Source organism: Telopea speciosissima, chromosome 2 (assembly GCF_018873765.1).
Source record: "Telopea speciosissima isolate NSW1024214 ecotype Mountain lineage chromosome 2, Tspe_v1, whole genome shotgun sequence".
In the NCBI taxonomy this organism is placed as follows: domain Eukaryota; kingdom Viridiplantae; phylum Streptophyta; class Magnoliopsida; order Proteales; family Proteaceae; genus Telopea; species Telopea speciosissima.
The window spans coordinates 56,036,307-56,102,629 of NC_057917.1; the positions used below are offsets into that span (position 1 = coordinate 56,036,307).

Sequence of the window (66,323 nt, forward strand, 5' to 3'; positions counted from 1 at the left end):
GGGGCATCCGTATTCGTTTAGAGATATTCGAAAAAAAATCCGAATACTCTGATAGAAATATGAATCCGAATACTTAATTATAAAAAATTAAGTAAATAACGATCTTTGGGGTTTTTTAAGATTCAATAGATTCTAGAATATGAGGAAAAGAGAATCATGATCTAAAACTATGGATTGAGAGTGAATTGTATCCACTAGGGGGAGGAAGGTTCGAGTTACACAAGGCAGAGGTGTAAACGGATGGCCGAAAATCCAAATTCGATCTGCATCCGTATCCATCCGAATCCGTTTAGAGGTATCCGTATTCGACCAGATCAAAATCCAATTACATCCGATCCGTATCCGAGCTGAATCCGATCCGTTTATAGGCCTAGTTTTATGTCATGGAGTGTGACCTACGCCATCACTCCCATGTGTCTATCTCTCTCCTCCTCAAAACAAAGGGGCAGAAGTATCTTTTCATATGGGGAGGAGAGAAATAGACTCATGGAGTGTTGGCGTAGGCCACACTCCCGTATAGAGTTCTTTTCCCCTAAAGGTAAATTATAAGATTATACACTAATGGGTTTGGAATTACAAAATTGGGAGAAAGAACGCTACTATGGGATACTCGCCTGCCTGTGTCTAGGTGCAGGGATAGTGCACTGAACGCACCTAGGTAGCATCGTCTTTCACTACAAAATTATACATTTATTGTTTTAGATAACATACTTTCTAAATCACCACCTACAACAAGCCGAAAAAGGAGCATGGATCCTACACCTAGACACAGACTCCCATAGAATGACCACCCCACCTGATGATTATGCGCACGTTTTCATTGGACCCCTAACACAAGACCGTTCCCTAAGAGAAAACTCTCCCCCAAATAATAATAATAATTAGGAAACACCACCAAGTATAGATCTTTTTCCCTAATAATAATAAGAAGAAGAAGAATTAAAAAGGAAAGGATTCCTCACAACTTCAATGCAAGGAGGAAAATGCACCCCAAACCAATAGACATTCTGAAAAAGTATCATTCATATGAGACCCACATATTAAGAGTAGGAAGGAGAAAGAAAGAAAAAGAAAAAAAAAAACTCGTGTGAGAAAATTTGGACTTTTGTGTTCTTCATAATATTTTCATATAATAAGGTGAGTTACTTTTGTCACAAAGATTTGTTATTTTTTCAAACACCACAATGCATGTATTTAGTTATGTAGACAAATGTTGTTTCAAATCTGACCGTTGGATTGGGAGAACATGGTTTAAAGTAGCAGTGTGTCGAATTCCATAGTCTATCAACTTTCATAGTCTAATTTGATCAAAGGAAAAACACGTTGCTTGGTTGTGTGGCTCCTGTGCCCAGCTATAAGAGCTAGCAAAATTACCGTTCCACCCCTATGAAATAAAAAATATCATCCATGTTGATGCCTCTGGTGGCTGTCGTTGGCCCCCACATTGGTACAAGGAGACGCAACTAAGCAGCCCTTTAATCAAAATACCTTGTTTGTATCAGCATGCATCATGTGTAGGTCCATGCATGTGTACCAATACTCTAAAGAATACTTTGCATTCTCCCAATTTTGAGTGGAGCAGACGGTTTAGATTAACAAAATCATATAATGGATGTTTTAATTTGTTTTGTAATTTTCAGAAATGTCACAATCCTTTGTTACATGAATAACTACCTAATAATAATTATTTGGACAAGAGATTAAAGTTTGGTCATATAGCGCCTATACCAGTACGGGGTCAATAAAAGTGCACGCAAGGGCATCAACATAGATATGAATTTTTAATTTCATGAGGGTAGGATGGTACTTTCACATGCTCCTATGTTTGGACGCAGGCCACGCGAACAAGTAGCACTCTTTTACCCTAATTATTTTACTTAATAGTAGCATTTTCAGAAGTATCTAGAGCTGTACTTGTTTCCATAATTCCATTGAGGTTATTGATATACTGTATTTTGGTAATTGTATAGGAGGAACCAGTCAATTTGTTTTTTTTTTTTTGCTTTCATTTCATAGAAAGTATTAATTATAGGATGATGTGCTTTCTAGAAGATGCTATGAGTTATGTATTACAAGTTGGTAATATAATAATTTGCATTTATATTTTTCCTTTTTTAGAAAAGTAATTTTAATTCCTCACATTGATTCATGAAATTTTGGAGGTCAGTTGGCTAAGTTCACAATGTTTAGTTGGTGTTTTTCATGAAAGTGATATGCATGATCTATGACCTATTGCATCTATGTGGTAAATTGATTATCCCTCGTTTTATTCATCCTTTTTTTTTTTTTTTAAATTATGGGTGAAAAAGTATCTTTAAATTAATTTGAAAACTTGTTTTTTTTAGTAGAAAATTTGAAAGCTACTTACCATAATATTATTCTAAAGATTTGTCATTGTCTTGTACGTTTTTCAAGTACATATATAGAAAATAAAATGAAAGAGTAACTATAGGGAAAAGAACGCTACTTGGTCGTGTGACCAGCGTGGCTTCTGCGCTTAGATATAGTACTGTCTTGTCCCCATGGAAAGTACTACCCTGCCTCCATGGAAAGGCAAAAATCCGGCCCAAGTCAATACTTGTGCGTGCACTCCCATTGGCCAATGTGCATGTGCAGGCTCTAGAGTCTTAGACAACATTCTCTTGCTCATAACTATATTATATTTAAGGGCGAGAGAACGCTAACTAGTCGTGTGCAGTACACAACTTCTACACCCAGACACAAGACCCACGTGTCAAATGTGACTAGATAGCGTTATTTTTCCTCTATATTTAAAGAGAGAAAAAAGTAAAATTAAAACTTTTTTTTTTATTGAGTATGGTAACAATAATACTTTCCCTTAATTATTTTAGGTAGATCATAATCCAATTTGCTATATTGACAATCCATTTTCTTACTAATCCGCGATGACTCGAAGATGCAATAATTGATTAGGCTAATTGTTCTAGTGATAGTTATATGCTAAATATGATATAACTAAAAGGGGTAAAATGGGTAATGATTCTTTATGTGGCCCACTTGGAAATCAATCTCTTAGTGGATCCTCAATATCTACCACTTGGTAGTTTAAATGAAATCCAAATTTTGTAATAGGTAGATTCCAATGTCACCTGCTTACATATAAGTGTCATCCCAATCATAAATTCCCAAGTAGCATGATAGTGTTTTTGGAAATTCAAGACAATGGGAGAATATACAATATCAGTCGATGTAATGGTAGACATCTATGGATATACACGGGGATGAATGCAAATAATAAGAGCATATTTGATTGATTTAGATTTTGAAGTTTGGCACATGGTCAATCTATTCCATTTCCTAAATATCCAATGGTCAAAATTGTCATATTATTCATGTTGTAAAAATGAAGAATTGGCTACGAGAGCACTTCCACGTAGTGACTTAGACAAATGTTTACCAACGAAAAACAAGTCTTAGCTCATCCATCATTCGCCAAGGTGAGTGAGCTAATCCTAGGTGATACATGAAATTCTTCTCTTATTAAGTTTTATGTTTCCATCATCGATTTCTAAGGAAATTTTGAAGATTCCTACTATGTCTACTTCCTTATTAGAAAATTGGATTTGTGTTTTAATTAGTCTGGTAAGCTTACTATTTAGGAAGTAGTCAAACATATTATAAGAACAAATGGTATTTTTAATGATTCTATTGGGCATATTGGATTATGGAAATATGTTTGGGATTTATCTATTCATCCAAAGTTTAAAATGTTTTTGTAGAAGATGTTACAGAAAGTTCTTTATACAAAAGTTCATGTTACTAAGTTTATGTCTATTGATGATCTCTGCTTTTTTTTTTTTTTTTTTTGGGATAAGAAATGAAAGAAAATCAGATAGACATATTATGTTATCTCATGATTTTAGTAAGTATATTTGGGCAGCAGGTCTATTAGGGTTGTGAATTGAATATTTGATTAGCTTATCTTTGATTCAGGTTTTTTTTTTGGCAGGAAACTTATCTTTGATTCAGTTATTCTATGATTTTGTTGAGTTTCCTTACTTAGATGGATCTCAGATTTAAACTCTTGTCACAATTAATGCTATTACTTTTTATTTTTTATGGTATACTAGAAATCATTTGGTGTTCCAACAACTCATTCCTAATCCATATAACACTCTTCAGTTAATCTCGTAGTATATTCATAACTCTAATATTCTCTCATTTTCAAATACTAGTTATCCTCTTTGATTTCAAATACTGTTTATGAGTCTTTGATAGATGTTTCCATATTTTAGAGACACTAAGGAGTATCACATGTGGATCAATTGATCATTATTTGTGATGACAATTATGATTAAAAACAAAAAAACTAGAGAAGTTGGTTGTGCATCAGTCTTTCTTTTCAACTTTAAGTTATTTGTAGTTTTTACGAATTATGGATTTATAGGGAGTGTACAAGATGCGGAAATCAGAGAAAAAGACGAGAAGAGGTAGATGTTTGGATTGCCCGCACAGAAGTGGTGTGTTGACTTACTCAGAAAACCAAGGAAGGATGGCCATTGGAACTTTCCGTCTTATTATCTGATGGTGTCAATACTATGAACTCTTTCTTTACCAAAAAAATACTATGAACTCTTTTCAATCTATATATATATAAAGAAGCGGGACAGATGTATGCTAGTAATAGCTCATATATTAGCTCAGCATGTTACATTGTTACATATAAAAAATAAAATTGTAATATCGATGATGTGTATTCATATTATTTAACTGAATGCAAGGTTTTTGGGTTTCTTTGTCAAAAAATAAGTAAATAATAATAATGATAAAAAAAAAAATCAAGCAAAAATTAACTTAATGTATAAGCAATTAAAATTATATTTATCGAATTATTTGTTATTTTTGATTGACACAACAAAGTTGCATATGTTGTCTGAAAAGCAAAAAATGTTCAAAATGCAAATGATGTATAAGCAAAAAATGTTCAACATGGTGATCTGAGTATTTTCAAATTTCAGGGGGTGATCTGAGTTTCGACCCATTTTCAGGGGGTGTTTCGTAAATTTCCCAAAATAAAATGGTGCTCTACTTATCTAACAATTGGATCTAAAGACTCAATCTCCACATTGCTCAAACATAGGTGACCATTCAAATAAGCTCATTAAAATATTTTATTGACTAGAAATAAAACTCATTGTATAATATTGCCTTGAGACTAGAAATTGCATGTGAATCTACTAGTTCTAAACTGATATTTTGGTCTTGTTATTAATTAAGTTTGAATTTGAACATAAGTTAACCAAGGTTGAGTAGATCATGTGATCAACCTTTTTTTTCCTTCTCTAGTTAGATGCAACGATCGGTTAAGTAGTTACACAATGATCACTTCGAAGGGAAAAGATTAAAATGAAGTATAATTAACAAAAGGAACTGTCTAAATGACATCTCTATAGGTGATTTAGAACTTACAGCTTATTTTAATTGTTTCTTGTCTTATTCGTAAAAGTTTATAAAGTAAGGGGTAAAAAAGGGTTTTCAAAAAGTATTTGCAAGTGACATATCATTATATCATTGTCAAAAACTGTCATTGTCTTGCACATTTTTCAAATACACATGTGATGATCGAATTGGCCTCATTGAAAAAAATTTGTACTATATTAAAAGGATAAAAATGTAAAGTTATAAATTATTTGATAGATTAAAAGGTGTCAATAAGAAAATCCCTTTCCTTACAAAAAAAAAAAAAATCCCTTAATGCAAAATAAATTATACCAAAAGGCAACATAATTACACATTGCAACTTTAATTGGGATAAATTATGGCATTTCATAGGGAATAAAACATGTGTGTTTAAAAAATGATAATGCGGATGTAAAAAATCTTACAGTGAGTTAGTGATAGAAATTATTACTTAAATAATAAAAAACTAATATACAACTGAAATTTTTTTTTGGTTGAAATATACAATTGAAAAATAATTAATATAATATTTTGATAGATTTGGCTAGAGTCAAACTAAATGCATCTAAAAATAATTGCAAAATGCATAAAATAACAACTCTTTTGACTGGTCTGTGTTGGGTTTATGGGCCCAATATTTAGCCCACTCAAATAAGGGATAATCCAGACCATCCATTGTGAGATGGGTTAGGTCTGGAGATTATACATATATATAATCACTTGTTGGTCCCCCCACCTACCTATCTCTCTCTTCTCTAAATCGGCTCACAAGGTTTAGAGAACAAGTGTTGGAGAAGGCCAAGGTGTGGAAGATCTTCAAGGAAAGATAATAAAATAAGAAAGAATCAAGATTGAAGAGGAAGGGTAATCTTCATCAAACTGTTGGAAAGGTATGCTTAATTTTCAATTGATATTGAGACTGTGTTCATAGGCATCCTGTGATGTAAATCGATCTCTTTTGGTACTTGTGGGTGGTCCCACAGTTTGAGGCTTTACCTCACCCTATCTTGCTTATTCATTGTGGTTTACCACGGAATATACCTACTTTTCATCATAAGATGTCATGCATCATGACGGCAAGATTGGTCATGTTGTTAAGTTATACTTGTCCTTATGCCCTCTATCTAAATCCATTTTAGTGAGGAAAAGATAAGGGTTTGTGTTGGAATCAAACCTACTATTAATGTGGGTATTTTCGCGTCCAGAATAGGATGTATAGCTCAAATTAAAGCCATGAAATACGTAGCTAATAAATTAAAATTGGAACTATAGCTCAATTTACGGAGTTAGAAGCCTTTGCACAATTCGCTTGTCCTTGAATGATCTTTTAAAAAAGGTATAACTTATTGTCACCAAATTGATGAATCGAAATGTTGTAACCTTCTTTTGATTGCCAATTGTTTTATCATCAAAAATCATTTTAGACTGGGGCAAAAAAAATGTTTTCATATAAGTTGAGAAGACAGGGGTGAAAAAGTGTTTTCAAATAAGTTCAGAGTGACTTATTATTATTTGGAGCAAATTACTTAGACCTCCCCTGGTCTTACTGACAATTCAGTGAACCACCCCTGCCCTTCTGACAACTACTCAGACCTCCCCTGATTTCCAAAATGGGCTTCACTTAACCCCAGTCCGTTAGTTTTTTAACGATAGGTAACGGATAATTGCTCAAAAACTAAAAAAATAAGTTTTTACCTAATATGAATTTACCCTATTACCCCTAAATGAATAGATAACCTAAAGAGCAAACCCATCGTCATCTCTAACTTTCACAAGCTCTCAATGAAACCGAAACCCTAACCTGCAATGGATCGATTCACTCACCTCCCATCGTGCGCTGAGGTTTAGGGGTGGATCATCTTCTGGGACTGAAGCATCATCATCTTCTGGGACTGAAACATGGTCATCTTCTTTGGCCAAAAACCCCATCGATTTCAGTGATTTATGGTGGCATGAAATGATAATCAACTTCTCGGACTGAACCATTCTCATCTTCTCTGGCCAAAAACCCCAAGGTATTTTGTTCTCCTTATGAATCTATCTTATTCACTGATTTATGCTACTATGAACTGATACTCATCCCTCTCTTGTCAGACTGAAAACCCCAATCGAAGCACTCATCGGTTTTGAGTTGATACTCATCCCTGAACCAAGAACCCAAGCTTAGCCCCTTACTGTAAGGTAAAACCCCCCCCATTTTTATGCTCTGTTATGATTTATCGAATCAATTTCTCTTCCCTTCTACCAAAAAAAAAACAAATCAATTTCTCTTTCCCGTATCATTTTTTAGCTCATCCATAATAGCTCAGCCCTTTATTGTAAATTAAATCCCCCACACCATTGGTATGCTATGCCATACTCTGTTATGGAATAAAAAATTAACCGTAGAAGTCCCCCTTCCCACCCCATTTTTATGCTCTGTCATGCTCTGTTATGATATTGAATGTAATGTCATTAATCAATAGCTCAATCGTAAGTTAAATCCCCCCCACCCCCCATTTTTATGCTATGTGATGCTATTAATCCATGTGTATTTTTAGTGCAAGTAAAACATTGTGAATTAATTGTGCATTCTCAAAAATCTATCATGTCTGTAATTTATGATGAGTTATATGTATATCTTAACCATTGCAGACCACTATTTGAGTACTAGTTTGAAACAATATGGTTACTGTATGCAAAATAGTTTATCATTACTATGGGAGGACTACAGAGAGATATGTAGACCCAGATAAATATGGATACCTTGATATGGTATATGATGTCTACAGTTCAGTCTTGAAACATATCCCTAAGGGAAAAACAGTGACTTTCTAGATGAAATTCATGTTACCTGATATGATTCAAGAGATGGAAGTGATGTGTGATATGGATGTTTTAAAAATGTTTTGTGTGGCTGAACAATTGGATGCAGTTGAAGTAATTGTATACAATGTGCAAGCTAGTGAGGAAATAACAAATACTTGGACCATTAATGGATATCCTGATGATGTGGTAGGTAGGGATGAGGTAAGCGAGTTTAGCGGTTAGAAAGGATGAGTTTCTATCAACTATGGAGACATAATCGATATTCAAAGCGAGGTGGTCGTAGCACCATAAGACCTAAAAAGTCTGTTAGGAGAGGTGGTGCCACTACCATGGGTAATAATATTATGAGGTTTAATAGTAAGAGTATTGGCACGCTTAGTGCAAATCTCGAGACTCCTTCTACTATCGATCATCAAGTAGAAGTTGTGCTAAACTTAGTGATATCCTGCCTGGTTTTGAGCATGTTCGACTACTAGCAAGTGTGCTTGGAGGTGTTGGTGTGGTAAAGGTGTCAAGTCAGAGTACAACCACCATAGGGGATACTAATGCTAAATGGGGTGGACATGTTGATTCAAGTAGCCAAACTGCTACTATACAGGAGAGTAGTGCTCAAGGGGGTGGAGAAGATGATTCAGGCACCAAGGATGCTACTGATGATGAGGGCTTTGTAATGTCTGATTCAGATGATGAAGAATGGAAAGAGGGTTCTGAGGATGAAATTGAAACATCTACAGATAGTAGTGATGGTGAGAGTGATGGATATTCTGAACATAGTAAATCAGAGGAGGTAGAGCGTAAGGATGAGTTGTCTGATTACCAGTCAGATGAAGAGGAGGGATTAAAGGGGGTAAATCAGGAGGGTGAAAGAATTAGCTTGCAAGTTGGACAAATTTTTACTAATGTTTATGCATTCAGGGCTGCTCTTGCTGATTATTCTATTCAAGAGGGATTTGAATTTATGAGACAAAAAAATGAAAAGTCAAGGGTTACTGTAATTTGTAAAGGTGATGGATGTATGTGGAGGTGCCATGCTTCACCTATTGATGAGGTGGGCACTTATATGATTAAAACATATATCTCAGAGCACACATGTGTCAGAGTTAGCACAAATAATAATGCAACATCAACATGGATGGCCAAAAAACTTGAGGAAAAATTGAGGAGTGACCCAGATTTGAAAAAAGAGACAATGAAGCAGTTGTTGAAAGACAAATGGCAACTTGAGCCTCACAAAATGCAATATTATAGGGCTCGGGTTCGTGCAAGGGAGTGGATTGAAGGATCACATGCTGAGTCATATGCACTTTTGCCAAAATATGGAAATAAGTTATTAGAAAAAAATGCAGGGAGCAATTATGTGATAGAATCTGAATTGAGAACAGTGCTATTGAAAGAAGTAAGAGTATTCAAGAAGGGATTCTTGAATGGGTGTAGGCCATTTATAGGCCTAGATGGCTGCCACCTTAAATGACCATATGGTGGTGTGTTATTGGCAGCAATTTCAGTTGATGGGAATAATGGACTATTCCCTGTTGCTTTTGGTGTTGTTGAATCTGAATGCAAGGATAGCTGGATCTTCTTCTTACAACACTTGCATGATTCAATTTATACAGAAATGGAGTTGCCTATCACATTCATGACCGATAAACAAAAGGTATGATGAGTAAGGTTTGCTCTTGTTTTAGATCAATTTTGGAAACTAATTTGTTTATGACTTGTACTATACATCACATAAATTTTGATCAATTTCATTTTGTTGTTTTATAGGGACTCTCCCAAGCAATAGCACAGATATTTCCATATGCCAACCACAAGTATTGTGCCAGACATCTGCACAACAACTTTAAAGTGAATTATCCTGGTGCACTATTAAAGAGCCATTTCTGGGTTGCTGTCAGAGCCTACAATCCCATTCAGTTCCAGAGGTCAATGAATGCCATGAAGTCTCTCAATAAGGAAGCCCATGACTGGTTGATGAAAAATCCAGTATCAGCATGGGCTAGACATGCATTTGATCATAGGATCAAGAGTGACCATGTCACTAACAATATGACAGAGTCTTTCAACCAGTGGATAGGATAGTCAAGAAGCAAACCAATCCTTACCTTGATTGGTGAGATAAGGTTGAGATTGATGGGTAGGTTACATAAGAGATATGAAATGGGTGTCTCATTTGTGGGTAGGGTGACACCACAAATGAAGAAGAGATTGGACATAGTACAAAGTGAGTCCAGATTTTGTATGGTTTATCCTGCATCCACAAATCAGTTTGAGGTACAAGATGGGAGGTACAAGTTTGTAGTCAATTTGGAGAATAGTTATTGTGATTGTGGAGTGTGGAGTGTGGAGTGTGGAGTGCTACAGGACTACCTTGCAAACATGGTGCAGCATCAATTAATTTTAAGAGAAAAAAGATAGAAGATTACTGTGATGAATATTTTACAGTAGAAACATATCTAGAAGCACATCAGACCATGATACACCCATTACCAGATGTAAGCCTCCTATTGGATGATGATAATGATGGCAATCTTGTCTTGCAGCCTCCACCATTGAGGAGGTTACCTGGTAGACCACACAAGAGTAGAAGAAAGGAACCTGGTGAACAATCCTCTCAAGATATTAGGAAGTCCAAAAGAAGTATCAGATGTGATTTCTGTAAGGAAATAGGGCACAATAGGAGGGGTTGTCAAAGAGCTCCAGTAGCTGAGAAGGGTTCTTCTTCTAGGAAGAGATCAAGGTCCAAGGTATTATTCCTAAAAGTTTTTAAACATACTCTAACAGGTTATGTTTTCATGTATGTAATATAACAGGGGCTGCCAAAGAGCTCCAGTAGATTAGAATTTGAGCTCTTAGAATTTTGTTGTTGAAACTGATTGAGAATGGACTTTTACAGGGAAAGTAGAAGAGTAATAAACATTATGAAACCAGCTCATCTCCAAGGGTGACAAGGTCAATGGCATCTTCTACAACCTCAGTTGTCACTGCACAAGAGCATAGATTAGCAAAAATGGCTACCAAGTTAGCCAAGAAGAAGGCAAGGAGGGCTGAGAAAGCTACCCATGGTCCTCATGAACCTGGACCATTCTCGACTTCCCGATGCCGATGTCTCGTTAGGATGATGGTGTTCTTGTTATGATGGTGATAGTACTGTTGATGTTATGATGGTGGTGGTGTTGTTGCTATTGTGGTGGTGATGGTCCTGCTCGCGCAACCACCTTGTTGCGTTGTGTTTTTTGTTATTTTGTTATTAAGTTAATTTGGTGAAACTATTGGGCTTCTATGGTTGTTTATGGAACAGTATAGATGATGTGTGCAAAATAATTTGATGTTTTCTTTGTGTTTGAGAAGTAATGGAACAGTATGGAGTTTATGTGTATTTCACAGGTCTTCATTGTCCAATACCATTGTTTATCCACGCTTGGATGTATTTGAGTTGGAGTAGGACATTCACATGAACAACGGTGTTTGTTTTAAAATAAAAAGGAGAAGTAGTGCATGAGTTGCTTCTGCCACATGGATCTTTAGAATTTGGATGCCACATGTTATTGAAGTATATGCTGCTTTGAACACTAGTGCAGCCTGTCTAGCAAGTTACTTTGCTGGAGTTTTTATTTTTTCAGCAAGATTCCAAACCTTAATGGTAATCTTCTCACATGGTATTTAAATATATAAAATCAAATTTGAGAGTCCGTGAGGAGAAGTAACCTGGGATTCTGCATGGGCAGTAAGGGTTTGATATTATATCTAAATTGGGTTGCTGCTATCTAAAATTTAGGAATACAACAAGGGAGTGACAAGTATAGATCAAAATCCGAGGAGGTTTGTAGCTCTATAAATGGAACCCCATGTTTACTGATGGCAGCCAATAATATCTCTTTTTTTAATGAGATAAGCCATTGATTAATGTCATTGGATCTCACCATTCATGTCAAATATTTTAGAAACAAAGCTAAGAGTAACTCTTTAACCACAAACAAGGAACCATTGCATTAAGAAATTAGGGGTTCTTACATCCTTTAAACCACAAAAAGATAACAAAGCTGACAATGAACAAAAGTTCGTTCAAGGTTCCCATCTTCCCTATTTCAAATTTTTACAATAATGACCACAACCATAACAACAAACAAAACTATCATGATCTTCCCAAAAATCAGAGTGTTTTATTAAACATCTCCAACTTCTTCACTCTGCTCTTCAAACTTTTGAAATCTTCTAGACTAACTTCTCCCACATTTCTTGGTGCATTCCTAGTAACACCATTTTCCTCTCGAGCATCCATAGTCAAACCATATTCCCCTGGTGAATCCACGGGCATACACCATGAAAAAAACCCACAAATGTCATCAGGACATACATAGTAAAGCTTGTTTGGGTTTTTAGCCGACTCAGAGATCTTCACAATAGCCCTTTTTTGACATTTGCATTTGATGTTTATATATTTCCCTTGCCTACACCTGCTATTATTCACACTGGAGCTTGACATCATACCTGCACAAATCATGCAACTCAGATGATATACTAGTTCAACATCACTATGTTGCAATTTGAAATGAATTTTACATGCTCAAAAATCAATTTTGGATAAAAAAAAACCCTAGTTTCATAACTAATAAGGAAAATGCAAACATGATTTTTTAAATCAGACTTCACAAAATGGAATGGAGCTTGCTGGAATGTGAGGGACTGCATGTATTGGTAAAATAGAATGTTCAAGCTTGAAGTTGGGGTGATTCTTAGCTATATGGGTTGAAGTTCAGATGGAATGAATAGCAACAGGGTAGTAGAAGAGAGTAAAGCAGCAATGTAGGTGAAGTTGCAGTCGCTGGAGGTAAGAACAAGGTCGCCGGACTGATTACCTGTCGATCGGTGATGAACAATCGCTGGAGGTAAGAACAGTCGTCGGAGAAGAACTTCCAGTCGCCCCTCTTCTTCTTCAACCCCTATTGTCTCTCCTTTGCTCGAAGATAATGGTGTGGATAATGAGAATATGAAGTGTAATGGTGCTATATAACTAAGGGTAATTTGGTCAGTGAATGCATATTTTTAACGGTGTTAATGGACTGGGGCTAAGTGAAGCCCATTTTGGAAATCAGGGGAGGTCTGAGTAGTTGTCAGAAGGGCAGGGGTGGTTCACTGAATTGTCAGTAAGATCAGGGGAGGTCTGAGTAATTTGCTCTATTATTTGCCATCACTGGTCTCATGTGAACTGACATGACTTACCAATTTTTAAAAAATGTATATAAGGGAAAGGGGTTCATGCATGGTTGAACTTGGGGATCTAACGATTCTTTTAATGGGGGAGTGTGGGGAATGGTTATTTCCAACCCCTTATCGTCTCCATCCCATGTCTTGTGTGCGGTCGTGCATAGTGCACAATTGTGCACAAAACCTTTGGCCAAAAAGTATGATTATAATTTATTTTTCAGCAACTTTGGTTAGAACCATAGTTAGCAAAAAAACGGGAGCGACAAAAAAAAAATAGGGAAGTCAATATTGTAAACAATGAAAACTTTACTAGTTTAAACATGTAGTTTTCACAAAAAAATAACAATGTATTCATAGAAATTGAGGAATTATTATTTGAATAACTGCATATAATGTTCAAAACAATTATTCCAATACATATCACTAAACATCAATTCTGAATTCATACAACAAAAAAATGTTCAAAGTCCTGTTGAGCAATGTGACTTAGCTATGGTGTTGTTCATTGTTGTCAACACAGCCAACACACTCTAAAAGGGTTTTAGATCTGAATCGTCCTTCAAATGGTATAGTTAACTAGGGTTAGGGTAGGGGTATGGGTTGGTTAACTAGGGTTAAGGTAATCAGGGTTAGATAAGAATTTAAATGCTTGTTTTTAAGTTGTGACAGTTAGATTAAATAATGCCACGTGTCACGATTCTAGGGAGGTACTTAGTTACTTACAATAACTGATCTTGAACTAGAGAGGAGAAAAATGAGTCCGGATCTTCTCCTAGGCCTAGGAGACTAATTACTGTCCTGCAACATTATACAATCAACATGTAGCACACACAACACCGGCAACCTCTTTCTCCTATGCCTTTTTTTTCCATTTTCTTTTTATCAAACCACAACTTAAGTAGGACCCACCACTAACTTAAGAAATGAATATTTTATTATTTTTTTCCTTCTTCCTCATCTTCTTCGTCTTCTCTTTCTGCGAATACGATGACACCCTTGCCGCCACCACCCTTTCCTCTCTTCCCTGTCCCCACTGCTTCCCTTCCCTGCAACCCTACCCCTGCTCAGCCCTTTGTTCCTCTGGCAACCCATCCCATCTACAACCCCCCACCGCCCTTACCTTCCTCCCCCTGTCCTTGCAACCCCTCTCCCTTACCTTCTTCTTCTTTCTTACCTGCAACCCCACTCCCCAATAGAGATTTTCCCATCTGAATCTTACTGCGAGAGTTGCAAACTACATAGAAATTTGAGTTTCGCATTACATAAAGAATCAATTTTCTTTTACGCATGTAATAGATTTATCGAACCAAAAGCAAACTAACTGATATGTAAATTGAATCCATCAAATATCATTCTTTTGCAGTATATACACATGCAGATGCAATCGTTTCTTGTGGTTCCTCAAGTCTCAGTTCCAGTGTTACTTTCTTCAAAATATATGAAGTTCCAAAAAAATTAAAAAATATACAAGTCCTAAAGATCCCCTAAACCCAATGAAGTGTTTTACTTTGTTTTGAGAAAAAGAAAAAGAAAATCTACCTTTTGAATAGTATATCTTTCATTTGTTCAAATGTAGTTGTGGTCTTTGTTAAGGTTTCGTTGACATTCTAGAAGTCTGTTTCTTGGAAAACTATTAAGATCTCTTGAGATAATAAAGAATCAATTTTTTATGTAGTTTGCAACTCTGGGAAAATCTCTGTTGGCTCTTGAATTTTTCAATACAAATTTTTTTTTCAGAAAGAAGAAGAAGGTAAGGGAGTGGGGTTGCAGGGACAGGGGAGGAAGGTAAGGGCGGTAGGGGGTTGTAGATGGGATGGGTTGCTGAAGGCATAGAGGGCTGAGCGGAGGTAGGGTTGCAGGGAAGGGAAGCGGCGGGGACAAGGGAGGGAGGAAAGGGCGGTGGCGGCAAGGGTGCCGTCGTATTCGCAGAAAGAGAAGACGAAGAAGATGAGGAAGAAAGAAAGAAAATAATAAAATATTCATTTTTTAAGTTAGTGATGGGTCCCACTTAGTTGTTGTTTGAAAAGAGAAAATAAAACATTACAAAAGAGAAAAGAAGAAAGAAAATAGAAAAAAATGGCGTAGGAGAAAGAAGTTACCGGTGTTGTGTGTGCCACATGTCGATTGTATAATGTTGCTGGAGAGTAATTAGTCTCCTAGACCTAAAAGAAGATCCCAAAAGGATTCTATTCAGCACTTGCCCGACTGCATATGCGGCTGCAGGGGTGAGGCGGTCTTTTCACGTTTCACTGTGTCCGCACTGTACATGCAGCATGCAGCCCCGAGTAGGGTGCTGGAACCGGAGCCGAGTCCGAGAAGATCCGGACTCGAGAAAAATGCCAGAGACTTGGAATAAACTTGTAGCAGTACAATATTGCCAGTTTGCCACAATAATATGCGAATGAAATCGGACCCTCCTACTCCGGTTCCTTCAACGTTCAACTTATCGTATTCTCATATTTGTTCTCCGATCTTACTCCTCTGAAACTCTGGTGTCTCCGTAGAACAAGTCCAGAATTCTCTTCACAAACGGCGAAGGGCTATGCATCGCGACGCACACAGAGCGACTTCACGGCTGTTCGTTCTTCTCCTCGTCGCTCTCTTCTTTCTCAATGCAACTGCGCGCCCTTTCGTTCTCCTTCTCAGTAAAGACGACCTCAAAGAGAATCCTCCCTCTTCCGCCGACGACGACGAGTCTTCTAACGGTGAATTACCCGAGTGGGAGGAGTTCGCCGATTCCGACACTAAATCCGAAGACGAGCTCGATCCTGGTTCATGGCGTCCAATCTTCGAGCCCGACTCCATGTCCGGTACCTCACCGGAGAGCGAGGACGAAGCTCTGTATTACTCTGGCATCCGCAAGATGGTCGCCTCTGTAAGCTCTGGTGAACCGAGATTGATGGAGGAAGCAAATTCTGAGATCGAGGCCTCTGCGGTTGGTGGATTTCCTCATGCGCAGTCCGCTTTGGGGTTTCTCTATGGGACGGGTCAATTGAGAGAACAGAACGGAGCCAAGGCTTTTCTGTATCAACACTTCGCCGCAGATGGTGGTAACATGCAGTCTAAGATGGCCCTCGCATACACATACTTGAGACAGGATGTATGTAAATCCTCACTCTGAGGAGAGAGAGAAAGAGTTTTCCCCTTTCTGTTGCAGTTTGACCAAAGTATTAGCTGTTTATTGCTTGCAGATGTATGATAAGGCTGTGAAGCTTTACGCAGAATTAGCGGAAGCGGCGGTTTCGAGTTTCTTGATTTCCAAGGACTCGCCTGTGATTGAACAAGTTAGATTACATAATGGCGCTGAGGAAAACAAGGAGGCATTGCGGAAGTCACGAGGTGAAGAAGATGAGGACTTCCAGATCACAGAGTATCAGGCGCTAAAGGGGAATGCTGGGGCCATGTACAAAATTGGGATGATCTACTACTTCGGATTGAGAGGTGTGAGGCGTGATCATTCCAAGGCATTATCGTGGTTTTTGAAGTCTGTGGAGAAGGGGGAGCCCAGGTCCATGGAGCTTCTAGGAGAAATATATGCCAGGGGAGCTGGAGTTGAGAGGAACTACACCAAGGCGCTCGAGTGGCTCACACTGGCATCCAAACAACAGCACTTCTCCGCTTATAATGGGATGGGATACTTGTATGTTAAAGGCTATGGGGTGGAACAGAAGAACTACACGAAAGTAAGTTGACCTTGTTACTATGGTCTTCTGTTCTTAGGTTGCATGTTTTCTTCCGCTTTATGTTGCAGGTTCTTTTTTCTCTGTTGTCCATCTTGGGTTATTTGATTTAGAACACTGTGCATTCTTCTCGCATGTAAACTTCAATCTTTTTTAAGCTGTCTTCGTTTAGAGATGCTGCCTTATTGTTTCTATTCTTTTAACTTGGCTGTGGCTGTCTTCACGTTGCTTATATTGGGGCTTTGATCCACTTCCATATTTTATCTGATACTGCTTACTCGTTACTCTAAGAAAGCACATTAGGAATATAAAGCTGGAATGTTACGGAAAGTAGTCCCTACAAAAGAAAAAAGACAAATTTTCTAATGTAAGACTAGGTACATTATAATCCAACCCCAAAATCATCCACAATAAGGTCCAAGAGTCCCAAAAATAGAGGTCAACAACCAGCAGCTAAACAGGGCTGCCGCAAGTCTGTAACAGGGGTATATGATCAGAAATTACTCAACTCAGATCCAGCAGCTGTAGGTGTCGAATAGGGCCTGAATCCCTATCGAGTTCAGGTCTATTACAGGTGAAGTATTGCTGAAAATCTCAGGCCAATGCGACTTCTTAATTCAGAGATTTCAGTAGGTAATGAAAATGGAAACTAAAGGATGTAAATAGAAGGTTAGTGGTCTAGACCAAACCAACCAGCAATATAACTTCAAGTCTGGATCGATTGGAGCTCTCCAGATGAGGAAGTAACCCTCAAATATGGTTCAGATCAGATGATGTCTGTAGGAATACAGTCACTCGAAGTTGCCGCAGGAACTTGAGGAAACTAGGGAACCACATATGCTGATCTAGAGGCTTCTGAAACTCCAAACTACAGGTTTCAGATCAGGACTTCCTGGTGATCGAGTGCAGGTCTTGGACGGTAGATTAGATCCTCAAAATAGCAGCTCTATAGGATCTCAGGTTGCAGAGATCAGCAAGATCCTCAATTCAGCAATAGGAAAATAGAAACTAACCTACCATCGGTATGAAGTTGACTCTTAGACCAATCACCTGTCTTCAGTGGCAGTGTGTGTTGTTTAAGAGCCTCAAAAGAAGACCAATAACTCCAGAGAAGGGTCTCGGTTGCTTAGTTGCAGGTTTGAAAATTAAAACAGAAACAAGAGGGAGAAGGGAGATCGAGTGGAAGAAGAGAATAGGGGAAAAAGAAGGATAGAATGGGTTGAGTGATTGAGTCTCTTACTCTTCCCTGGGCCTCTCACCCAAATGTAGTCCTAGATTGGTAGAAGATCAACTAGGAGCCAGTAAACCAGGATCTGTTATGATTAGGTGAATTGGATAGGTCAAAATAGTGTTTTGGTGAAATTAGGGTTAGGGTTTCGGGTTTTTGAAAAGTGTAAAATAGGGGAATCTAGGGTTTAGAATGAGGGGATGGGGCTAGGGTTTGGAACGAGTGCTATAGGAGCAGGGGTGGAGAGTTTGATCTTAAAAAAGGAGGGATTTTGCTGGCTGGTTTGGTCTGGACAGAATTTGGGTAATGGGATGATCTCCAGAAATAGGTGGGATGTTGTGGTTTGAATGGGGTAATGGGAAAACAGCTTGGTTTGAGTATTCCAATTGGGCAGGAGAATACTCGATTCAATTATGTGAAGGTGTTGTTAGCTGAATGGTTTGTTAAAAATTTTGGGAGATGGGTGGGAAAATTAGGGTTTTGGGGTGGTTTGGAGGTTTAGGAGAAGAATGAGTATCCTCAAGTTTCTCATCTTTGAAAAGATCATTCCTTTCTACATTTCTGCAGTTCCAATCCTTTCCTCAATTGTCATGTCACTATGAGCTTTCCCTGGTTGATTAAGAAGGCCTAGGGTATGTAGAGGATTAGGAGAAGAAGATTGGGGATGGGGATGATTCTAACTTACTGTTGTTGCAAGGGCAGTTCAGTTGGTTAGAGGATCTTGAATAAATCTTGAATCTTGATCTTGAACTTGAAGGAAATCTTCAAAGAATTGAAAGAAAACTTCAAAGAACCATCCGGGCTTCACACTGCAAGGTGTCGATTGGATAAAACACCAATCCCACCACCATAGTTGTCATGGCGTCGCCATGGCACCGCCAAGGCGTCCTGGCGCTGGAGAAGCCTACATGGCGACCTACGCCATAGCGTCCCTCTTTGATTTCTTCTTCCTGTCTCTCTTTCCCTCTTCAATTTCTTCTTTCCCTCTTCGATTTCTTCTTCCTGTCTCTCTGTCTCTGTTTTGCAACTAAGAAGTCGCCAGATCTGATTCCAGGAATTAAATACTCCTTGCTTAGTTGATTTCTGTGATGAGTTCTTGCTGGAATTGATAGAACATGATGTGGCGATGCTTTGCCTGAAGGTTTAGACTGGACCGAGAAGAGTTGAAGGAGTTATCTCCTTCGTACTTTGCCTTTTTCCGTCCAAGGCTGAAGTCGTAAGGTTGAAGATAACCATAAATCCGATCGTGGGTTATTACAAACCCTTATTTTTGCCTTTTTCCTAAAGTACCCTTCTCTTCTTTTATTTCCCTTTGTCCATACTTTACACATCCCTCCAAGTTTACCCTTAGTCATTAAATCAAAACCCTTTTATGCCCTTTCTTAGATTCTGCTTAATTACAAGATTGCCATTCTTAAAAACTTGAGAAACAATAGAGAAAAAATAAAACATGGCTTGAGTATACATCTATTAAACCATTAAAAATAGAGAACATAAAAAATAAAACATGGTCGACATGCTCGCCATGGCAACGCCATGGCCGGCGACATGTCGATATATCGACGTGACACCCCTCCACCGACTTGGATCGCCGTGACGTTGTGACAACTATGCCCACCACCGAATCACCCGGGCTTCCCACCACAAGGTGTCAATTGGATCAAACACCGATTCCACCAGCCTTGATCAAACACAAGACAAAAATCTTCAATGGAGAAGAAGAGCAGCAAAAGCTTTTCATTAATATCAAAATTTGTGTTCCATACTCGCCCTCTTTTCAACCTTATATAAAAGACTCAAAAATAGACTCCTGCACTAAAAAGGAAAGGCCCAACTCAATCCTTAACCTATTATGTAACTTAACTGACTAGGAAATTGAAATAGACTCAAAATAGAGTCATAATCCAGCCCCAATAAACACTTACAAGAAAACTACTAGAATCACTTAAAAATTGAACCATTGGTTGAACCGGTTCAATTTATTTACAAAAACACCAAAATAAAACTATGGGCTGATTTGGTGTGATTTCGATTTCAATTCCGGATTGATTTCATGAAATAGTCAACAAATAGATTTTTGGTCAAGAAATTGAAATTGTTTTGGTTGCATCAATTTGAAATATTTCAAGAATCAGCTACCCATTTGGTAGTTCAATTTTTGAGAATATATTCTCTCTTGTAGTTTGTATTCACACACATTGCTGCTGCTGTTGCCCTGCACCACCCTGTTGCAACCCTCTCCATAGCACCCCAGCGCCCCTCTACAGAACTCCATTGCCAACGCTCTGCTGCTCCCCGCAACACCCTGTTGCAAGCCTCAACCGCAAACACCCTACTGCAAACCTCCATTGCCCATTATACAATGCCCCAGCCCCACCAACCCCGCCATTGCATATCCCAAACCCACCACCAGACCCGCCCTATTGTTGTGCATCTCTCCCCTCTCCTACGCACCAGGCCCTGCACCATGGTAGCTAGGGGTAGTTACATAACCACATCAACCAATAAAGTCAAAATCTTCATCTCTCTCCCAAGACGACTCCTGTTGCAAATTGGAAAACTAAAGATGAACTCCCTTTCCAGTATCTGTCGATCAATCCCTAGATAAATCTGACATAAAAGAATAAAATGATAAAACGTAACGAAAATACCCATTTTATTCTAAGCGAGCAACAAAGTTTGAGACCAAATGAAACTAGATAAAGGGCATAAAAGCAAAAACATGGCTTTTTTGGTCGTCTGATCTAATCTGCTGCCCTGCAAGAAATATATTGGAACAAGATAAGAAGAGCGATTGAAGATAACTAGAACATGGTTTTGAAGTTTTTCGATCTAATCTGCTGCCCTGCAAGAAATATATTGGAAACAGGGTATATGCATCGATCTTTTAGTTAACGAACTGCAATTTGGAGCTCATTTCTGCAAGTCTCTTTGGAACCCATCAAACCACTTCCACTTCCCCTCCTGAAACTGTTGTGCCTTGCTTATGGGTCCCCAACTGAGAAGTGGGCTTCAATACCGTGAACCCAGAGCAGAGGCTGTGTTGAGCGTCCAACTCCCTTCGCTACCATGAAGCCCTTGCAACGCAATAAAATGAAGGTAAATCAATAGAATAGCTAGAAGATTGAGGGCTGTTAACATTTTCACAAAAGAGATAATCTGTTTGTTTGAACAGAATCCCCTCCATTGGTTCACAGTGGCAGGAGAGGGGTTGCGAGTGGTTCCTTTGCCACATGGGTTGTCGGTGGCGGGTGTGGAGTGGCAGGGTTGCAGCATTGAGGGAACTCCCATGGAATGCAAAATCGAGGAAAGAGGTGATTTGGACTGTTGTTCGCGGGAGAAGAAACATCAAACATTAGTAGCGAGAGTTGAAATAAAAATTGAATGAAATTACTGTTTTGCCCATCAAAAGTGCAGTTGTTCACCACGTGCTCATTAAACAGCACGCAAAATAGAATGAATGTAATTTCAATTTTGAAATTGAAAGGGCTTCTCACCTATTTCAGAATTTCTCTTTCATTGAAATAAGGTGTGGAATTCAAACCAAACAATTTCTGAAATCGAAATCACCCCATGAAATTGAAATAGAAATCATACCAAAACAGCCCCAAGTATGGAACTAAAACAACTAATCACGTATGTAACCTAATTACCCATATTTTAGGCCTATAAAAGTGGCCTATTACATAGAAAACCCATGGGATCAAAGGCCCAACATGTATATAATCCAACCATAGACTTATTCCTAATAAAAGAAGCTCAGTGTGGTGATAAATCTGCATCACACCCTCTCATGGGTCTCTCACCTCTCACTTTATCTAACAGCATTGTATTGGGCAAAGCAAAACATCATTCGTCTTTTATTAAATAGTGTGAGGATCTATGGTCCATTACATTATATAGGACAGATTTGCCTAAAATAAAAAATTCCAGCAATGGGGATTCATAACTTATTCCCCAACCAATTACTTAATTGCAACTTAAAACTAATATAAAAGGAAACAAATGACTGAAATTGAAACTTCTAAATAAAAGCTTAGCCTACTTTTCAAATCTGAAATTAGAAACTAGTCCTAACTAACTTGCTATTACATGAGCAAGGAAAGGACAAAAATAGAAAGTATATGATATGCTGGATTATTTCTTCTGCATGCAATCTGGTTTTGGGTCCTACAGGATCTTCTAGAAGCATTAACACACAAGGGAATATGGGCAGTGACACTGTTCACATGAACAGTACCGTGAATAGTGTTTTGGTCTTCAATGCAATCTCCACCAGCTGTCTTGGGGTCCACTTGAGATTTGAAAATACTCCTTCAGCTTCTTGGGTCCCACAGGATTTTCTAGAAGCATTACCATACAAGGGAATATGGGCTGTGACACTGTTCACATGAACAGTACTGTGAATAGTGTTTTTGGTTTTCAATTCAATCTCCACCAGCTGTCTTGGGGTCCACTCGAGATTTGAAAATACTCCTTCAGCTGCTGGCTTGATATGGCAGAATTCAACCCAATGAGATGGACCAAATATTGGTCAAATCGATGGAATTGGACTGCATCATTTTCTGCCCAACAATCCATAAAATGTCAGTTGTAGACTTCTAGTGTATGATTTCCTTATATATATTCAATTTCAAAGAATGGCAGGCACGTACATTGGGCCAAGTGTTGAGGCTGTTGGTATGAGCCATGATTATACCTTTGTTGATTTATGCTACAAATTGATCATCCAAATTAGTATTTGGAAAGTTATGTTACTCTTCTGTGCTTTTTTGAGCCACTTTTTAGTCGCTGACTTTGTGAAGATTGAGTCATTCTGTTAAATTTGAAATGCATGCGACTTTTAAGCTAAATTTTATCTTTGTAGGCAAAAGAGTACTTTGAGAAGGCCGCAGATAATAAGGAGCCTGGTGGTCATTATAACCTGGGGGTGTTGTATCTAAAAGGAATTGGTGTTAAAAGAGACGTTAGGTTAGCATGCAATCTTTTCATCACTGCAGCCAATGCTGGGCAGCCAAAGGCATTTTACCAATTGGCAAAAATGTTCCACACAGGTGTTGGTCTTAAGAAGAATCTTCCTATGGTAAGTCCATTCAACTTGTTTTTTTCCTTGTGCTTTCATGTTTATAACCTCTTTTTCCCTTGATCGAATCTGTACAATTATTTTGGGTCTTTTTTTCAAGGTTTGGCCAGGATTTTTCCCGTTTCCTGTTCTTTTTTTTTTAATTAAATAACACAAATATTTTATTGATGGAGAAAATAATGTAGGAGTGGTAGTAGTACAAGAATAGCACAAGCGTCAGAAGACTAGGGCCAAGACCTTCCGATGCGTGTGAACAGATACAATGAAATCTAACTTAAATCTTATTGGATAAGAAGGCCCCAATATCAATCTACATCTGACCATATGTAGTTAAAATGGGAAATGGGAAGAATACGGTATTCGGTATGGACGTGTTTTAAATGGCTCAGAATTTGAACGGAACAGTAAAAAATATGGTCAAACAATTAGAGAACAAACCCCCCCCCCCCCAAAAAAAAAAAAAAAAAAAACAGACATCATGGGTTTTAAACGTGTGGATTTGGAAAACATGGCACAAAAAAGGCAATATAAGGTGGATTTTAGGTTAAGAATGTAGGTAAGGGAAGAGGAAGAGAAGAAGAAGAGAGCAAGAGAACGAAGGAACAATATTTCGGTTGTAATGTTAGGTTGTGAGAGAGAGATCTCTCCACACCTATATTGATTCATTAGTAGAAGTAGTAGAATTACTTACACCTCCCTAAGGAGGTAAACAGTAAAAAAGGTAAAAAGATAGAAATTACATATTAAGGCAACTAGTCAACAGGCTAGTTCCCAAACTACCCTTAGAACAAAATTACTAGTAACTCTAACACTCCCCCTCAAGCTGAAGAATATATATCATGCATTCCCAGCTTGCTTAAGAGAGTACTAAACCGAGGAAAAGCAAGAGCCTTGGTGAAGATGTCTGCCAGCTGATCACCAGTCTGCACAAAAGGAGTACAAATGCAGCCATAGTCTATCTTCTCCTTGATGAAGTGCCTATCAACCTCAATGTGCTTAGTTTGGTCATGTTGGACTGGATTGTGGACAATACTGATGGCAGCCTTGTTGTCACAGTAGAGTCTCATAGGGCCTTCAGTATCAAAACCCAGTTCCTGAACAAGCCTTCTCAACCATATGAGTTCATAAACACCGTGAGCCATAGCTCGAAATTTTGCCTTTGCACTGGATATGGCAATAAAATGTTGTTTTTTGCTTCTCCAAGTAACCAAATTACCTCCCACAAAGGTACAATAGCCGGAGGTAGATCTCCTGTCTGTAATGGAGCCTGCCCAATCAGCATCAGTGAAGCCTTCCACTCTCAAATGATTGTGTCTGGCATACAACAGTCCTTTCCCTGGAGAAGACTTCAAATATCTAAGAATGCAATACACAGCATCTAAGTGGCCACTCTTAGGAGCATGCATGAATTGGCTCACCACCCCCACTGCATAGGAGATATCTGGACAAGTCATAGCAAGATATATAAGCTTCCCCACTAGCCTTTGGTACTTTCCCGCATCAACCAAAGGAGAACCACAATCTTCTCCCAGTTTATGATTCTACTCAATGGGAGAATTGGCTGGTTTGCAGCCTAACATCGCTGTGTCTGTCAACAAATCAAGAACAAACTTCCGTTGACATATGTTGATTTCTTTCTTGGTTCTTGATACTTCAATTCCTAAGAAGTACCTCAAGGGGCCCAGATCTTTGATCTCAAACTGCTGTGCTAGGTAGTTTTTCAGCTTTCCTATCTCAGTTATATCATCTCCTGTGACCACAATATCATCAACATATACAATGAGGGCTGTAATAGTACCATTGCCCCGCTTGGTAAAGAGAGTGTGATCAGCTTGACTCTGGGAGTACCCATTCTTCAGAATAGCCTGTCGGAAGCGCTCAAACCCTGCCTTGGGTGATTGTTTGAGACCATATAGTGCCTTCTTGAGAAGGCATACTTTCCCTGCTGCTGAAGGCATTTTGAAGTTTGGAGGGGTTTGCATGTACACTTCTTCTTCCAAATCACCATGAAGAAAGGCATTCTTCACATCTAACTGGTATAATGGCCAATCATTAGTGGCAGCCAAAGATAAGAGGACTCTTATAGAATTGTGCTTGGCCACAGGAGCAAATGTCTCTTGATAGTCAATCCCATAAACTTGACTGTACCCCTTGGCAACCAACCTTGCTTTGTATCTTTCAACACTACCATCAAATTTATACTTGATTGTATACACCCATCTGCATCCAACTGGGACACGTCCCTTGGGAAGGTCCACCAATTGCCAAGTACCATTCTTCTCAAGGGCCATCATCTCCTCAGACATAGCTTGTCTCCACTTTGGGTCATGCATAGCATCAGTGACATTCCTGGGAATAGAGGCTGTAGAAAGAGTAGTAATAAAGGCCATACTTGTAGGAGAAAGAGCATCATAAGAAATAAACTGGGTTATAGGATTAGTGCAAGCTCTTTTCCCTTTTTTAGTAGCAATAGGAAGGTCTAAATCACATGGAGGAGAAGGGATGTCACCTGACTGAGAGTGATGAATCTCAAGATGTGGATCTGGATCCAAAGAGGACTCTTGGTAGATCTGCTTTCGTTGATTATGTATGCCTTCACCCTTTTTGTATGTAATGTGCATAGTTGTCATGGCGTCCTGGCGCTGGAGAGGGTTGCATGGCGACCTACGCCATGACGTCCCTCTTTGATTTCTTCTTCTTGTCTCTCTTTCCCGCTTCGATTTCTTCTTCGATTTCTTCTTCCTGTCTTCTTTCCCTCTTCGATTTCTTTCAATTTCTTCTTTCCCTCTTCGATTTCTGAATTTTCTTCTTAAAACTTGAGAAACAATAGAGAAAAAATAAAACATGGCTTGAGTATACATCTATTAGCACATTAAAAATAGAGAAAATAAAAAATAAAACATGGTCGACATGCTCGCCATGTCGATATATCGACGTGACACCCCTCCACCGACTTGGTTCGCCATGACGCCGTGACAACTATGGTAATGTGGTAATCCTTCTCCTTACTAGGACCGCTTTCAACCCCCAATTCTGTATTAACCACATCCACAGTCTTGTGTGTACCAATGTTAAACATAAAAGGGGAGATAGGAAGAGGAGAATGAAGGAAATCAGCAGTCTGTTCATTTCCACACTTCTCCCCCTGAAGAGGATGCTGAGAAGGGACAAAGAAAGGAATAGATTCAAGGAAGGTGACATCCTTGGAGATAAGACACCAGAGAGAAGAAGGATGGTAGCACTTGTAACCCTTGGTAGTAGAAGAGTACCCAAGAAAGAGACACTTGAGAGCCTTGGGATCAAGTTTAGTGCGGGCAGATTTGTTAACATGCACATAACAAACGCAACCAAAGACCTTAGGGAGAAGAGAGAAAGCAGAAACCTTGGGAGATAAGAGATCCAAGGGAGATTTGTAGTCAAGAAGTTTGGTAGGCATGTGATTGATGAGAAAAGAGGCAGTGAGAAGAGCAGCAGACCAAAAAGTCTTGGGGATATGCATACCAAACAAGAGACTACGGGTGACCTCCAATAAATGGCGATTCTTCCTCTCAACAACCCCATTTTGTTAGGGGGTGTCAACACACGCGAGCTGATGGAGAATGCCATTATCAGTAAAGAATGTTTGGAGGCCACCAAACATGTATTCCCTCTTTATCAGATCGAACAACTTTGATCCGAGTGTCAAACTGAGTAAGAATCATCTGATAGAAGGTTTTAAAAGCATCACACACATCACTTTTATGTTTCATAAGAACAGTCCAAGTAGCACGAGAGAAATCATCAACAAAGGACACAAAATAATGATAACCAAATAAAGAGGTAGTAGGAGAAGGTCCCCAAACATCAGTGTGCACAAGATGAAAAGGAGCAGCAATTCTATTACCATGATATGGATAAGAGGAACGACAATGTTTAGCAAACATACATGATTCACAGTGAAAAACATGAGAAGAAGCAACAGAGGAAAATAAGTGAGGCAACTGTTTCCTCATTACAATAAAAGATGGATGGCCAAGACGCCGATGCCATAACATAACAGACTCCACAGAACTACTCTCAGTATGACCACACACATAAGACTGAGCTGTGGGCAAAAAAGGGTAAAAAAGGTAAAGGCCTTGCTCTTCACCTCCGCTACCAATAATCCTCTTTGTCACCAAATCCTGAAAAAGACAGTGAGAAGGGAAAAATGTGACGCAACAATTCAAAGATTTTGTCAAGTGACTCACAGATAAAAGATTAACTGTAAGGTTAGGAACATGAAGAACAGAAGTAAGAGAAATGGAGGAGGTGACAGGAATACTACCCTTACCAGATATGGAGGATAGGGAGCCATAAGCTATTCTAACCTTATCCTTACCAGGGTAAATGGTATACGAATCATAATTATGGGACGTACCAGGCATATGGTCAGTAGCACCAGAGTCAATGACCCAAGACTGGGCTGCAGTAGAGGTTGAAGTAGAGACCTGTAAGGCTGAGGATGATGAGGAGCTGGCTACAGAAGATGTAGAAGATGTGCTAGGCTGTGACATGACCTGTCGAACAACTGTCTCCATAAAGGTGGGGTCATCTTGTATAGCATCTGCCTCAGTCATCACAGAGTGAGCTCGAGCTCCCCCTTTACGGCCACCACGACCACGTGTGCCAGGAGGACGGCCATGAAGAGACCAACACCTATCCTTGGTGTGTCCAGTTCTCCCACAATGATCACATTTAAACCGGTCCCGACCTACTGCATTGGCACCTACTGTCTCCGCTGTATTGGCTACCTCTCGGTTAGGCCCCGGGCCTCGACCACCTCCACGGGTGTCCCGGGAAGAACTAGAGTTGAGGGTGGACCTCTCAAGAGAAGATACAGGAGCTGGCTCCATAGCAACACGCCGAGTCTCCTCACTCTGTAAGTAACTACAGACCTCACTAAGAGATGGGAAGGGAGACCGGCCAAAAATCTGAAGCCTGATGGGCTCATAGTCAGGGTTCAGGCCACCAAGTAAGGTAAAGACACGCTCTTTTTCAAGAGTCCTATATACCTTAGCCTCATCCTCTGGATCCTTCAAGTGGAGATCCCTGTAGTGATCATATTCTTCCAAGAGGCCAAGGAAGGCATTATAATACTCAGAAATGGTCGTATCGCCCTGCCTCATGGAGTTGATCTTTTGGTGAAGCTGGTAGACCTTGGCAGAGTCACCCACTCGATCAAACGTTTGTGAAACACTGTCCCAGATGGCCTTGGCAGTCTCCTTTCTTATAAACCTTCGTCCAATCTCAGGAGTCATAGAGAAGATTAGCCATGTCATGACTGTAGAATTGTCGGCCTCCCATTGGTCATAAGCAGGTGAACTAGGCTCAGGAGCTGTAATGGTACCTGTAATCATAGTACTATATCTCGCGATATATCGGTATCTCGGGCCTACCGAGATATCCGAAATATCCGAGATATCGCGAAATATTCCCGAAATATTGCATTTTTTCTGCAATATTTCGGGGGGTCCATCTCGGGGGTATTTGGCCATATTTAGGCCTGAAACTTCATGGACAGCTTTATTTAAGCTTAATAAACACATTTAAACCATAAAATTGTAAAAATGTGAATTCAAATTGGTGTTTTGGGCTTGCACCCTTGATTGACATACGGTCGCCGACCTTAATGTATAAATAGTTAAATACACATAGATTAATGAAATCACAACTTAAGTTACAAATTACAAGTGCTAAATCGCTAATAGTAGTTGTGTGCCTCCCTGGATCAATCCCACTCATGCCTCGCTGAGTCGACGTCCATTGCTCTCTGTTTGAATGACATATGTGGACCACGGTATAGAATCGGAGAAGAAACGAGTGTAGTCATCCACAAGTGTCACGTAAATGGAATCATCAACGATCAGTAGGTAACCTATCCTAGGATATAAACTAGGGTTACCAATCGATCCAAATCGTGAAGAAGATGATCCACTGTGATATGATGTTGGCGCCGCGCAAGAGGCGATGGCATTGGCCGCATGTATGGCTGGTGAGGTTGGTAGCTAGGTCCGCTAGGGTATGCAAAGATGTTATCTACAAAAGATGATCCAAGATGTCCCTGGATCTGGATCTGGTAGTCATAGTCCCCTACCCCACTAAATCGCCCATATGATGATGATCCATATCCATATCCACCGTAAGGTTGTGATGCACCATAATCCGATGTCAATGGAGTGGCATGTGCGTCAAAAGATGGGGCACGCCAATGTCCGCGGTCCTCCCTCCCTATCACCCATACTCAAACCACCAACAGAGCTAGATAGGTTATCAATGTCCATGTGATCAGGTTGCAACTGTGTTTGTCGACCCCTACGCTTCCTGTTGTATGTATGTAGGGGCCTCTCGAGGGTGGGGGTGCGGGGGCACGTGCTCGTGGTCCGTATCTTGTGTGGCATGATCAAACTGTGTCTCTCCAGTGAATCGGATGGGTCTCACAGTGCCGAATCCTGGGCCTCCTGGCCTACCACATAACGCTCTCGCATGCCGTCATATTCTTCACCAGCATCACCATCACCACCACCAGCATCACCATCATCACCATCATCATCATTTGAGGACTTAGACCAGTCTTCATCATCAGCAACATTGCCACCAGTGGGCTGGAATGGTATGGGTGAGGCTTCCCTTGCATGTATTTGACCCTCGTCAGCCATATACTCGAAAATTAAAAGAATTATTTAAGAGCAGAAAAATAAATCCGACACTGTGAAGCCGTAGATCGGCCATTGGTGTCTAACATATATTTAATTCATTACCATCTAAGTCATATTACCCCTAATTATTTCCTATTTTAGTTGTAGGAAAATGAATTTTTAAAACCAGAAAAAAATAAAAAAATACATATGGGAAAAAATTTGACACCGTGAGGTCAGAGATCGGCCTCCGTGTCTAACATATATTAATATCATCAACATCCAACAACATTTGTACAAAGTTTTTTTAAAAAAAATAGTTTTAGAGAAATATAATTTACCTTAAATAATGAAAATAGGCTTGGATGATGAGCTTAGATGACCCTCCGACGCCTTCCCGCGACAAGGAGCTTCAATGAGGCTTGGAAGGGAGGAAGAAGAGAGAAAATTTCATTTTAGCAGCTCTCACGAAATATCACCAAGAGCTGCGAAATATGAAATTTATAAGGATTTTGAATGTGACACTATTGTCACTTTACAATATCTCGCGATATATCGTGATATCTCGCAATATATCGTGAGTTCCACGATATATCGTCGAAATATCTCGATATATCGACGAGTTATTGTACTTTTTTATTTCGACATTGTTTCGTATCTCGGTCATGTCGAGATTCACGAAACATCGCGATATATCGCCGATATTTCGCGAGATTTTATACCATGCCTGTAATGTACCCAAGTTTCCGTTTGCTTCTTAGTGAAAGCTTCACGGAGTATGACCAATCCAAATAGTTAGTGCCATCAAGTTTCACAAAGGAAATCTGTGTAGGTACACTCTCATAAACAACTGGAGATGCTGTGGGGAGAGGCTGTGAGGTAGCCGAACCAAGTTCAGAAGCAGATGTATCACCCATAGTGTATGGGAAAGAGCACTTGACCATAAACAGACAACAACCAGCAAGGGGAGTGCACACTCAACCCAAAGAAATTATCTCAACACACTCTTCAAGAAGTAAAACAGCTTAAACAAGCTCCAATATTCAAATACAGATGTTCATAATCACTTCTTAACCAAACCAGAAGCCCAATATACCCTAAATGCAAGCACAAGAAAAATACAGCACCATCGGGTTTACCTGGGCAGAAAATCTGTCACCACGAAACTGAGTAAGGCTCAAAGAATGGTCTCATCCATCAAAGGAGAACACAAGGACAATAAATAGGACCCTTATACGTGTTAGAGTTGTTAGAATATCTTGTATAGGGGTAGTTCTGTCATTGTCTAGTTATAAGACATGACTAAGTTGTATTTTTACTTTATTGTCTTATTTCTCCTTACCTCCCTAGGGAGGCTTGTGTAATTTGGAAGACTTAATGAATGAAGCTAATATGTGTGTTGAGAATCACTCTCAACACACACAATCGATTCTCCCATTCTCTTCTCTTCTTCTCATCTCTTCTCTCCTTCTTCTTCTTCTTTCGTATACTCTTCTCTTACCGCATTCGATCTACCTTTGAGTTTCAACTTGGTATCGAGCCAACATCTCCGGTTTGAGAGTCGGCTGAGCTCATCCTCATCTTCTCCTCTCTTTGGAACCCTATAAATGTAAAGGGGGTTCCATTGAGGCTGTATATGTGAAACCTATACTCCTTACATCTTGGGAGTGGTATTCCCTAAGTTGGAGAGAGTTTCAGAGCCGCAAGGTGACTTGAAGCAATGGAGGAAGACGGCAAGTTACCGCCACTTGTGAAGCTTCTTCTTGGTTCTCCTTCTCTTCTCCACATCTTGGCATGAGACCTATTGGAGTTGCATCGCCTAGGGGTGTTGTTTCGCACCCCAAAGCTCTTGGTTGTTGAAAAGAAATGCTGTCTTTGCTAGATGTTTTTGAAGACTTGAAACCAGGCTCTGTTTTCCGCCACCTAGGAGTGTCTTAGTTTCGATTCTGCCTTTGGCAGCTTGGATGACCTTGGAACTTGTCCCATTTGTGTCGTATGGGAGTGCTTTTTGAAGCCCTAAGCGCCCGCCCTTGAAGGTGGAGGGTCGGAGGATCGCACGTTTTTTTTATCACACAGTACGTATCGCTGCTCTGTTTTTTGTCTTCCGAGGTCCTGTATTGGATGGCTGAATGTGATAGTATTACATCTTGATACACTTATTGGGTATTATGGACTAAAGGTTCTTGGCTACTAGCAGAATTTGGTTTGAGTTATACAAGTTTTGCTCTTCATATGCTTGCTGTTTTTAGGCTTGGCCTCACCTTGTGGTTTGGTTGATTTGGGACCATATTTTGTATTGGTCTGTCTCCTTGTTTTGGGTTGAGTATACTCCCACTTGCGCAAACAATTTATATTGATTGTTGAAGTATTTGCCTATTATGTCCTCGTGTCCGGACAAGATTCGAGGTCAGTGGACCAATTACAGCCCGGCAGCCCAAGTGGTGGTTTCCCAACCATGGCTTCCTTTGATAACCCCAACACCCGATCTCGCTTGTGAAGTTGGACAATACCAACTATTTGGATTGGTCCCGTTCGTGAAGTTGTCTCTACGTAGTAGGGGAAGTTGGGGTACATTCGGGTCTATCACGCTCCTGCTACTATCGATGCAGTTATCTCAAGTGGGAGACCGAAAACTCCACCGTCATGACTTGGCTGATCTTTTCCATGAAACCCGAGATAGGTCGGAGATTTATGAGTAAGGAGACCGCTAAAGATATTTGGGATGGTGTATCCAGAATTTTTGATAGAGTTGGAGATTCCACGAAAGTGTATCAAATTCTCCAAAAATCATTCATATGAAACAGGGTGATAGGAGTATATCTCGAGTACTACAACTCGTTATTAGCTTGTGGGAGGAGTATGATCATTATACCAATCTCCAGTTGTCCAATGCCGAGGATCGGCAAAAGTCTACAGGAGCCAAGAAAAGGAAAGGATCCTTATTTTGCTTGGTGGTCTTAACTCGAATATGAGCCCTTCGCAAGAAATCTTAGGGAGGTCTCCATTTCCATCTCTCGGATGATGTGTGCAGTTATTTGCAAAGTGAGGAAACCCGGAGGACCACTATGGATATTGTACCATCAATAGAGAGGTTCGCTCTTGTTTCCAGTTCCCAAAAAGACTGGAAAAGTGGGGAAAGGCCGTGAGAGATACAAATGTGACCATTGTGGCAAGCTTGGACATACCAAGGACCAGTCTTGGGATCTTCATGGGCAGCCCCTGGTATGCGTGGTAGTTCATCTCATGCCCGTGGAGGCAAGCGAGGGGAGCTAAGGCTCGTCTCAGTGACATCCGAGTCCGAGCCACTGGACCGCAGCCGCTCCCGATTCCCTCTCACAGGATGATATTGCAGCCCTACGTCGGTTGATGTCTCACCTGGAGGGTCGCCATCGGTTCTAGCTCGGAGGGTTGACTATACTCGCCTCGCTCTGCAGGTCTCATCTCGCTACCCCTCATCGCATCCACTGGATCATTGACTCGGAGCTTCCGATCACATTGGTATGTCCCAGTTCTATGATTCCTATTCCATTTGTTCCGGCCGACAAGGTAAGGGTTGCGATGGTTCCCTTTCTCTGCCTCCTGGTAAGGGTAATGTGCGGGTTACTCCTTCTATTTCCTCGAGTCTGTCCTTCATGTTCCCGACTTTGCTACTAACCTATTATCGGTGAGTCACCTAACCAAATCCTTACATTGTTGTGTCACTTTCTTTCCTTCTTATTGTGTCTTTCAGGATTTGGAGACAAAGAGGGTTATTCGCGGTGGGAACCGAGAAAGGAGGACTCTATCTTCTTGAGCCACGCCACCGCTCAATCATCGCTGCAGCTTATGTTTGTGGTCGGCACGACCGGAGTGCTTGAGTCTGTTATGCTTTGGCATCAACGTTTGGTCATCCCTCTTTTGTTGTTATGAGGAGACACTTAGCCCACTTGTTTACTTCCTTTCCTGCATCTTATGTTTTTCAGTGTGAATCTTGTATTTTTGTTAAACATTGTCGCACATCTTATCCTTATCGTGGTAATAGATCTATCGCACCTTTTTCCCTTGTTCATACCGATGTTTGGGGGCCTTCTCCTACTACTTCCTTATCCGGTTTTCGTTATTTTGTTTCATTTGTGGATGACTATTCTCGGTCTACTTGGACTATTTTGTTAAAACAAAAGAGTGATGTTTGTGATGCTTTTAAGGAGTTTTATCACTTTATCGTACTCGATTTGGTACTCACATCAAAATTGTTAGATCCGATAAGGGGGTGAGTACATGTATGGGGGCTCCAACAATTCTTTTCTCGATAAGGGCATCATCCATCAATCGGCTTGGTTGACACCCCAAAAAATGGGGTGGCTGAACAAAACCGCCATTTGCTGGAAATCACTAGGGTCTTCTCTTTGGTATGCACGTGCCTAAGACCTTCCGGTCCGATGCCCTTCTTACGCTTGCCTTTCTTATTAACTGGATGCCAAGTCCACTCCTTGGCTCCAAATCCCCCTCGCTCTTCTTTCTCCTCAATCCTCAGCTTTTTCCTTGTCTCCACGCGTCTTTGGTTGTGTTTGTTATGTACATGTCAACAAATCAGCCCGCACCAAGCTTGATCCCAAAGCTCTCAAGTGCATCTTCTTAGGCTACTCCGATTCCACTAAAGGGTATAAGTGCTACCATCCTTCTTCCCGAGGCGATTTCTCTCCAAAGATGTCATCTTCTTTGAGTCTATTCCTTTTTTTCTTCTTCCCTCGCCATTACATTCCTGCTGGGGGAGAGTATTAGCATGAACAGAATGCGGATGTCATTCCCTTCCTATCTCCTTTACCTACCTCTACTTCCCCATTTCTATTTGATATTGGAAAGTATAAAGAAGTGGATGTTGTGGATGATGCTGATGTTGATGGTATTGGTGATGGTGATGCTAGCAGACAAAAGGAATACAAGGGGATAAGATTTAAAGAAGATGGTGTATTCACAAGAGGTGAATGCTTGTTGAAGGAAAAAGGGAAGCAACCATGGTACAAGCGACCTTGCCAAAACCCCTCTTTGGATCCACATCCTCGCCTCATCCTCTTGATCAGGTAATTCCTCTCCTTCGAATTAAATCTTCCCATTGCTATTAGAAAGGGGAAGAGAACCCGTACTAATCCCATAGCATTTGTTTCCTATAACTCCATTTCTCCTACAGGTGTTGCTTTTTCCACTGCTCTTGAGTCTTCTTCTATTCCCAAAAATGTCACAGAGGCCTTATCCAATCCAAAATGGATGCAAGCAATGACTGAGGAAATGGTGGCTCTAGAGAAGAACAATACTTGGACACTTGTTGATCTTCCCAAGGGGAGAACTCCATTGGATGTAGATGGGTTTATACAATCAAGTATAGATCCGATGGTACAGTGGAAAGGTACAAAGCTCGGCTGGTTGCTAAAGGGTATAGTCAGTGTATGGCATAGACTACCAGGAGACTTTTGCCCTCGTAGCCAAGCATAACTCCATCAGGGTTCTTCTTTCAAGAGCAGCCAATAAAGATTGGCCTATGTACCAATTAGATGTGAAGAATGCATTTCTTCATGGAGATTTAGCAGGTTGTGTACATGCAGCCTCCACCTGGTTTTAAGTGTCCCTCATTGAAGGGAAAGTGTGTTTGTTGAAGAAAGCTCTTTATGGCCTAAAGCGTCTCCTAAGGCCTGGTTTGAGAGATTTAGACAAGCCATTCAAGAATAGGTATTCCCAGTCAAGTGACCACACCTTGTTTATCAGAGAGGTAATGGTACATTATGCTCTCATTGTCTATGTTGATGACATTGTGGTGACTGGGAATGATGTTGCGAGATAGATAGATTGAAGTCTTATCTCAGCTAAACAGTTTGAGATCAAAGACCTTGGAATCTTAAAATACTTCTTGGGTATTGAGGTATCTAGATCAAGGAAAGGGATCAACATTTGCCAAAGGAAATTTGTCTTGGATCTTCCGAAAGAGACAGGGATGATGGGGTGCAAACCAACTACTTCCCCATTGATCCGAATCATAAACTTGGTGATGAATGTGGTTCTTCTCTTATAGATGCAAGCAAGTACCGAGAGGTTAGTTGGGAAACTAATCTATCTCTCCCTAACTCGACCGACATCTCTTATGCGTTGGAGTGGTGAGTCAGTTCATGCATGCTCCCAGGGTGGACATCCGGATGCGTATATCGCATCATCAAATACTTGAAATCCTGTCCAGGAAAGGGCCTTTTATTTGCCAGGCATGACCATTTACTGATTGAAGACTACAGATGCGATTGGGCTGGTTCGTCTCCGACAGGAGATCTACTTCAGGTATTGTACCTTCTGGGTGGTAATCTAGTTACCTGGAGGAGCAAGAAACAACCAGTTGTTACTCGATCTAGTGCTGAGGCCGAGTTTAGGGCCATGGCCCATGGAGTATGTGAGCTTATATGGCTAAAACGACTTCTTCACGATTTGTGCTTTGAAACTGAAGAGCCAATGAGACTTTATTGTGACAACAAAGCTGCCATAAGCATTGCCCATAATCCGGTTCAACATGATCGAACCAAGCATATTGAGGTCGATCGTCACTTCATCAAAGAGAAGTTGGATTGGTGCATTTGTACTCCCTTTGTGAAAACAGTGATCAAGTAGCGGATATCTTCACCAAGGGTCTCTCTTCTAGTCTATTTAGTACTCTATTGTGCAAGCTGGGAATGTATGACATTTATTCTCCAGCTTGAGGGGGAGTGTTAGAGTTGTTAGAATATCTTGTATAGGGGTAGTTCTGTCATTGTCTAGTTATAAGACATGACTAAGTTGTATTTTTACTTTATTGTCTTATTTCTCCTTACCTCCCTAGGGAGGCTTGTGTAATTTGGAAGACTTAATGAATGAAGCTAATATGTGTGTTGAGAATCACTCTCAACACACACAATCGATTCTCCCAATCTCTTCTCTTCTTCTCATCTCTTCTCTCCTTCTTCTTCTTCTTGCTGTATACTCTTCTCTTACCAGATTCGATCTACCTTTGAGTTTCAACTATACGATCCTAGTGGGCTGGTCCAACAGCCAAACCCAAGCTGAAATGTAACTGAGCCATGGATTAAACCTGCAACTGGCGGAAATCTGGGCAGAAAACAGACCCAACGAAACTGGGCTATGCTTAGACAGTTCCTTCATTCATCAAGGAGACACATTTGAAGCATGGAAAGGACCTCTATACAATGCTATTGAGCTATTCCAAGCTCCAAAGACATGCCGAGAAAGGGACTGACCTGGCCTGCAATCTTGAGCTGGCAGAAACCCAGGTTTCTGCTTGATTCATTTCAAAATAACTTCAATAGAGCTCTACGGTAGCTCAAGGTCCATCTTCAATCATCTAAATAGGTTGTAGAGAACCTATTTCATATTACTTTAGCAACGGATTTACATAGGAACCTCTTCTTTGAAATCCTTTGAGTTCTAGGATCTCAAAGAGAGGGAAAAAATGTGAAAAGAGTGGTGATACGACTCTCAAACCTAAAGCTTTGATACCAAGTTGGATTTTAGGTTAAGAATGTAGGTAAGGGAAGAGGAAGAAGATGGAGGAGAGGAAGAGAAGAAGAAGAGACCAAGAGAACGAAGGAACAATATTTCGGTTGTAATGTTAGGTTGTGAGAGAGAGATCTCTCCACACCTATATTGATTCATTAGTAGAAGTAGTAGAATTACATACACCTCCCTAAGGAGGTAAACAGTAAAAAAGGTAAAAAGATAGAAATTACATATTAAGGCAACTAGTCAACAGGCTAGTTCCCAAACTACCCTTAGAACAAAACAATTAGTAACTCTAACAATATACACACATGTATAAAAGAAAAAGGCAACATAGTAGGAGTTGCAGTCACAATGGAATGTTCTTCTGATTGATCTTTTGTGCCTGAGAGTTAGAAAAGAAGAGATTGAATAGATGTTCTAGTTCTAGAGAGGACCAGTTCTACTCCACTCCTTGTAATGGTTGGTACTCCATAGTAGTCAACCCACATCATTGCCCAATAAGTATTCTTATCCAAGTAGTCACATTCACACGTGACATGTAGAAGTGATGAAACACATGGCACATTTATTTGGAACATCTGTGAGTAAACTTGGCAGTAGTTGAATATTAAGTAAAGGGGTTGGGGTTATTGGTTTTGCTGTACATGTGGGGGTTGGTGGTGAATCGAGCTGTGGAGGGAGAGTGGACTGGGACTGGATGGCTTCTGCACTAGAAACAGGACTTAGGGTGGGCAACACATGTCTAGGGAGCCACTTGCGACAACTAAAAGTAACTATTAGTGCACAAAAGCCAACACGGGTTACTAAGAGATCAAATCTTGGTTCCATATATTTAATTAATTTCCAAATTTAAAAGTAAGCAAAAAATTGCAGATTTCGTGCTATTTGATGCATTATTTCACAAATAGATTCATGAATTGCAAGGAATCATGTCTCTTGCATGTTATTGCATGATATTCATACGAGTTGTACCCAAAAAAGTGGAAAAAAAAATGCTAGGAACCTGCAAAATGGAGGGTGTGAAAGATGCCTGTGGTGACCTCCAGATCTGGCAATTCAGGCTGGTGGATGGATAGGACTTAGGAGTGGGTAGTTTCGGGTGTTGTTGGTTGGTCTACAAATCTATTCCAACTATCAACGAATTCCTAGGATTTTTGGTGGAAGAGGGGTTGTAATTCTTTCTACTTCTTGAGGTAGAATGAAAGACCGAGAGGCTCAATTAGAAGGAATTTTTGCTCTGTTAGATGTATGAAGCACCCAAAAAATGGTAAGGCCCTTAAAATTTCAGGCCGATTGGACTTCAGACATAGGAGATCAAAGCAAGGGAAGAAATCTGTAAAAACACAATACGAGTTGCAGGTTTTATAGCTGGATCAGTTGGATTGGTCGATCTGTATTGGTATCTGATTCCCGACCTGATCAGGCTAGTTGTGCTAGGATCAGTCAGGCATTGGTATCAAACAGCTGATACCGATACATATTGCTCGATCCGATCCGATCTTGATACCTAAAACCATGGAAGAGGGAAAGAAAAGAACAGAAGAAATAAGGAAGGGAAAGGGAAGCTTAAAGCTTACCAGAAGGAGAGATGCTGATACGTATCGGCCAATCTGATCCCGATACCCAAAACCATGGAAAAGGGAAAGAAAAGAAGAGAAGAAAAAAGGAAGGGAGAGGGAATCTTCAAGCTTATCGGAAGGAGAGAGGATTGATGAGGAAGCAAGGAACGATCACACAGCCGACTTCGGTCCAACCAGTTATGGTCTGCAACTCAAAAAAAAATTATTCAATCATCTCCAATATTCCATCGTTGGGTTACATAGTATGAATAGGAAGAAATCCAAGTCAAACTAGAAACCTATTCATCTAGGAAACTAAAACAAAATAGGAAATTACTCAAACAAATCTCCTATGTAGCGACCGCAACAATGCAAAAGAAAATGCAATTATAAATTTATCCCCTAATAACTAAATAAAACCCTACCCAACCCCTTTGGACCAAAAACCCATTGTATGTCCTGTTCTTCTCTGTCTGGACTCTGGATTTCCAGATCGGGCCATGCTGCTCTAGCCATGATATTGCTTGACATTATCTTGGTAGGACCGGCATGACCCACTACGGAAACCCAAACGCAACTGGCCCAATCAGAGTTTTTTTATCTAATAAGGACTGGTAGTAACTTATTTAGTGAGTTGAGGTTAATGATGTAACATTTATTTTATTCATTGAGAGATAGCTATGTAGGAGATCTGCTTTGAGTTGTTAGTTGTTAGTTTCCTAGTTAGAATTAGTTTCTATTTTCTGTCGGAGCCTTTTATTCCTATATAAATACATGTAACTTCATCGTTGGAGATTAGGGTTGATTTGATTTGAGTTGTTGTGGAACCAAGGATTGGCCGTGGGTTCCTTCCCTACAATTTCAGAACCTCCCTTCTCAGGTGTCTCTGTTTTCTTCCTTCTTATTCCTCTTTCTTTGCCTTTTCTGTCTTAGCAATAACAGCAACCACAAAGGCTGGTGTCAATCTCTCTCTCTCCTTCTCTTCTTGTCAGATCTTGTGTATTTGTTCTTCACCCTAGGGCGAGTCAATTCCCAGAGAATCAGACCCAAAAGTTAACCCATTCTTGAGAACCAAACCTGCAACAAGGGTAGGTCTGGGTTCTTTCAGTCGAGTCGGTTTGCAGAGTATAATATTTTATTGTTCCTTGATTTTGGGTTCTGCTAATGACTGCATTCAAGAGACCTGTGTATTGAGATTCTTCACCTTAAGTTTCAGGTTGATCAGAGTTTTCTTGAGTGATTTATCATTTTGGAAAAAAGGGTGGGTTATCGCTGGCTGTTGTTCGAAGGTTGAAGATGACTTTGACCTTGGTGTCATTATTTATTTCTCACCAAAAGTCATCCTTTTCCAAAATGCTCTTCCTCTTTATCTTTATATCCTACTTATATTCTTGTTTTATGTTAATGCCTAGTCTGCCTATTCTCTTTGAATATGAATTCCTTTATGTCCCAACCCCTAGTTATCTACTAAGAAGCCTTTACTATGCTGTTTATTTACGATTCTGCCACTCCCTTTCTAAACTTTGAAATAATCATACAATTGCCGTTGTCTTCCATCTTTTGGTTATTATTCCTTTGGGTGGAGCCATAAGCCAGTCGAACCAGGGTTTCTACCCCCAGATTACATCAATTGGTATCACAGCTGAAAGTTCTCATTCCTTCTCTTTACCGTGGCCAATAGTGAGGTCTTCCAGTAGCCTAACTCCTATAAGGATGGAACAAGGTTTGATATTGCCAACCTGACGGACTGTATTGATACCCTTTACATGAGTGTCAGTTCCTTTCAAATTATGATGACATCCTTGCAAACTTCTATTGACCTTTTGCTATCTTCAGATAAAAGAAAGTCTCTCATTCAATCTGGTTTTTCTTCCAATTCTATTCCAAGGGCTTGTCTTATTTGCATCTCCACCACCATTGCTGTCACATTTTATACCACCCCATCGCCACATTTTACACCACAACCATATGGGGCTGGTTGACCTTTTGTTGGTCTCTATGGAGCTGCAAGAGGAGTCAAATTAGTTGTCCTTGATTTTTACGGGGAGAATATTCCAGTGAAAAATGTGAACTATATTAATAGCCTGGAGACTTTCTTTCGATCGTATGGGTTGACAAAGACTAGAAAGATTTTATTTGTTAAAGCCAAACTGAAGATTACAGCTCATGTCTGGTGGATCAAATACCAGCGGCAGCGATAGAATAAGAATTGTGGCATCGTTGGTAAATATTTTGGTTGAAATGTGAGAGGCCATGAACTAGTGATTTTTGCCTACTGACAAGAAGCAGTGCATATGCATCCCAAGTTCACTCAGTTGAGGCAAGACAACATGACTGTTGAGGAATATGTTGTAAAATCTTACTAGTTTAGCCACTCGGTTTGATTTTGAGTGGGACAAAGAGGTTTTGCTGGCACAGTTTCAGATTGCTTTGCACCTCAGATTAGTGCTGCATTGGATTCTAGTTGACTACCTATGATGGAGGATGCTGCACAAGTAGCATGTCAGGTGGAGTACAGTCTGAAAAGGCCTTACAATCGGAGGAGCTTCCTAGATACCTTCCCTAAAGGTGATAGTACAAGCATGCAACCTCCTCCACCAAAGAAGTCCTTTAGCAAGCGACATGTTAGTGGTTCCTCTATGGCATCTTCACGACCAAACCGCCCTTACTCTCAACCTCATGGTTTTATCAAATCTTTTGTGATGACAAAGGCTGCGATTCAACGCTTCATGAGCAAGGGATGCAGGCGTGTCTCTGCTCAATAACCCAACCGTTTGGTAGCTTGCATTGACAAGGATTCTTTCATACCTCTTGCTTCAGAAGAGCCACAGAATTCTGAGACAATTTATTTGGAGGCAGAGCGTGAGCCTGGTGAAGGTAACAGTGATAAAGAACAACTCCTCTGCTATGTTCTTCATCCACTTTTGACCACTCACAAGGTTTTTGAGGGAGAAGATTGTTGCCGCAACTATATTTTCCAGACCTGACTGAAGTATAGCGACCATGATTTGTAACATGGTGATTGGCAGAGGCAATTGCACAAATTTCATCTCTGAAATCTCTATTCATAAATTTGGGTTGATGACAGAGTATATTTGATAAGGCACCGCCTGCGTATCCAAGCTTTTTTTTGGGTCCAAGGTGACAACACACCTTGTTGACACTTCAGGAGCTTATGTTGATCATGGTTATTGTTGGGATAAGGCTGAGTTGTTATTGTTGTTTTTGGATGAATGTGCTTATATTATATCCTATTCTTTGTTTATTATATGTTGATTTTCTCATATTCGATCATTACTAGCATTAATATATCATATTGCATTGATATGGCTTCTATGTTTCATATAAGCATACTATAAAATTGTCATAGCTATATTACATATAGTCAAGGATTTAAGTATCTGTGTTAGGTATCGTATCAGAGGGGTGATTTTAGGAGACGTATCGTAATGTATTGGAGTGATGCAAGATACACTAAAGATATGCATGGAAATGGGCAAGAAATGCATAGATGTGCTTATGATACATATAAAATACAGTTTTGAAGCATAAAACACTTTATTATGCAATATGTAATATATCAGCTTGATGCAAGGATTTGAGTCGTTTTTCCTAATCTAGTGATGCATAACAGAACAAAAAATTAAGACAAAAATATTATTTGAGCACCACCCAAAAAAAAAAAGAGATCTACAACTTTACCTTTTTTTCTCGCACAAATCTATTTTGATCCATGATTTGAACATTGTATGTCCCCAAAACTTGTTGAAATGGTGAAGATTAGAGTCGTTTTTAATGTTAGATGATTTTCTTTAACTCATATCGAGGAGAATAATAAATTTCCAAGTCCTTCGGTTGCTCTCAGTTTCGTTTCTCACTCACGGTTTTTGTTTTGCATGTTTAAAGGAGGCGTATCTTACCTATATCGGATTGTATCATATCATATCGGTCCCGTATCGATTGATCCAAACACTTTCTTTGGAAAATAAGTGTCGCATCAGATTGTATCGTATTGATACGGTCCGATGCTTTTAACCTTTTGTATAGTCATTTACTGCTGCACACCTAGGCGCCCCTCCAATTGCTTGGGTCGTCTAGTCGCCATGGCAAATATGCGATATAGCCACATCCTAGTGATGCAGCACCAAGTAGGAAGAAGAAGAAGAAGAAGTCCTGACATTAGGGCTTAGTTAGGGAGCCATAGCTTAGGTTTACATTCTAGTATTTCCTTTCCATACTTAGTTTATTTTCTGTTATTTAAATTGAACTGGTTTAAATTGGTTGCATCCAATTGGTTCAATTTGGGTCAATTTAAGTTATTTAGCTTAGTGTTTTTTTAACTTAATAGTAGGGGTAGTTAGGACATTTTACAGTTTTAATTACTAGCTTTTGAATTATACTCCTTCCCTTCCATGATTTAAGTGAGGAGGTGTTTAAGTTGTATTAGGAATTGGCCCTTGGCCTTTAATTATAAAAGAACAGATCGTGGGAGGCTCCCTCACAGATTATTTGAATTAAAATTTCGAGCTTTGCTTGTTGGCTGCCAGTGTTGCTGCTCCTTGCTCCTTTGTGAGTGTGTATCCTTGTGGATTTCAAGGTGGAAAGGGACTGGTGGAATCCGGTTGACTCCTTACGCCATGACGGCTGGGAGGATCTTCTTCAGCTGGAAGGTGGGTTTATCCTTCTACCACATAGCTGCTGCCTCCATTGAAGAGCTCCTGTAACTGCAAGTAAGTTTGAAGCCCCATCCCCATTCATCTTCTCCTAATCCTCTATAACCTTCCCCCCCCCCCCCCCCCGAATCGATCCCCTTTTATTTCTATTTGAATTCCATAAACCCTAGCTAGTCTTTATTCTGTCCAGACCTGTTCCCTCATTAGATTACCATCAAAATCAAACTTCAGCCCCCTTGTTACATCCCATCCACTCGATCCAGCTTTGAGTCCCATCCATCCATCACAACCCTAAGTTCTGCCATCTCCCACAAAACCCCAAAAACCCTAATTTATGTAAAAATCAATTCAGCCATCAGAAAACCTTCAAATTACAAGCAAACATCCTCCTCCCTGTCCCTAATATTCAACCAAAAGCCTTACTCCAATCTCCAACTACAAACCCAAAATTCAAGTGTTTTCCTAATTTCTAAACCCGAAACCCTAATCCTAATTCTGCAGAATTTTCAAACCCATTCAAACCCTGTTATTTTTATATGATAATAACCCCCTAGACCTGCCCAACAAAACCATATAAACCTTATTGTCATTACCTCACCCTAACCCTAATTTTACCCTACATTACCCCTTCCTACTTCAGTCGGCCAGCATTGTTAGAGATCCTGATCCATTGGTTTCTAGTGGGAGTTATTCCTATCTAGGACTGCATTACCTAGTCCCTACAAGGTTGCATTTACTTAAAGCGTACATGTATATGTTTCTTCCGTTAACTTTTTAATTCCAGTACGATGTAGTCTTTTCAAGTATTCTCGTGTAGTGAACAGTAGTTAGTGCAACATAGTTTAATTTAATTAAATAGTTTGTGCATCATTATTTAGTCATACATGTGGGAATAGGACATTCATAAAAGGGAGAATATTCGAAAACAAGCATCTAGTAGAAAGACCGGTTCATCCGGGCAAGGTGGGTGCTTAACACCTTCCCACTCTTGTAACTTGAGCACTTACCCCGAATCTTTGACCAGACCAACCGAAGTCTCATAGCTCTTCTAGGGCTACACCAATGGGTCCTAGGCCCTAAACCTAGGTGGCGATTCCATTTCATTTTATTGTATGACCCCCATCCCCTGATAAATTGAACCATACCCTTGAGAAGACACATTCCTTCTCTCCTTCCAACCAAGGAGCAACATAAAACCCTCCCCGTGCCATTCGAGCGCCCCGGGAAAATAACGGATCCTCACACCTTCCCAAATGGCTATTTTTTTCACTCATACTAGAGTTGTTCGGTTTGGGTTCTTCTTGCATGAGGCCTTCATGAAACATTTTCTAATAGTGATAGGATCCTAAATGGGGGTTGGTAGAAAATCTCATTTCCCAAATCTCTAAATGGATACATTATTTATTCCTTTTCTATACTGTAAGTTGTCTGTAAATTGCTGGATTATTACTTGTTTGGCCTACATGTATTTGTAAGATTGGGTGTAGATGGTGATTCACATATTTCGTTCCCCAGAGAGAATGTATTACTCTTTTTTTTTGTTATAAAAAAATAAAAAAACTAGATAGATAGGGCCGTGATACATTCTGGAATATTGGTCAGAATGGATTACCTTCTCATTCAATCAAGTGAAACATCATCCAGTGAATGAAAGTTGTGCTATTGCAACCATCTTCTCTCTTGATAGGATCCTTCCTTTTTGCCCTAACAAAAAATCATAATTGGTTTTGTACATGGTTGCATTTTTAGTTCAGTATCATTGCACCAATAATGATTCATGTACATTGCGTTAGATTAAAAGTGAAGCCTTTCTTTAGCCACATTAAAGTACTTTATGAATCAGAATATAACACCATATATATCTTCTCATGGGCCATACTTGAGAGTTGAGGGATTAAAATATGAATCAACATTCTTCTGAAGAGATTTTAACCATTCTTATACTTATATGTAATTTTATCATTTGTTATTTTTTTCATTGTGAATATCTTCATATTTGATCTCTGCAGGCAGAGACACAAAACCTGCACCTTTGCAATATCTAGAAGCAGCCAGTTCACTATTCAGAAGAAAACAGAAAATGAAAATGATTTCACGTAATATAGCCAACTAACTCTTAGTTATAGGAAAACCAGCTTTCTCAGTAGAAAATGTTGCTTATGTTAATCTTCAATCTTACACAAATTGATTTGACTTGAAGAATGACCATCCTTAGCAGGTTTATGGCCCTCCCCCCCTATTGCATTCTCTGAAAGCATGAACAATTCAAGTATCCAATTTCATATTGGAGAATACTTCAATCCCATTTGCACAATTGCACCAATACCAAATAGACCAAGTTTGGTTTGTCCTTGGAGTTGAGTACAGATTTTGATGCTATGAGCTTCATAATATTGTAAACCACCTGGAGGCTTAAATTCAGCAGTCATGCACTAATGCTGGTTCCTCTTCCGTAATGAGATTAAAAAGAAAACAAGATATGTCCAGAAGAGTTTCTTAATGCCGGAGGATTCCTGATAATGGGTATGCTGTACGTTAATCTGTAATCTGGAAGGCAATGAGAAGATTCTATGAGAAAGGTACTAAGATATGATTACCAATACTTCTACCCAACTACTGAAACAAAATGAAGCAAATGATAAGAACCAAAAAAAAAACAAAAATTGCTCAAAAACACAAAGAAGAAGTTTGCGGCCAGCCATTTGCCTGAACCTTTATGTGCATATGTGTTTCCTGACAGTTGAGTTTGCTCGGTTTTTCAGGCTACTGGCTTGTACAAGTTTGTTGCAGAGAGGGGACCTTGGAATTCATTGTCAAGATGGGCTTTGGAGTCATACTTGAAGGGTGAAGTGGGCAAAGCATTCCTTTTGTACTCAAGAATGGCTGAGCTAGGATATGAAGTGGCACAGAGTAATGCCGCATGGATTCTCGACAGATTTGGTGAACGTAGTATGTGCATGGGAGAGGCTGGGTTTTGCACGGATGCAGAAAGGCATCAACGTGCACATTCTCTGTGGTGGCAGGCTTCAGAACAGGGTAATGAACATGCTGCTCTGCTGATTGGGGATGCATATTACTATGGTCGGGTATGTGTCTAGCTAATAGGCCTGTCTGAGTTCAAAGAGTTGAAAGTTTGTTTTTAATGCTCTCCCTCTCTCTTGAGTGTTTGCTCATCTTAAATTCGCACTTTAAATTGCAGGGTACTGAGAGAGATTATGATCGTGCAGCAGAGGCTTACATGCATGCTAAATCACAATCCAATGCACAAGCCATGTTCAACCTCGCCTACATGCATGAACATGGACAAGGTCTTCCTCTTGATCTTCATCTTGCCAAGCGATATTATGATCAGGCCCTAGAGAGTGATCCAGTGGCAAAATTGCCTGTCACACTGGCCCTCATGAGCTTGTGGATAAGGAAAAACTACGCCAACAGCTTCCTGGTGAGGTTCTTCTTTTGTGGCTTTCTTTCATTTGAAACTAAACAATGTTATTACCCATCATATAGTGTTTCAAATTCCTTTTAAAAATTATTTCCTGCCTTTAGATTTGTCTATAAATTAACATCCAGGTTTATGCGGAGAAGCTACCATCATGGCTTTGTGTATATATATATGCATGATCCACTGATCCTGGTTGATTCCATTGATATTCTGTGAATACCAGCTTGTATTGGGTTGGATCGGCTGACCTGTTCCAGGATCAGCAGTGTCCAACCCGGTCACCAATTCTGATATTTAAAATCTTGGCTACCTTTAAGATATGAATTACACTAACATATACATATTTTTGCATCATTTATAATCCATAATGCCCCACCCTAAATGTTTCAACCGGAAGATTTTATCATTCACATCATTTTCACTTTTAGTGGTTTCTTTCCCTCGTGTGGAATCCCAACTGAATCCAGTGCATGAGGCTCCTGCCACTGCGGGGTCTGGGGAGGGTCATAATCTATGTTGCCTTAACCCTCACTTTGCAGGGAGAGGCTGTTTCCCAACTCAAACCAGTAACCATAGGTCGCAATGGAGCAACCTTACCATTGTGCCGCCCGCCAAGGTCCACTCTCTAAAGGAAAATGTTGAAATAGGGTGCTTACCCGATTGGGGTAAGCAGTCCTAGTTGGATTAGGATTAGTCCTACTAGTCCTAGCTGATTAGGATTAGTCCTAGTCATGTTAGGAGTAGTACTAGTCAGATTAATTTCTTTTCTTTTCTTTTATTTTTATTGTTTTACCCTCAGCCGAGTCCTATTCTGGCATTCCTAGTTGTATTAGGAATTCCTAGTTGGACTAGGACTGAGGTGTTATTATTCCTATTTGTACTTTGATCAGATTTATTTCAAGTTAATATAAATAAAGGGGCTTGGGTGATCGATTCAATCACTCAAGCATTCAGTTCTAAGGGCTGTTAACATGGTATCAGAGCCAATTCTGATCTAAAGAGCAGCTTTCTCAGTTTTTTGTTTTTTATTTTTCACTTTCCCCTCCCCACGGTTTCTGGTTTTCTCTTCTCCACCACTCTCGTCTCATCTCTCTCATTCAGGGCAGCAACTATGAGGTGATCTGATGAAGATTTAGATGCTGCCCTCAATCCTACCTCATTGAAGACTGAAGATTATTGGTATGACCTAATTCTGCCGGCAGATCTCCTCCATTCTTGAAGATCAAGTTCTTCCTACACTTGAAGATTGATCTTTTCCTTTTTTTGGGAGATTATTTTCTGCTATTATTGGTGCATACCTTCCCTATTTGAAGACTGCAGAATTGGATCAAGTATAATTCAGATCCAGACCTGTGGATTCTCCAAACACAGGTTTTTTACCTAATATGTGATCAAATTAGGGTTTCTTATTGGCTCATCAGAAAGAGCTATTTTTTGAAGGACTTCTTCCCCACTACTAGAGGATTACTCGATCTATCTTTCAGCCTATTCAGACGGCTGAAATTGCTGCCACTTCAAAACCCATACTTCAGATCTGATTCAGTTTTTTGAAGATTCGTTTTTTTTTCAATTTTGTGGATCGATTTCTACCTGAACTATGGGTGATTCAGAGACAAACTATCGCTACTTCGGAGGGGATGGTCGACTAGGAATGACTTCCTTCCCTATGTTGCGCCATCAAGCTTGATGGTACGAATTATTTAACGGGGCGAGATCACTATCCTCGATCGGGCGGTAGGGGATTCATCGCCATCTCATTGGCACCACCAAACAACCAGTGAAGAAGGTGCTGCCCGTACTAAATGGGCTGCCAATGATGCAATGGTAATGTCCTTTGTTCTGAACTCTATGACCACTGACCTCTCTAGTCAGTATCTTCTCCTTGACACTGCTACACAAATATGGACAGCTGTCAAGGGCACTTATGGTCGTTCAAGTAGTGGTGCTCAGGTTTATGAAATCAGGAAGACACTCCAAACCACTACTCAGAAGGAGATGACCGTCACCAAATACTATGCTGCCCTCAAGTGCTTATGGCAGCAATTGGATCACTATGCTCGATTCTAACCTACTACTACTACTGATATTACTGCCTACCGCACCTATGTAGACCAATTCCGTGTCTATGATTTTCTGGCTGGCCTCAATGATGACTATGACCCTATTCGGGTGCAAGTCCTTGGACGGGTTCCTTTCCCCACTTTAGAGGAGACTTTTTCTTATGTTCACAGTGAAGAGACACGAAGGGCTGCCATGATGATTACTCCTAAAGTTGAGAGATCAGCCTTACGGACTGCTGGTCCCACTCCTGTTGCTTCTTCTGATAGTGTTGCTGCTTCCACTACTACTACCAAAGAGCCCGTTAAGTGTGAGCATTGTCACAAACCATATCATACTAAGGCTCACTGTTGGAAATTACATGGGAAGCCAGCTGATTTTAAGGCCAAACGTGGTCGTGCTAAATTTAAAAACAAAGCCAATCATACTGAAAGTGTAGCTCCAACTCCCACTGCTGACATTGGTTTCTCCCAGGAAGAACTCCAGGCTTTACGTCGTATGTTGAACACATCAACTGCCTCTACTACGTCTGCTGCCAATTCAGGTTCCTTCTTTGCCCGTACGGGTATTTCTTTTGCTGGTCATTGTGCATCAGTAGTATCCACTCCATGGATCATAGACTCCGGTGCTACTGATCACATGACAGGTTCTTCTAGCCTTTTTAATACATATTCTCCTGCCTCTAGTAAAGATAAAGTCAAAATTGCTGATGGGTCCCTCTCCTCCATCTCAGGGAAAAGATCCATTGGTTGTTCTCCTTCCCTTACACTGTCATCTGTGTTGCATATTCCCAAATTTACAACTAACCTTCTTTCCATTAGCAGTATCACTAAATCCCTGAATTGTAAAGTGACATTTTTTCCCACTCATTGTGTTTTTCAGGAACTGGACTCGGGGAAGACGATTGGATCGTGTAAAGTGCATGGCGGATTGTACCTGCTTGATGGCGATACTACTCAGGCTTTACCTTCGGCATCCTTCTCTTCTGATTTACATAAATGGCACTCTAGACTAGGCCATCCCCCCTTAGGTACTTTATCAAATTTATTCCCAGCATTAGTTAAAGACTGTAATAAGGAATAATTTTTTTGTGAGCCTTGTGTCTTGGCTAAACAGACGCGTTCAACTTATCCTATTTCTAATAAAGATCCTCTTTCTTATTTCATATTGTTCATACTGATGTGTGGGGGCCTAGTAGGAAAACTTCCCTGACTGGCCATCGGTGGTATGTCACTTTCATTGACTGCTATTCTAGGTTCACTTGGGTATACCTTGTGCACACAAAAAGTGAAGTTTTTTTTATGTTTTCAACACTTTCATCAAATGATTAAGACCCAGTTTAATGCCACTCTTCAAATTTTGAGGAGTGACAATGGGAAAGAGTATATGGAAGGTCAGTTCCAAAAATACCTTGCTGCACATGGAATCCTCCATCAGACCAGCTGTGTCGACACTCCAGCCCAAAATGGTGTGGCTGAGAGCCTGAGAGAAAAAACGGCCACCTCTTGGAGGTGGCTAGGGCCCTTATGTTTGCTCGCAATGTCCCTTCCCTTTATTGGGGGGATGCTGTCCTTACTGCAGCCTATTTAATTAATAGGCTGCCCAGTCGGGTTCTTCTTTCAAAAGCCCCTATTGAGCTATTACTTGGCTCTTTTTCCTTTATAGTCCCACCTAAGTTGTTTGGCTGCGTTTGTTATACTAGGGATACAAGGTCCCCTGGTAAACTTGACCCACGTAGCCTCCGCTGCAATTTCTTGGGTTACTCTGCTACCCAGAAGGGGTACAAATGTTACTACCCTCCATCCCGCAGGACTTTTATCAGCATGGATGTTGTCTTTCATGAAAATGTTCTATATTATGTGTCCCCACCTCTTCAGGGGGAGAGTGTTAGTGAAGATGTGCTGACTATTGACTCTCCACCTCCACTTCAGTCTGTTTACCATGAGTCTGAACCAGTTCGGCCTGCCCCTAGTACTCCCCCTGAGTCAAGGGGAGAGGTTCCTATACAGGGGGAGCCCATTTCTATTTAGGGGGAGCAATCTACCCCGGTCCAGACTCCTATCCAGAGGACTATTAGTGAATTTCAGAGGAGGATTGATGCCGAATGTGAAGACCTATGCAAGGAAACATAAGCAGTTCAATCAATCTGTTGCTCCAGCACCCATCCAATTGCCGAACTTGGATCCAGAACCTGCCTCTCCACCTGGTAATGATCCTGATTTACCTATTGCTCTTCGCAAAGGTGTCAGAACTTGCACTCAGCATCCCATATCTCATGTTGTTTCTTATGATTCCCTTTCCCCATCCTTTCGTGCTTTTGTTTCCTCTCTTTCTTCTGTTCGTATTCCTAACAATTGGCAGGAAGCTTTATCAGACGAAAAGTGGAAGGCAGCTATGATGGAAGAAATGGACGCCTTAAAGAAAATAACACATGGGAGCTTGTGGTTCTTCCACCTGGGAAGAAAACCGTTGGATGTAAATGGGTGTTTGTGGTGAAACAGAAGGTGGATGGCACTGTGGATAGGTATAAGGCACGACTCGTGGCCAAGGGGTTCACTCAGACATACGGCATTGATTACCAGGAAACTTTTGCACCTGTTGCAAAGTTAAATACTGTTCGTGTGTTATTATCTTGTGCAGTCAACCTTGGATGGGATTTGCAACGGCTAGATGTAAAAAATGCCTTCCTAAATGGAACACTGGATGAGGAGGTGTATATGGACATTCCACCAGGGTTCTCTTGTGACAGAAACCAAGGAAAAGTATGTAGACTAAAGCGTGCACTTTATGGGCTGAAGCAGTTACCTCGAGCATGGTTTGGCCGGTTCCACAAGGCCATGATTTCTATGGGCTATAAGTAGAGTAATGCTGATCACACACACTTTATAAAGAAAGTTGGTGGAAAACTCACTGTTTTTATAGTCTACGTTGATGATATAGTGGTTACTGGCAATGATGGTAATGAGATCAGACGGTTGAAGACCTTCCTTGGACAAGAATTTGAGATTAAAGATCTAGGGAAACTACGATACTTTCTTGGGATTGAAGTAGCCAGATCTTCTAAAGGCATTTTTCTCTCCCAAAGGAAGTATGTCCTAGACTTATTGGCTGAGACCGGGTTGCTAGGCTGTCATCCTTCAGATACTCCTATGGACCCTATTGTTCGACTCAAGGAGAAAGAGGGTGAGCCTGTTGATAAAGGCCGGTACCAAAGACTTGTAGGGAAGCTGATTTATCTTTCACACACGTGTCCTGACATTGCTTTCGCCGTGAGTACTGTGAGTCAGTTTATGCATGATCCCTACTCTTCTTATATGGAGGTTGTTCTTTGCATCTTGCACTATTTGAAGTTAGCTCCTGGAAAAGGAATTCTTTTATCTATGCATAGTCATCTACGGATAGAAGCATACACTGATGCTGTTTGGGCTGGTTCTGCAGAGTGGAAGTCTATTTCTGGGTATTGCTCATTTGTAGGTAGAAATCTTGTCACATGGCGTAGCAAGAAGCAAAATGTGGTTGCTCGTTCTAGTGTCGAAGTTGAGTTTCGAGCTATGGTACAAGGTATTTGTGAGTTACTATGGCTTAAAGGTTTGCTACAAGATCTTGGTGTTCCTTTTCGTCTTCCTATGATGCTGTACTGCGACAACAAGGCTGCCATCAGCATAGCACACAACCCAGTACAGCATGATCGTACCAAGCATGTTGAGGTGGATAGGCATTTCATCAAAGAGAAGTTAGAAGCTGGGCTGATTTGTTTTCCCTTTGTGACATCTGCTGATCAACTTGCTGATATCTTCACCAAGGGATTGTCTGGAAAATTGTTTCATCCCAATTTAGTCAAGTTGGGCATGATCGACATCTTTGCTCCAACTTGAGGGGGAGTATTGAAATAGGTTGCTTACCCGATTGGGGTAAGCAGTCCTAGTTGGATTAGGATTAGTCCTACTAGTCCTAGCTGATTAGGATTAGTCCTAGTCATGTTAGGAGTAGTACTAGTCAGATTAAGTTCTTTTCTTTTCTTTTATTTTTATTGTTTTACCCTCAGCCGAGTCCTATTCTGGCATTCCTAGTTGTATTAGGAATTCCTAGTAGACTAGGACTGAGGTGTTATTATTCCTATTTGTACTTTGATCAGATTTATTTCAAGTTAATATAAATAAAGGGGCTTGGGTGATCGATTCAATCACTCAAGCATTCAGTTCTAAGGGCTGTTAACAGAAAACGACTTAAAGTTGGAGTCAAATAAGGGAATAATAAAACAATTTCTTTGAATATACAGAGGCATTTGATCCATTACAACCTAGTGGTAAGTGGTAACAATGTAACTGATGCAAATGAGAGTATGGGCAATTGATACCAAAGATACATAACAATGTGACTGATGCAAATGAGGGTATGAGCACTATTCCAATGGATCAGGTACGGAGAGAATTTGAATTGCCACTACAAAGCCCAAGCATTTTCCAAGCACTGGCAAATCAGGAACTATGTTTCAATCTCAGCAATATTTTATCTAGTTAAAACTTGAATTATTGACCAACAAAGTTAAAATTTCTGATAAGACTCGGCTGATTGAATTATTCGAATTCATTTAGAGGACTCAGGTACTTGAGTTTGCTAATAGTAAATACATAATCTTTACGCAGTACTATTCCTACGCATGCTTAAACTTGTTGTTCAATGTAATGGTTAAAAGCGCCTCTGTTTTTTTTTTTATTGGGCTCCAGTTATTGCAGACATTCATTAGCTGTGTGTTCTACTTGAAGTTTCTCCAGTGCTCAATTCTGCCATCCTAAAGAGAAATTTCATTCAGCTGTGACCTTCTGTTTTTGGATTATTCACTTAACCGGACTCCTAAATGTTGAAGTGCTTTATATATTGTCTTTTCAGGTCAGATTGATTGATTCATTGCCTGAAGCCTATCCAAAAGTTGGAGCCTGGATTGAGAAGGTGATCATGGATGAAGGCAATGCAACAATCCTTACTCTCTTTGTCTGCCTTTTGACAGTTCTCTACCTTCGTGAGCGGCAAAGAAGGCATGCAGCAGCTGCCCCTGGGGAGATGCCCCTCCCACTCCAACCCAATGAGCATGATGCACTTGTTCCCAATTAGTTGTGATAGTGGTGGTTCTCCTTACTGATGAAGATAGTCACTGTGATCCGCCTGTGCAAAAGATCTCTGAAGTCTTAACCGTTGTATTGTTACTGAAATCTTGGAAAATATAGGGTCCTCAGCAATGATGGGAGAAAGTCCAGCGCTTGATAGAATGTGAGTGATAAGTGTCTTGGACGAAAAAGGTAAACCTTGACACTGAATGAGAAGAGGACCCATGTGTTGTCAATGTCAGTTAAACGTGGGGCCCCAACACTAACCCAATCATATGGTACACACTGTAGTACACCTTTTCCCTATCCTTAAGGGTTCAGAATTTTTTTTTTGGGGGGGGGGGGGGGGGTTGGTGGTGTTGTGTTTGAATGAAATTAATGGTTCAGAATTGTTCATAGTTTTGTGTATCTACTGTTTTCCTTTGTTGTATTTTGACAGTTCACCAGAGTTGGATTGAACTCAGTTTTAGTGGAGGATGGGGTTTATCTGTTACTGTAACTGAAATTTGGGTCCTCCTTAACTGCTAGATGGTTGATAGGGCCTACAAACCTGCACCAAGAGGAGCTCCCAGTGGGTCTCGGACCTACTCACCTTCTCCCTGCACCTTGGGCTCTAGTTTGAAGTTTCTGGTTAATGTAATGTAATCCACAAGAAACATTCCATAAACACGTTGCAAATCATCAAGAAAACCAATAAGCAATGCCAGGAATGTGGTCTAAATGAGAGTTTTAAGGATATAAATGAAGGAAATATAGCAGTTACCCTGTTTATAGACGACCAAGATCAATCACCACGCCACAAACAATCACTATCCTTTGTGATGCAGCTTTTGTGGAGAAACGAAAAAAAAAAGAAAAAAGAAGGGAGGTGCAGGATGGATGGCAAGAGATGTTGCAAGTTATTTTCTCTTAGCAGGAACAAACATATACAATACGGAGACAGAGAGAGAGAGAGAGAGAGAGAGAGAGAGACGTATTAATCTCAGTTTGAGATTGTTGAGGTGTTAGCTGGAATAGAACAAAGATGTCAAAATTGAATAGCAGATTGCAGTGGACCGTTCTTGCTTCTTATGAAACCTTTTGGCTTGAAAATTTGTTTTGGGGTTCTTTTACCTCTAGCGTCGATCAATCTAAGCTGATGCTCTGTTTTGATGCAGTTTATTTGATCTCTATCGCATTCTTTGGTTCAAGCTATAACAGAGAGTTTGTTATAAGGAAAAGATCAGTCGTTGTCTAGTTCCCGTAACAGTCCATTGGGCACTGGTTACCTTCTTCAGAAAGTTCAATGGTGAAAATTGGCTCGTCTATGGTATTGAATTGGAGCTCAACAGAACCCTATGGTGACACAAATTGCTTAAACCTCTCATCCCATTACTTCCAAATTCCAATAGTGTTCAATACAGTAAGTCTACCTTGTCATTTATTGGTCGGCCCGTGAACCCAGATTGGACCGACCGGATTGATTTGGATTTGTTTTATTTTGATTGGTTCGGTTCCCCGATTCTTTCTGGGGTAGATCAAATCAAATAACTTCTTTTTTTGTTTTGGAATCTGCGGCAAGCCGCGATTTTAGACAGTGAACCAAACCACTGTCGGCCAGGCCGCTGCTCGGTGGTTCGATGAGGTCGAGGCAAAATAACAGGCGAATTAAGGAATCGATACTGTTCTGGTGAAATTTCGATCATGTATTCATGTTTACATTGTAGACAAAAATGAACTGTTTTGGTATGCCCGTCTCTAAAACAAGAACAGTTGCAATGATATGCATATCAAAGAAGATAGATTGATCGTAAGAAAAAGGATCACTTATGATTATAAAACTCAAAGAACACCAATTAACATGGTTTACAAAATAATATTCCCATTATTGGCTTTGCCGTTGCTAGTCCACCCATACATGCACGCCAAAAGAATGATCTAATTTTTGGAAGAGTATGATAAGATCATATTTGCTTCCACACCACCGATGGCACTGCTCTTCTTAAAGATGAAGATGATGCCAGAGATGAAAAATCATTTGGAATGCTTACTAGTTACATGGGCAGGAGACGAAGGAAGAGAAGGTGGCCTCATTACAGGCTTGCAGCTCCATGGTTTCACGGCCACTTGCAATGGCCTGTGGGAGTGAGGAAGAAGGGAAAAGAGAAGATATTTGGACAAATAGTTGGGACTGTATCGTGCACATGCCTCTGGTAACCATGGCATAGCCCTTGGAGGAGTTTAGTTGAACATGCACTTCTCTATCAACAGAAAATCTGTAATTATTTCCATAAATTAAATTAGCCAACATGGCAAATGTAACCCGAGATGACCCAATCCAGATCTTCTACGGTGTGCTGCCCGTAGCGGTCTATGTGGTGCAAACATAGGGCGCAGCGTAATGATCGCCTTACCCCCGCTTGGGCAAGGCACTCGGGCAAGGGTAAGGCGGACAATGTGCATGGCCCTATGTCTGCGCCGATCAGGCCGCTACGGGCAGCGCCCCATAGAGGATCTGAATTGGAGATGACCTGCCCTCATTTTGGCTTTTGTAACTTGTATTCTATAGTGGTACACAGTTTTATTGCTCGTGTATGTGTTTGAATTAGTTATGGACCCATTACATGTATAAAGGTAAAATTAGGGATTTAGGTATCGGTCTCAAGTCTCGACCGAATCCGATACATATCGATGGTATCCAATATCAATACCTAATCGATACAGTATGGATGAATCAGCTAAAATGCGATGCTTTTAGGTTAAAATAAAAAAGTGGTATTTTAACCTGGAATCTGCTTGAATGACCTGCAATTGGCCTGTATGACCTAGAATCACCCCAATCCGAGCCAATACAACCGATCCATACTACACATATGGTATGAGTCAAATACAGGTATTGGTATCAGCATCGGTATCGGTGACAACGATACGACCAATCCAATACCAATACTTGAAACCTTTGGTAAAATTGTAATTGTATAAAGATTATGGTTCTAAGGTACTTATATATTGTCTTTATGTGAAACCTTAGGATAAGCAAAGGAAATCACATAGAGAGTTTTTGTTTTCTGTTTTAGTGAAAATTTTTCTGATTCTCTCTAGTGGATGTAGACATTCATGTCAAACCACATTAAATTCTTCGTGTTCATAATTTCGTATCATTGCAGGTGATGCGTAAAGTTCTAGAAAATAGGTAAACATATGGTGGGAACTCGTGGTCGGCATGGAGGAGAAGGGTTTGCATGCAAATTTTTTCCCTTTTTTTTTTTTTTTTTTTTTTTTTTTTAAAGGTTGTGAAGAAATGAGGAGGCGTAACCCATAGGGAGTGGATCCATTTTTCATATTGTGAAAGAGGACGGAGTAAGTTCACATGCAACACTTGTTGGAAAAATCAAATGACTTTGGAAGGAAGGAAGAAGACGAAAAGAAAAAGAGATAGATTTTCTACGGTTAAATGATTATTTTAAGTATTTAGGTTCAATCATAAATAAAGAAGGTGATATAGAGGGTGATGTTTCACAAAAAATTAAAATAGGATGGATGAAATGGAGAAGCGTATCTGAAGTATTGTGTGATCAATGTATTTCTTTAAAACTTAATAAAAAATTTTATAGAACAGTCATACAATCGGCTATATGATGTATGGTGCGAAATGTTGAACAGCTAAGAAGCATCATATAGATAAACTAAGTATAGTGGAGATGAGGATGTCGAGATGGAAAATTGACAAAACTGATGTGTCATAAAATCCCCCAACCAACCAAAAACTACCACGTAAACGTACTGGAACTGAATCCGAGGCCGAGGCCGAGCACTGAGACCGAGGTCGACCGAGCACTGAAGCCGAGGCCGAGCTCGTACAAGTCAGCCGGGGCCGAGGCCGAGCACTGAAGTCGAAGATGAGGCCGAGCACTGAAGCCGAGGCCCAGGCCTAGCACTGAAGTCGAGGCCGAGCATTGAAGCCGAGGCCGAGACCGAGCACTAAAGCTGAGGCCGAGGCCAAGCCTCACACAAGTCAGCCGGGGCCGAGGCCGAGGCCGAGCACTAAAGCCGAAGCCGAGGCCGAGCTCACACAAGTCAGCCGGGGCTGAGGCCGAGCTCACACAAGTCAGCCATAAACTCCTGACCGAGCATACACAGGACATCCTAGGCCGAGCTGACTGCCGAGACCGACCTAACAGGCCGACCTCTCAGGCCGATCTCCCAGGCCGACCTCTCAGACCGACCTAACTGCCAAGACTGACCTACCAGGCCGACCTCCTAGGCCGAGCCCTCCTCCACAGAGGCTACCATAACGCCCCACCGGGGATCGCGGGGCCACGTCAGCACATCCCGAGAATCACGGGATAAGGATCGAGCCACGATCCCAGCGCAATACGAAATCACAATTTACATGGACTCTTACCTTAATAAGAGTCCGACCCCGAAAATAGCTCTCCACTCCGCTCTACGCAAGAGAGCCTTCCAAAAGAAGGACTCCTACCATACTAGGACTCTCCCAACCGCCTCATCTCATCCTCACTCTATAAATACCCAGGTGTGGAGCACCATTCATCATCTCACTTTTACTAGCAGTTACGCTGTTGCACTGGTGATCTAACTTTAGCATCAGAAAGTCCTAGGCCGGAGCCACACCGGCTCTCTTATGCTCATCACTTGGTCTTTGCAGGCTCATTCGTGGGCGAACTAAGCATCGGAGATTTCCACACGCAACAAAAACTAAGACGGATAAAATAAGGAATGATTATATTAGAGCTGATTTGGGAGTAGCTTCGATACATATAAGCTACGAGAAAGTCGATTGAATTGGCATGACTATGTCCAACAGAGGCCTTTGAATGCCCTATTACGGAGGAGTGATTTGAATCAAATTGAAGAAACTAAAAGAGTCAGACGACCGAAAATGATCTTAGCAAAAATGACAAGGAAAGACAAATATAGCTTAAGTCTTGTATCAAGTATGACCTCGAATAGAAGTGATTGGAAAGTAAAGATCCATACAACCCCATTTAATCCGGATAAAAGTGAATTGTTGTTGTTGTTTGTTGTCTTCGACGACTAAGTTGCAATGAGAGATAAGAAAGAAGAAGGGTGAGGTCATGATGTTGTAATGGTTGTATCATAATGGTTGAAAGAAAGTGGAGTAAAGTAGGAAAAAAGGAAGGAGTGGAAAGAAGGCGTTCACGTGCAGAGAACAACTATGCTAGAGAAGTAAAGAGAATCAAAAAGGTGGACAATGCTTTTAACTGACGCACCAGTGTTTTTTCAAGAAAAAGTATGGCCTTTGGTTATCAGAAGGAACAAAATTGAAATGTATTTTGTTGAGTTTCAACAGGATATTGATTGGAATTGTCCTTTGTAGATATTAAAATCGAAAGGAAGAACAATACACATCTTGTTTGTTGCATTACCTACTTTATTTGATCGTATTATGACTATATTGTTGTAAAGTAAGAATACTCTCGAACTTGATAAAGTTATTGCTATTTTTCTTAAAAATAACACACGTTAGAGAAGTAGTGGTGATGGGACAGAATTTTTATCCTCTCAATTACACTGTCCGTACTTGATCGTCAAGTACATCTAATAGAGGGAGATGGACCCCACCTCGGGCAGTGTGTTTGGACAGGGGGTAGGATAATCATTTTTACCTCCTCTGTTAGATGTACTTGAATCAAGTATGGGCAGTGTAATTGAGAGGATAAAGATCCGATGGGACATCAGAAGAGGGTAATGTTTTGGTTGCAGATGGTGGTCAAGACAAATGAAAAACAAGGAAAGTCGGGTAAGAATGAGGGTCAAAAAATAACTTGTTATTATTACAACAAGAAAGTCATTTAAAAAAGAATTATCCTAAGTATATGGAGAATAAAAAAGGATAATGAACATCAATCAATCAATTTTACTGCCCTGGAAGGGTCTTGGGTGATAAATATTTTTTTTTTCACTACTTCATTAAGTATAGAAACTTTATATTGGATTTTAGATTCTACTTATTCATTTCATGTGGGTTCAGTTGGCTAGGGTCTAGGGATCTACTTTCTACATATCATGCATATGATATGGTGATGGTACAAACAAAATAGCAAATAATGCTTAAAACAAGATCCTCGAGATTGGAACTATACTAATCTATAGGTTTGATGAGACTGTGTTACTTTAACTGGGTGAGACATGTATTAGATCTAAAGAAAAATCTGATTTTACTAAAAACATTGGACTCTAGAGTTTTCAGATGCTTATCTGAAGGTGAACTTCTTAGGGTTTGAATAGGGGCATAGTTGTAATGCAGAGAATAATTTAGAATCTATACAAACCTATATATAGTATTGAAACAGGTGGAACTATTTTTGAAACTCGAACAAAAGGTACAGATGAACGACTGAAACTGCAATCACGAAGATTCCAATTTGAAATATGTAGATTTGTAATTGGAAAGAATCGGCTGGAATTACCCGAATCTAACAACTAGTACCTAGAAAATGGATCATATTTAAAATCTAACCAGGCAATATATTTAAACTAAAAAATACTAGAGAGACACATGGGAATAATAAAGGATTAATGAAGTATAATTAAAATCAATAGGCTAATGCTAAAAGAGGATTGAAGATCACTCTAAACAACATGAAGAGATCAAGGAACAACAAGAAAGCCATGCAAAGAGGAATGGCATGACACTAGCACTCATAGTTAGGAAAAACGGGAACGACAAAAAAATGGAGTCTTACGGTACGGGTTTTAAACGGTAAAAAATTGCAAACAGACGGTCAAATAAAACGGTAAAAAAAAAAAGAACGATAAAAAACAGAAAACGAACGGTACGGGTTTTAAACGTTTATACTTCAAAAAAAGGGCACTATTCTCATATAAATTGAGGAATTTTTATTTGAAATACATGTTTCTATTTTCGATTCCGTGCGTTAACCTTAAGTTGAAAGTGATATCATGAAAAATGTAGCCCTTCGAGTTATCTTTACTTAGGTGAAAGAATCAGGCCGATCAGAGTTCGGGAGAGAGAGAGAGATATGGTCAATTAAGTCCAAGGTCTTAAAAAATACCAAAAAAAAGGAACATGTTTTAAACGCATTTAAAAAAGGAATGCTTATCGTTTGCCCTTTTTTACCGTATGTTTGGGAAACATACGATAAAACGTGTTTAAAACAGAAAAAAAAACAGGAACGTATTTAAAACAGCGTGTTTTTGCTAACAGTGGTAGCACTTGCACTAATTGTATGGCTACAAAAACTAATTGTATCTTATTGGAGATTGGAGTTCGAACCAAGTGTTTAAATAAGATTTAAGAGAAAAAGGAACTTAAGAAGAACAAAAGGTGGAGTTTTTTTTTGAATTAATCTTCTATGAATGTAAGAGGTGATAAGATTGAGTAACTCCTTTTTGGAAACGAGGAGTGAAAAGTGATTATTATGTTCTAGTTTGTGTGCCGGAAATACAACATTGAAAATCTTGACTATGAATGAAGGATTTTAAACTTGTAGTCAAGGATGGAATCAGCTCATGTCGATTTCAATCCAATCTCAGACCGACCCGAACCCACCCTAGCCCACCCTGATCCCGAATAGGGCTTGGGTTGAGATACCATGGCCCTTAGGGCAGGTCAAGGCTGAAATTTTTTTTACCTTGAGTCAAGGTAGGGGCAACCCAGGGTTGAGAACTCGAACTCAGCCCAGCCCATGCATCTCTGTTCCCATAATCAGGTCCAATCAGGGTTAGCCTGGCCCAACCCTGACTCAAGCTCAGGGTCGGATTTTCAGCCCCCAAGTCAGGGCTGGGGGCTGGCTTAAAGGTTGAAGGTTTATTAAAGGATTGAAAGTTGGTCATTTTTTGCATCGAAAGGGCAATGAACTGCTAAGGAGATTACTTCATTGTGTTCTTTCATATTGTGGTACATGTGGTATGCTCGAAACGACCTTGTTTTTTTTTCAAAGAAAGAATGGTCAACAGAGTCATCTTGGCTGCCTCCTTCAGTCGGTTTCTTGAAGATAAACTGTGAGGCTTCTTACCATCAAGGTAGGAAACGAAGTCGAATTGATTTCCTACTTTGGGATCACCATGGGCGGACTCGTGTAATGGTTTCAAACCCCCATCCATTTTACTGAGGTTATGGTTAGGGAGGCACTAATGATTCGCGAAGGATTGTTAGAAGCGATTTCTGAAGGAGTTTTCCATCTTGTAGTGGAGAGTGGCAACCGGGAGGTAATACCATATCTACTGGCTGCGCCAAGGGAATCAACTTTATCTGTGTGGTCGATTATGGAATGTATGGCAACCATTCTGTTTCAAAAAAATGATTCAGAATCAGAATTGATTTTTTCTGTTTCTGGATTTTGGGAGTAATTTTGTACCAACAAATGTTGTATGGTAAAAAATTGATTCTACTATTACAGAGAAACAGAAACATGTATGGATTGCCATTTTAGTCATTTTAACAGAAACAGTTTTCTCTTCTAATTCTATCAAATTACATAAAAATCTCATCCCTTAGGCATAATTTTCATAACACAAATGAATGAAAATTGTTTATTGATTTTACTTGTAGCACAAGGAATTATAGATTTATAGTTGGATTTCAGACAATTGAGAGGGCCACCACCATTTCGGAGCCCATAATGCTAAACCCAAGAACCAACCAAGCTAAAACTTTCAACCCAGATCGTAATGAAAAGTACTCCAAGCCAAATAGTAGTCCAATAAAAGTTGTCATGAGATCCAAATGGGTCTAGAGCTAGTCCTTGTGGTGAAGGTACTCCAACCCAAATAATAGAAGTTGTCATTTATTATTATTAATATTGATAGCATTTAATTCAAAAATTAGGGCTTTTCTGTTTGAGCTAAAGATTCACCTATTTTAATGACTGAGACAACAACCATTTTGGCAAATCCATTTCTTCATTGACAAAGATATGTTGAACTGTAATGCCAAAGTGTGTGTGCTTGACATGAAAGAGTCAATTCATGCGGGTGGTGGGTAGATCCCTCATCCTTGTTTCAAACCCTTATGCAACAACCTAAACAAGTGAAAGGGCTCTAAACTCCACCCAATCACCAACTACAACAACCATCTTGATCAGCCACATCAAGTCCCTCTCCTTCTTGCTTCAAGTCATTAAACCATATCCCTTAGATTTTTTTTTTTCTTTTTTTTTTAAAGAACAAGAAGAAAATTCACTAATAGAACATAAAAGTATACAATATGCAGCACATCACTCACCATAGTTATTATAGAACAACTACTAAGACACTTTCTCAATAATGGTAAGCAAAATCTGGTTACAAATAGACACACACATTCTCGCCTTAGTAAAGGCTGATATGGATGGTCTACAAGTTTCATTGCCAACTGCACTGCCATGTATGGCAGAAAACAAACTTGTACAAAGAGGCTCTACAGGCTATGAAGAGAAGCCTCTCCCCATCATAGCAACCACCATCCACCATCCACCATCCATGACTCTATCTGACAAAAAAAGTTTGACAAAAAAATAAAAACCCAATGCACGTTCTCATCATATCTGTAGAATCCCATGATTTTAATCTTATTCACAATTTGTTTGAAGACTTTCCTTTGGATAAAATTGGAATGATACAAAAAGAATTAATAAATCCAACCTACATACATGCTTACATCACAAGGCAACAATGGCTTTTCTGCAAAGCAGCAGCTCTTCTATTTCAATAGTACCTTACTGCCCCTACACTTGAGCACTCACCCCCACCCCTTGCTGCCCACACACCCGAACACTTTTTCCTTCACCCCATGCTGTCCATACACACCCTCACACACTTACACTAATTTACTCACACACCCCCACACCTTGGTGCCCCTACACTTGAGCATTCACCCCCACCTCATGCTGCCCATAATCACCCTCACAAACTTTTACTCACACACCTGAGAAATTCAGAATTCATACTCGAAGAAGGATTCTAGGAAAAAAAGGTGTGAAGATTGGATTCTGAAAACAAAGTTTAATAATGATGTATTAAATTGAAATCTGAAAACCAAAATTATCTTAATTACCCAAGGGGGAAAAAAAAGATATCAAATCCACACCTTTCTATAAACATGGTAAGTCGAATAAAGTGGTAGTTGATAGTCCAGTCTAAGCTCTATGATGTGCCAATGACCAAATCCATAATGGATTAAGGTATATAGTGTGTATTGATGGATGCCAAGGTCAGAACTAGCAGGTGGGGCGAAATTCACTCTTTAATTTAGAGAGAGCCATGTACACAGTTCTCCACAGAAACAATAATATCACTAGAATCCACACGGTGCCACAAGATTTCCTGCCACCATCCATGACTATCTGATAAAAAAAGTTTGACAAAAAAATTAAAACCCAATGCACGTTCTCATCATATCTGCAGGTTCCCATGATTTTAAGCTTATTCACAACTTGTTTGAAGACTTTCCTTTGGATATTATTGGCAGACAAGGTAAAACTCAAAATTTATAACAAAGATAACAAAAATGGAGAAACACCAGCTGCTATTTCTGACCTTGGCAATTTCACCTCAGCTTAATTTAGGCTTGAGATGATTAAACTCAAAATTTATAACAAAGATGGAGAAACCTTGTCTGCCATTCTATTAAACTGATCATGTTGGGTTCTCAGTGTGGGGACCCAATTAGTGGTGATACCAGGGCATTTGCAGGTTCTTGCTGCCACAAGAAAGTATGAATAAACAGAACAGAGCTACACAACATACAATAACATGGCCTTAGATTTTCCAAATCAGCTGTAATCAGGAGAAAGGATTGGAGATAAGGAAAACAAGACTCGATATAAGCTTAAAACTACCAGAGAACCAGATCTGAAGACTTCCATTAACATTACACAACTTCCTTTAACATTGCACCAAAAAAAAAAACAGAGAACCAGATCGGAAGACAAAAAATCAAACAAAAGGGGTCGGTTTTTTTTTTTTTTTTTTGACAAATAGGAAGAAGCAGAGAGGGGTTTTACCTTCTGGAGATTGGATTGGTATGTGGGAGGTCAGGTCTTGTGAGTAGACCTTCGTTCGTTGAGTTCAAAGCCTTGGATTTTAAGGGTTTCTGCAAAAATTATAATACAATGCTAAATCACAAGCAAAAAATTTAAAAGAAGAAGATAAAAATAAGCAAAAGAAGAAGAATAGGTCGCAGTTCTAACCTTCGGCTGTACTCAAGGGTTTGTGAAATTAGAAAAATCTCTGGTTATTGGATTTAGGGTTTCTGCAACAGCAAAATACAAGATTGGAGGAGTTGCAGAGGTCGACCTTGTGAGGTTCCTCCGTTTCTCTTAGGTTTTGTTATGTTTTGATGGCAAATTCCATCAATACCCTTCCGCTACTTAAGTTGGACGGTGTTTCCCGATTTTTGGTAGAATGGATTCTAAAATGTGACAAAAGCTTGCCAGAATCAATTATATCATCCGGTCCATTTCAAAAAATCATAGAATCGGATCGAAGAATCCATACATAATCTATTTCAATTCTACCCCCAAAATCAGAAAAAACGTCAAAATCCATTTTTTGGAAGGTTACCATACATACCCTTATTGGAGATATCAAACACCTTACTTCCTACTTTGATGTTTGAGTTTCATTACATTCCAAGGGCTGCTAATGTATAGCAATTACTCGTGTTGGGCTCCTCTGTAGCGCAACAAGGAGTGTAGAGCACATCCAATGGCTCGCAGTGTTTGGGCACGCAACCCAACACACTGCATGTGTGTTGGATTACGTGTCCGAGCACTGCGGGCGGTCAGATGGTGTGCTACAAACCCTGTAGCACTACAAAGGACCCAAATCCCAAATACCCTTGCCAGGAGGGCCCAATCTATTACGGATAGAATTGTTTGGCCCAATTTCTATCCCTGATTCTCTATTTTGGTTGTTGGGAGATAGC

At 40.0% G+C, this 66,323-nt stretch overlaps 2 protein-coding genes across 2 annotated transcripts; both read left to right on the plus strand.

Annotated features, from left to right (window-relative positions):
- Positions 1-8,238: 8,238 nt before the first annotated feature.
- LOC122650895 lies at positions 8,239-10,311 on the plus strand. Its single transcript, XM_043844260.1, has 4 exons — positions 8,239-8,430; positions 8,609-9,659; positions 9,726-9,883; positions 9,997-10,311. Exons 1-4 carry the CDS (start codon positions 8,239-8,241, stop codon positions 10,309-10,311), a joined length of 1,716 nt encoding a protein of 571 aa, XP_043700195.1.
- A 5,576-nt stretch (positions 10,312-15,887) lies between these two features.
- LOC122652100 (ERAD-associated E3 ubiquitin-protein ligase component HRD3A-like) lies at positions 15,888-54,510 on the plus strand. Its single transcript, XM_043845773.1, has 6 exons — positions 15,888-16,537; positions 16,629-17,120; positions 23,213-23,428; positions 46,588-46,911; positions 47,025-47,267; positions 54,216-54,510. Exons 1-6 carry the CDS (start codon positions 15,980-15,982, stop codon positions 54,435-54,437), a joined length of 2,055 nt encoding a protein of 684 aa, XP_043701708.1. The 5' UTR covers positions 15,888-15,979; the 3' UTR covers positions 54,438-54,510.
- Positions 54,511-66,323: the final 11,813 nt, after the last annotated feature.

What these genes read in the sequence shown, in the direction of transcription:
- LOC122650895 (XM_043844260.1), top strand. Translation starts at nt 8,239, where the DNA reads ATGAAATTCATGTTACCTGATATGATTCAAGAGATGGAAGTGATGTGT. An exon ending in ATGTGGTAGGTAGGGATGAG is followed by an intron (nt 8,431 to 8,608) that starts GTAAGCGAGTTT and finishes TGGCACGCTTAG; the next exon opens with TGCAAATCTCGAGACTCCTT. An exon ending in TCATGACCGATAAACAAAAG is followed by an intron (nt 9,884 to 9,996) that starts GTATGATGAGTA and finishes GTTGTTTTATAG; the next exon opens with GGACTCTCCCAAGCAATAGC.
- LOC122652100 (XM_043845773.1), top strand. Translation starts at nt 15,980, where the DNA reads ATGCATCGCGACGCACACAGAGCGACTTCACGGCTGTTCGTTCTTCTC. An exon ending in ATGCATATTACTATGGTCGG is followed by an intron (nt 46,912 to 47,024) that starts GTATGTGTCTAG and finishes TTTAAATTGCAG; the next exon opens with GGTACTGAGAGAGATTATGA. An exon ending in ACTACGCCAACAGCTTCCTG is followed by an intron (nt 47,268 to 54,215) that starts GTGAGGTTCTTC and finishes TTGTCTTTTCAG; the next exon opens with GTCAGATTGATTGATTCATT.